This window comes from Papaver somniferum, chromosome 2, assembly GCF_003573695.1.
Source record: "Papaver somniferum cultivar HN1 chromosome 2, ASM357369v1, whole genome shotgun sequence".
Classification (NCBI taxonomy): Eukaryota; Viridiplantae; Streptophyta; class Magnoliopsida; order Ranunculales; family Papaveraceae; genus Papaver; species Papaver somniferum.
Genome location: NC_039359.1, coordinates 13,433,443 through 13,505,531, shown reverse-complemented (window position 1 = coordinate 13,505,531; position 72,089 = coordinate 13,433,443). Strand labels below are relative to the sequence as shown.

Here is a 72,089-nt window from a genome sequence, read left to right as displayed (position 1 = left end):
AGATTTTCTACTGAGATTTCGGTCAATATTTGGACAAAGCATTTCTAGGAATTATGAAAATCGTTTTTTCCCTTATTGCATATCTTTGAGAATATTCGGTTTTGGAAATTCCTTGGTGTCCAAATTTCCTTGTCTATAAATACTGAAGTTTTCATTTCAAGCAAACTAATCCTCAGAGCCAGCAAAACTACCTAGTTGTGTTGTTACTGGTGGAACCGTCTATTCAGAGAGAAAAGTACCCTAATTAGGCGAAATCTCTTACGACCGCTCGTTTTAAAGACTTCTTTGGGATTGAGAAGCTCTACGAGTACCGTTGGTAGGAAACTAGATAATTATCGTTTATTATTAGTTTTGATTGATTTGATTGACTAACGGTTGTTGAACTTTGATTGCACCTAGTTTGTTTATGCTTGAGAATCTTCTCTTCTGATATAAGATTCACTCAAACTAGATCGAAGTGTCGACGGGGATCTTTAGAATTGTTTGTAGATCTAAAGATGTCTTATGATAATCCATTGTTAACAGACTTCGTTCTGTGTGTGATTGATCACAAGAGATTCTAGTTGATTGTGTGCAGGTGCTTATTGAAGATCTAAGAAGATTTCTGATTTGGGTTCATAATCTTTGGTGTGCAGAAAAATTGATTCTGCTGGAAATGGATCCAACTATAATCGGTTTATCTTTGTGATAGATTGGATTGATTAGTTGAGTAAATCGGCATCAATACAATTCTTTGTGATTCAAAATATTGATTGCATTATCTTAACAATTACTTTGGTAGTTGTTGAAGAGATTGATCTAAGGACCCGACAAAGGAGTTTATTGGGATAAACGGAAGAGCCTTTTGTCAAACTCATATCACGTTGGTTGAAAAGAGTTGTTACCGATCATATTTGTTGTTCCTTTACTGTTTTTAATACGAACCAAAGGAATTGTTCCAAGTGCGTGACTTATTACAAGTTGGAGGCGCAGGGATACTGAGAGAACTAGGTGAACTATAGGTTTAGTTGCTTGGTCTCAACTATACGAAGTTGGTTTAGATTTTGTATAGCGGCTTAATCCTGAGAGTATTCAATTCTGGACAAGGTCCCGGGGTTTTTCTGCATTTGCGGTTTCCTCGTTAACAAAATCTTGTTGTGCCATTTACTTTTAGTTTCCGTATTATAATTAAAATAAATTGCACTTTGTACGTTAACATGGCACTTGATATTGATCCCATTGGTTTCGGTTATTTCCGTACCTTTTATCAAGTGATCACTTTGTTGTTGTATTGTCTCGATTCCATATCCATAGACAACCACACAAAGTGTATTGGTTTTCTCTACTTGCCTTTGATATTTAATTCACGAGTTAGGCCAGTTCGGACTAACCCTATATCAAGTGGACATTGTGTTGAAATATTTCTTGAGTGATTGTATCTCCAAGAGGTTTATACATAGTGGGTATTGTATAGGTTGTGATCAAAATAAAAGATTGTGGTGTATTTGGGTACCCTCGTCTTTTCACCATCAGATCCAAGGATTCCAGAATTCTCATCCATGACTGGTTTAATAAAATTTGTAGAAGAAATTGTATCTAAACCTCCACCAGGTTTAAAATCTCTATAAGTGTTTTCAGGGATTGAAAAAAGGCTTGAGAGCTTATCTCTTGATGTTGCAAGAATCTCTTGATAGGATAAATCAAGTTATGATGAATAATTTTCATGTTAAGGTTGATTTTGATCTTCTTATCAGTAAGGGTAATCCCTCTCCTTCCTGTGTCCCAGACAAACTGGATATAATACAAGAAGTATCTAAACCTCATCTATAAGCCAGTTTCATCTCTGAATTTGACTATGTTCATCAGTCAAACCCTAATACATCTTCTCAAGATAATGGTATTGCCCTCTTTTGTGAGAATGTCAGGATATATCTTTTTATCAAAAGAGTTTCCCTGTGCAGTACTGAACATTATCTGCAGAGATTGTGTGTTATAAGTTGTAAAAGAAGAAATCAGGAACACAAATTATCTTGTGCTCTTTTTAAGTTCTTTGAAAAACTTGTAAAAGCAGTCCTTTGGGTTTCTCTCAATACTAGAAGTTGTAAGAGTTGTTGGAAAGAAACTCTCTCTTGATATCTTGGTGCACAAGGCTGTTTTTCTCTTTTGTTCATAATGAGTTGCTCGTTAAAGGATTGTTGAGCTCTGCTCCAATTCTCCTTTTCATAGTTTATTTAATAAAAATATGATGTTTCACAAACAAACGAGTCCTTGTCGCACACGTATGGTTCACGTACCCTGGTCTCGTAACCATTACATGTTTGAACCGTGTTCCTGAACATGTTTTGACGGTTCATATACCACCATGTGACATATAAAAGAGGAAGAACTCACTTCGTTCTTTTCACCCCTTCTTCCCTACAGTTCGAGTACGAAAAAAAAACACCAAGAGTTCGTAAACTCTCAATCAATATAACCTCAATATTTTTGGGTGTTCTTTGTACCCTTGTGTTGGCAACAACAAATCATTCGATAGGCTTGTCCTTAATTCTTCAAATTCTATGGTTCTGGAGCTTCACTATTAACGACAGTTCAATACTTGGTAAGTTCTTCATCATTCTTTAGTTTCTATGGCTCCTAGGAAAAGATTGGATCGTGGTGAGAGTTAGGGTACTAATACCAATTCAAATAGGAGGTTGGTTGATAGTGATGATGGATTTGTTGATGATAGTTTTGGTGTAGACGTTCAACAACCATACTTTGATGCTAGTCGTCGAATTAGTTTTGTCAACATTTCAGCCAGGGACAAATATAATAAACTCTATAGTGGTCATTTTGTCATGGAAAGGGCATATGATCGATCGGTTCAGGAACCAGATTTTCACATGTTCATGAACCAGTTTGAGTGGGGTGATATTCATAAGGGTTTGGGAGAATCGTATCTTGAGATGACCTGTGAATTTTATGCTAATCTTCGTGCACCCAATAATACCAACTGTTGTTTCAGGACTATGGTCAAAGGAACATTGTTTGGGTTAACCGTGGTGTTATAGATGAGTTATTATATTTTCCTTTACATCATTATATTACCGTTCCTCAACCAAAAGTCTAAGACCAAATAAGAATCAGTTGTCTGTACTGCTCCTAGGAAAGAATGTGCCATGGATAGAAAGCAAACTCCCTGTGGAGAAAAGCTTGCATTTGAAGATTTTTGGTAAGCTGGTTGTGGCTAACTTAATTCCCAGTACGCTCGCCAAAAATATCTGGAGCAGAACTCTGGCTGAGTTGGTTTACCATCTTATTTTTGGTGAAGAGGTTGATTTATGTGGATTAATTGTTCGTCAAATGATTCACATGGTTTCACAAAAGAAAAAACCTGGTTTTCCATGCCTCATCAGCCGAATCTGTAGTCAATTTAATATTACTCAGCTTGGAACTTTTGTTGGTACTCCATCTTTCTTGAGCCAGACAGACATTAAAAAAATGAAGAAACCTGCCAATCCTGAAGTTCTTCTTCTTCTTCAAAGGAATGAGTACTTTGAAAGACAGTTGGCTCATGCTGTGACGGTTCATCCACACTTAGATGAACCAATATCTAAGATTGTTGAGGATTTTTATTGCAATCTGGATTAGTGTCTTTTTCTTCATATTGTTATGTCTAGTTCAAACTCTTTCTTATGTTATTTCTGTTGAACTTATTAAAACTGTTATTTTTTTAATGGTTGTAATAGTTTTAATGATATTTTAGCCTTGAACTATTTTATCTTTCAATTACACTGCTAAATGTGTTAAATCCATGAGAAGTTTGGCTGAATATATATCAAAAGTTAAGTCTATTATTTATCTTTATGCAAATATCAATAGAAAATAGAATGAACTTTTGGCAACAAAGATTAAGTCTATGATATCATTATGCAAATATTGATGAAAATAAAATAAAATGAATCTTTGAATATTCGCAGTACTGATCTTTCCCTGATCCACTTCTATGTGAAAGTATTGTGCGGCTCCGTAAGTTCTCTTATGTTGAACATTTCTGATTAAATTAATCATGGTTCTCTTATGGTTAATTTAATCGAGTTTTCTGGATACAAATTCATGGTTCATGTGATTTATTAATGTCCAAAGAAATCCTTCTTTCCTTGTAAAAGTAAAGTTGATCTTGTTGTTCTCTCGGGAATGACATTTTATGGAGGAGTGCGGCTGTGGAATATTGTATGAGTTATCTTGTATCTTTATAAACATCTTGATGAATACACTAAGTTTCGACTATGTGAAATCATCGAAACAAAGTTGATATGTTCTCTTTTGGTCATGAAGTATCTCTATGAAAAGTTTTTTACGATCCTGTTAGTTTTCATACATTTGCCAGTTTATATTGACAAAAAGGGGGAGAATTATTGTGTAGTTCACACTACAAATACATATGGTTTATGGATCATTACGTAAGGGGGAGAGGTTTTCATTGTAAGAAGAAGTATTGACTAAGGGGGAGTGATATATATCACCATAGTATTGTTGCCAAAGTTTTGATGTAATTGGACTTTGATGTTGTGTAATATAATATTATGACATTGTATAACAATGATTGAGAGCTACTGTTTTCTCAGCTATGGATCTTCAACAACTATGATGAGTTGAACACGTTCAGAATCACTGGAGTACTTGGAAGTGACGAAGATTTTGAGTAATGTTGACAAACCAAGGAAATCAAGCATTTGGATGAGAAGTTACAAAGTCTATTTATTTTTTAATCCATATGTATTGATAGTTTTGTCATTAAAATTGACAAAGGGGGAGATTGTTAGAGCACTGCTCGTTCGAACTCGCAAGCGTTGCTATCTCAAGCTTGTTTGTCAAGTTTAGTTTCCAAAACTATAAGTCTTGATTTCTAGTCTACTTATACCTAAGTCTCGGATTAGGATCGAAACTGTAGTGGAGCTTTAGACTTCACGGTATTCATCGGTCGAGGATGAAGAACTAATAAGGGGATCTTGTGGAACTTCATCAATAAAAGGTATCTGGAGACTTGAACTCATCTATCACTCAAAAATCTATTTCTACTCTATCTCTTATTTGAGAAAAAAGTTGTATAGTTATGTAGACTTCGATTATGCACATTTGATATTTCGAGCTGAGTTTAACTCGCTTACATATTTCTCGAAATGTGTGTTGGTAAGCTTCCGCTTTAACCAAGATCATCTTATATTCTTGACGAAAGTCAAAAGATGATATGTGAAAATCTTTTGGTAACATCTTACATGATTTGTGTTAGACAGTCATTCGATGTAGACTCAGAATCCTTTTTATTGATCATTCGATCACTTGAAAATTGCTTTGAATCTAATAGTTTGTGTGAGACAACTATTATCGTCTTCTAAGAATGTTTCAATGATTGAAATGGGAGTTTACAACAATTAACCATGATTAGGTATAACACAGAATGCGTACTTGTATGCTAATTGTTGCGAGTTATTCCAAGTCTGGGAACCATAGTATGCATACATGTATGCGTACTGGTTGGTTAGTTGAAAGTCCGCGAACTTAGTATGCATACCGACGTAAGTTCAAGTCCGGGAATTCAACTGCGTTTGGTGGTGTACGACAGTATACATACCCGTTCGCATACTGGCAAACCCAGACCAAGTCCGACCACTTAGCTATGCATACGCATTTGCATACTTGAGTAGGTTATGTTCTAAAATCGGTTTGTTCATGAACTAATACATTTATAAATTAAGGAATGCAATCTTTTGCAAACCGTGGCTATAATATTCATGAACTGATTCAGGTGAATAAAAATCGATTTTGCTTCAATTGTGTCTTGTATACTTCTATGAGAACATAAACAATTGAACAACTCTAGAACTAGTTTTATTTGAGTCATTTTAACTAGTTGTGTTAAGATGTACAAGGTTGATATGAAAGTGTTCATATGGATAACTTCGAATAACTATTGCTGAGCCAGCAAGGTGTACACATTTAGGTACGGTTACCCATATCTAAATGAAGTCACTTTTCATTTATGTGTAACAAGCTAAGTTCGATCTGACGGTTGAAATATATTAGTTTGAGTCTAATCAGGTTTTCATCTAACCGTGAATATCGAATGCTTTGTTACCAAGGTAACATTGATTGCAAACCCCGACTTGAAGACTATATAAGGAAGAACTCTAGCAACTGGGAAACCTAATCCCCAGACCTCCTGTGTGATATCTCCTCCATGAATTTACTTACCCAGAAATACTTCATCATTTTGATATTATAGTTGGAGAAATTATTTTAGTAGAACCTGATGGTATTCATCCCATTAACTCAAACAAATTCAGAGCTTTAGTTATGATGAAAATACAACCCCCATGATAAAAGGAATTCATGTTGCTAATGTTGTAGGAGTTACAAGATGGGTTCGATTCCATTTTGAAAAGCAACCATATAAGTTATGTGATGAATGAAAGGTTACAGATCATAATACTAGACTTTTTGGAGATAGAAAGACTCGGAAACTTAACATGAGAAGAACTGTGAGGAACTTTGATCTTGCTTTAGAGCCATATATTTTACCATAATTACATTATAAAGAACTAGCTAGCTTGTTTATGCAACATGGTAATCGCAAGATCTTACTTACAAGAACCAACTTCTGCTCAACTTTGTCCTTTAGATAAAATGCTATATCTTACTAGACTGCTACAGATTCTTCGTATGGCTCCTCAATTGCACCAGCTAACAGAGTTATGCCTAAGCCTCATTCTGCATTAGTTCCAACAAGTTCTAATTCTGGAGTTGGTTGTCGTACTTTCACTCGTCGTAAAAGATGCATAAATATGAGTGTTGTTGATCTATCTGATAATGACTCAGACCAGGCAGCCACTAGCAACCATGCTTCTACAAGTAATAATCCAAATGTAACTGCAAAAGCTTCTACAAGCCATCAACCTGAAGTTCAATTATTTACTGAGCCAATCTGGGGAAACCGGTATTGGACAGCTCAAACCAATGTTAATTTTGAGCCAACATATTCAAACATTGCTGCTAGGACTCGATTTTATAATTGTAATCTCACTGATGCTGATCAGCAGGTATTGCCTACTATTTTTACTCTAGATTTCAACTGGATTTTAATTTTATTATATTTTCTTAATTTTTCTTTTCATGAAAATTCTTTCTTGGAATTGTCAGGGTTTTGGAAACCCTTCTACTCGTGACTATCTTCATTTTTGTATTACTAAATATAACACTGATATTTTCTTTATATCAGAATCTAAAACTCAAGAGTCTATGATGCACTTTTATTTACAACAATTTAAATATCCTGATTTTTAGATTGCCTCTTTTGTTGGTTTGTCTAGTGGATATCTATAGCTTGGAAATTTAGTGTTGGCCTTCAAATTATGCATACAACTAGACATAACATACATGCCATTTTGCATACTTATTATCATCATCCTGACATTTTACTGAGTTGTATGTATGGAGATTATGATTCTGCTGAAAATCAAGAACAATGGCAATATTTGTTAGAAATGCATCCTCTTGTAGATTTGTCGTGGGTTTTAATTGGAGATCTTAACTTCACAATGAATGCTTCAGAATTACATAGTTCACATACTCCATATCATCAACACTCTGGATTAGTTAGACCTATTATTCAACAACTAGGTTTAATTAATTTAGGGTTTTAGAGCTCGCCAACAACTTGGTCTAATCAAAGAACTGATAATGCTCATACTGCTGTTAGACTTGACAGGGATTTAGTTAGTTATAATAAAACTTCTTTTCAACGTATTCCACATGTTGCTTCAGATCATTCGCCAATTTTGTTATCTACTTGTCGAGATTTTGGGCCAAGAAATATTCCGTTTCGTCTCTACAGATGTTGGTTTTCTCAAGTTTTTTGTACTGATACTATTAATGATAGTTGGACTCAAAAAATTTAGATTCTCCTTCTTATCAGTTTAATTCTAAACTGAAGTACACTAGACAAAGACTTCAGCTTTCGAAAAAACTGTCTTTTTGCAATATTGAATCTACAGTTCGGTCAAAACATCAAGAGATACATCATTTTACTAGCTTAAATATGCCCATTTGTCATCCTATAATTATTAACCTCACTCACTCTCTTGAGAGCAGGTTGTCAATTCAGAAAGATTTCTATATCTAAAAAGTTATTGCACATGCTTATGACGCAGATAGGAATACATCTTTCGTTCATGCTACTGCAAATTACAACAAGAAAACAAATCATATAGATTGAGTTCAGGATTCCTTTGGTATTTGGCATGATTCTGTAGATGAGATTGAGAATACTCTACTATAACACTTCTTAGCTATTTCAACAACTACAAATCCAGCCACTGATACTTCTACTTTATCACAATTTCATAATTGTGTTAAAGATGCAGATAATAACGCACTTCTTCAAATTCCTTCTGAACAAGAAATAAAAGAAGTAATTTTCCAAACCAGGCCATGGGCTTCACTGGGACTAGATGGATTCCAAGCAGTTTTTTATCAACAATGTTGGTCTACTGTAGGTAAAGAGGTAACCTCAATGGTTCAACATTTCTTTTCTCATAAGTTTATGCTTAGAGATATAAATCATACTTTTCAAGTTCTTATACCTAAAATATTACATCCACGAACACCCAATGATATCGACCTATTATCTTATTAATGTTAGTTATAAGATTATTTTCAACAATCATCTTTAACAAATTGAAACCTTTAACTCAACAACCTCATTTCACCTACACAATTTGCATATGTACCTGGCAGACACATTCAATACAATGTTATAATTGCACATGAGCTCATTCATACTATGAAGAAAAAAAAGTTTCTTATATTGGCCTCAAATTAGACATGTCGAAAGCCTTCGACAGACTAGAATGACCCTTTCATTTTAATATTCTTCTGCAACTTGGATTTCATCAAGACTGGATTCATCTAGTTCGATAATGTATTACTACTACAAGCATACACTTCTCGTCAATGAGAGACCATCTGCTTCCTTTACTCATTCACGTGAAATTCGATAAGGTAATCCACTATCATCCTATTTATTTCTTATCATTATAGAAGCATTCTCAACAATTATTCAATCACAAATTTTACAAGGAAATTTAAAAGAAATCAAAGTGGCAAAACCCAACCCAGAGGTGAGTCATCTTTTCTTCGCGAATGATTTCTTATTATTTCTAGAAGCATCTCCGTCTTATCTCATAAATTTACAACATATTTTGGATCAATTTGGTAATGCTTTTGAACAGGTAGTAAATCTGTAAAATCCATTATTTTCTTCAGTAAGAATGTTTACCTTTCTCTTCGAAATCATTTTACTAACATTCTTCATATGAAGATTATGGGTCTTGGTGAACAGTACTCAAGTATACCTTTACTCTTGCATCGATCAAGAACAGAAAATTCTCAGCCTGTTCTGGAGCACATGTATGCGGGACTTCAAGGTTGGATTAGTAAAATTATCAATCAAGCCGGTAACACAACTCAACTAATTTTTTTCTTAGCACAATGGTCATGTATCATATGCAAGTTCTGAAGTTACCTGACACTATTATACATCATATGGATCAAATCCATAGGAATTACTGGTGGAACAGTTCATTTTCCCATAGGAATTGGCGCTTTATATCTGGGTCTAATATGAATTTTCCGAAAAGATTAGGAGGTTTAGGCTTAAAACAACTTCATCATTATAACTCTGCTATATTAATCAAACTAGCATGGAACATATTCGTAATCCAGGTGATTCATATGTGAAATTATTGAAGTCTAAATATTTTCCCTATTCATGATCTTAAATATGAACTTCCTCCTGATAATTACAACTCAAGCTGGGTTTGGCAAAGTGTTGTTCATGGTATACAGATTGTTCAAAAATTCAGTAAATGGCAGGTTAGTGATAACACAACAAATAAACATATGGAAGCATAATTAGATTCCAAGTGAATCTTCGGCTTTATGTTCTTGGGATGATCTCAGTACCTCTAATATTCAATGGGTTTCACAACTTATCGATTCAGACATATCACAATGGAATATTTATCTTCTTTACCAGTTGTTCACTCCAACACAGGTGCACTCTATCTTAAATATCCCTTTGAATCTGCAATCTCAGGATAAATTGATATGGCCTCTTATAGTGGGTTTGGATGTAGAATTTTAAAGGTGGGATTTATGGGTCCAGGGGATTTGGTGGAATTACGTTTCTCTCGGTACGTTTGGTTATCCAAATCCTTGGAATCACGTTTTCTACAGGAATCACTTTTCCAGAAAATCCTCCATATGGAGTCCGACCTCTCTCCCGTAAGATTTGCTCGGAAAGTTATCAAGGGATTTATGGACCCACTTTTTTTTTTCTTATAAGTCTCATATAGATGCAATTTTAAGATTTCAGGGTAATGCCAAATGGTACATAAACTTTAAAACAAGAGAACTATATGAATTCTAAGAATTTTAACCGAGTTACCAAACACACAAGGGATTTACATAAATCCCGGAATTTATAATCCCATAGGATTATAAATTCCTGGAAACAGTGAATTCCACAAACAAACCCACCATTACTTCATCTGGTCAATTCTCAATTGTTTCAACTTATCACCATTTATATGATATTAATTTTCTATCAGCACCACCTGCTTTAAATACTGCTTACTGGTTGAAATTCTGGAAGTTGAAAATTCCATACAAATTACAGATCTTCATGTGGAAAGTTGTACATAATGCTCTACATGTTAAAGAAAATTTGCACATTAAAACTACTAATGATAATATTTGTGTCCTCTGCAATACTCAGCATATAAAAGATATCAATCACTTGTTATTTACATGCCCATTTTCCAAAGCAATATTTAGAGCTTCTCTGCCTCTACATTTTACTTATATCCAATAATTTTCAACTCTTCATGACTGGACTGCTACTTGGACAACTGATTCAATCAACTTTACTTCAGAACTCATTCTTTACATGGAATGATTGCTCTTTGGCATATCTGGAAATACAGGTGTTACGTTTATTTTCAACAAGAAACGGTCAACTCTAACTCTGCTTTACTGCCTCTTTTCAAGTATTTGGCTGACATAATTAATGCTACTTGTGCATGACATACTAGTCATTCCGTGGGGCATGAACATCATTGGACTCCACCTCCACCTCCACCAGACACTTTAAAAATCAATGTGGATGCTTCTTTTCATAAGCCTTTTCATTTGACATGTATTTCTATGTTAACTAGAAATTCTACAAGGTCATATGTTGCAGAAAAAGGAGTCCTTGTAAGAGTAAGTTATGTTAATCAGCCTGAAAGTTGGACTTTAATAGAAGCTATGCGGTGGGCAATGCAACACAATTAGAACAAAGTAATCTTTGAGTCTGACTGTAAAAATGTTGTATCATCTGTAAATGAAGGTTTGCTTCCCTGCTGGCAATCTTCTCCTTTGATAAATAAGTGTGTTGAACTGCGTGATAATCATAGTAACTAATCTTGTGTTTATGTCCTTAGAGATTGTAATAAGGTGGCATATTGCTTGACTAAGTCTGTCCTTCAAAGATTGTAATCTTTAGATAATGGTGGCAAGTTCCATCAACAGATCTTAGTGTCAAAAAAGCTATTGATGTATCTTTTCAACAACAAAAAAACTAAAATACAGAAGAAAATATCAAAACTATATTTCCCCAAACCGTCAAACTTAGGAAATTAAATGAACAAGTTCTAAAATTCTAAAAAGTCTACAGGCCTTCCCTGCAAAGAATTGTTTTGGACTTTGCTAGTATTAAACAGAGTCGCTTCAACCCATGAGGTGAAGGTGAAGGTATGAATTTCTAAAACCTATCAGTCACCTAGAGCTACGCCCATTTCCCACCTCTTTTTCGATGATGATCTGCTTCTTTTCACAAAAGCAGATCTCACTAGCTGCAATCATCTGCTAGAAACTATACAACTCTTTAGCAAGGCATCAGGACAAGTGATAAATTTCACAAAGTCGGGCCTTTTTTTCAGCAAGAAAGTGCATAATAAATACCAAGGAATCATTTGCAGATTAATGAAAATAAAAAAGATAAACCTAAAAGATACTCACTTAGGCGTTCTTCTTTTCATAGATAGATCAAAGTTGAAAGTGTTTGATAATATTATTGAAAAAATAGAACAGAGAATCAAGGCCTGGCTTGGGAAAATTCTTTCACAACCAAGTAAATTGGTCTTGAACAAATCAGTGGTTTCTAGCATGCCCATCTTTAGTATGGGGTGTTTTGTTCTACCAAAAAAAATAACTAAGAGAATCAATAATATGCAAAGGACTTTTGGTGGGGAAAACATACAAATTCGAAAGGTATTTACATAAAAGCTTTTGACTTCTTGTGTAAACCCATTGATCAGGGTGGTTTAGGTTTTAAAGAAGCTAACAAGGTTAACCAAGCTTTAATTAGTAGAATATCTTAGAGGTTAGTCAGCCACCCAAATGATTTATGCGCTCAGATTTTGAAAGGGAAATATTTCAAAAAATCAAGAGCTTTACTCGCCAAAAAGAAAGCTCACGTTTCATGGATTTAGAAATGCATTCTGCAAGGAATAGTGCATGAAAAAACATAGTATTTGGGAAGTTGGGAATGGAACTGACATCAACATCTGGGAAGATAGATGGCTTCCAACCAGAAATGAAAATTTGGCTAACTCAGCTCATAGGTCAAACACACACATAACACTTGTATCTGAATTAATTAACTCAGATACTAAAAATTGGAACTTGCATTTCTTATCTACATTCGATAATGCTTTTATTCAGGAAATAGTTAACATAAATCTGTACAGAGATAGGAATGGCAACCTCAAAAAAGATAAACTACGATGGACTTTAACAAAGAATGGTGAATTCTCTGTCAAGTCCTTGTACGCTAAACTCATAAACCCTAGCCTTCTAGTTTCCCATGCTTCGAAAAGATTCTGTAAAGGGTTGTGGAGTATATATGGATACTTCACAACGGATAAAGCTCTTCATTTGGAAGTGCTTGCAGGATGCTTTGCCAACAAAAATGAAACTAGGAGCAGCCACAGATGAGGAAATTCTTTTTGTCTTATGTCAGCATACGGAAGAGTCTACATATCATTTTTTCTTTGAATGTTCATATGCCAAGCAAGTCTGGAGCTTACCACCAATGGCTTCTCAGGGAGTTTCTCTAAACTTTACTAATGTTAAAACTTTTTTGGAACACTATAACGAATGGCAATTAGGAAACTTAGATTCAATTTCTATGGCTTTAGCAGCAACTAAGTGTTGGTTCATATGGAAAGAACATTGTTTGAGAGTTTTTGAAAACAAAACTAGAACTGTTGAGCAACTTGCAATTGTTATATCTAGTCACTTTGCTTATTGGCACCCAGATAACCGACACACTAATCACAGATTGCACAACATTAAGCATCCCAGAAATATTTATTGGCAATTACCACCTGCAAAAACTCTGAAACTGAACTGTGATGCATCTTGGCTTTCTGAAATCACTAATGCGGGTTTTGGTTTTGTCATTCGTAACTCAATAGAAACCTTTACAGCAGCAGAACATGGATGGTGCAGGACCTTCTCAGCGGAAGAGGCAGAAGCAGTAGCTCTGCTCAAGGCAACGCAATGGGCCAACAGACACGATATTCAAAACTTGATAATAGAATGAGATAATCAAGCTACAATATTGTATCTGCAAGGAAAGACAAATTCAGTGAAATGGCAATGCATAGCAGTTTTAGAAGAAGTTAAAGTGGCAGTAACTAGCCTAGTCTCTTTCAAAGGTTTTCAGTATGTAGATAGAAGAGCTAACAAGGTAGCAGACTTGTTGGCAAAGGAAGGGAGAAGATCTAAAAATACATTTTTTTGGTCTGATCAAGCTCCTAGTTTTTTATTTCCAACAATAGCTTTTGACATTGTCAAAGCTTATGAATTATGTAACTCTAATGACAATATCTTTGTATCTTGTTCTGCCATTGTTAATCCAACAAATTCAGCCATTGGAAGAGCAACTCAACATGAGTTAGTCTCAGAAGAGTCTGAATTAGCAGATTAACGGTGGCTCAGTAATATAAGTCTTACTTTCAAAAAAAAAATCAATCAGCATATAAAATTTCCCATAAGAGCCCTTGTGGAAATTGTATGGCCAATGCAGACATTTTGTTTTCCTCAATGCACATTTTCCTCTCCCTCTGCTATTATAATCATCCAAGTGATTTTGCATGTGAAAATTATGAGAAAAAAAAATTGATTTTGCATGTGAAAATTATGAGAAAAAAAAATTGTAAACAGGAAAGATGGCTGCAAAGGAGGCAGAAAATCTTGTTGAGAAAGGCAGCATTTTCCCTTTTCTCACCAAGGAAAGGAGGCAGAAAATCTGTAGTTTAGCCAATTCAAAATGGTAGTCGTTCTAACAAAAATAGTTGATGAGCTTGAAAGATCTCAGGTCAACACCATTAACATCTAAAAAAAGACATCAAAGTGATCAGTATAACACTGACTAAATTAATATGAACACAAGCAGTCGCAAGCTATTCACCCAGAGATAGGAGATATTTAAAACCTACAGAAAACCGAATAACAGCAATCGACAAACTGCTTCCTAACATCTATTTTGTTGATTCAAGTGGTTTTCCAATTTTCACAGGATACTCACCGATATCATGGATTTTGCTTCAGTACCGATTGTACGTTTTTCCATAATCCTCATGTCTTTGGCGTTGAAAATCACCACTGCTGTACACATCATGAGCTCTCGACGGAGTATAGCTTTCAACTGGATATGGGTACTTATCCCTTATGGCCACGGCAGGTAAACTGGCTCCACCATAGTGGGCATTGCCTCCTGCAGATAGGTCATAGTCTTGGTAACCAGGCCGACCATAGCGACCACTACCACCAGTACTATATCCTTGTGCCAAAGATAGCTGGCGTGCTGCTTGTTGCTCCCGCCTCTGGATATCAAGTTGAAGGAACTCTTCCCACTGCTTTGCATGCACCCCCCATTGAATAGCCATTTTCTTCATGTAATTCTCTCTCATTTCCCGAATATGCTGCAAATCAAGTAAAAGCGATTTATTAGAACTAACATGTCCAAACCAATGGCCGGAGGCATAAACAGTCAAAACTGTGTAGGATAAACAGAAAAAAGAGGCAGGACTACTAATCAAAGGTGAAGTGCACACCTCCCTATGCTTGTAATTCTCTTCATCTTCTTCGTTATCACGTGCTCTACTAAGTTCCATTGCCTCTCTCTTATATTCCAATTCTAGTTCTTCCAGTGTTTTTGGATATGCAGGGAATTCAAACCTCCCACCACCAGGATTCACCTCTGGTACGCGTTTCTCAATATTCCACCCATCAGGTCTACTGGAGCCAATGACATGTGTATGACCATCATATGGATTAGAGGCAGCATTGCTGGCAAAAGTTGGCTGTCCAGGAGATCTTGAATGAGTTGAACGAACTCTAGCTCCATCACCATAAGGGGCGGAGGCAGCATTGTTGGCGTAAGGTGGCCGTCCAGGAGATCTCGAATGACTTGAACGAACTCTAGCTCTATCATCATACGGATTAGAGCCAGCATTGTTTGCATAAGGTGGCCGTCCAGGAGATCTTGAATGACTTGAACGACCTCTAACCCCATTTCGAAAAGCTTCAAAAACAAAAAAGGTGTTAAGCAGTATCATATTTTATATTCAGATGTCTAACCTAGAGTGAAGCTTTAATTACAGATTCTATGTTATATATTAAAACTGTGAACTATCCAGTGCAAACTAGTACCAATTATGCTTTCAGAAAAAAAATTCTTTTTATGGATTTAGTCCAACTGATTCAACAATACTCCCGAAAGTTACTTCACAATCGAACACATAATGCTTCAACTTACCTCTTGCTGCAAAACAAAAATGATAAGCAACAATTATCATTAAATGTTTCATTTGAAAGCCAAAGAATAGTTTCATGGTTTTCCAAGGAAAAAAAAAACTCCAAAATATATGGTTTACCAGCTTCGTGAGGACGGGATACACGAATTCTATGGTGTCCCTACCTCGTGGAGAACCTCTAGAAAACTTCTGCACATCCTCGCGAATATGTTCCTCTACGACCTTCTCTGGTCTCCCAAACTTTTGAGGTAACTGTGTTGTTTTGCGTGGACTATGACCAGATGACCTTGGAGGTTCAGAACGCCCAGTGCGTGAACCAGCACGACCTCCATCAGCAGGAGATCTTGACCTGCTCCTTCGTGAACTAGTCGAACCTCTTTGATTTTTACTATTACCATTCCCCTCTTCCTTCACTTTGTGTACAGCATCCACACCTTTTGACAGGCATAATCTATCTTTCCCACTTACTATTATAAACTTCTCATCCATTTTAATTTTGCACCCAACATCCTTTTCAATCCTTTGAATTACCTTTTCAGTAAAGAGCGCTCGTACTTGGCTATCTCTGGCCGCAACCCTTTCAAAGAAATCTTGTGTCTTTCGATTTGCTCCAAGCGTAGATGGACATCCCTACAAAACATGTCAAGCCACGGTAAAAATAATTCTAAATCAGCTTCTAGTGTATGCAAGATAAGGTATCATTTTACCATGCCGGGGTTTTAATTAGTTGTACTTGTGCATACCTGGGTAAAGTGACCAGATTCACCACAAATTTTGCAAATCATTTCTTCTTCTTTCCGTTTCTTCCAATTTCGTTCGGTAGCTTTCGATTTAGCTTCCCAAACTTTAGCTTCACGACTAGTGAAATCAGTAGGTACAGCATTAGGGTCACGAGTTTCATCTTCTTCATCAGAGGAGGTATGAGACCTTTTGGGAACTTTAGGTTTCTCTTGCGCAGTGGCTGCTGCTGCTGTATTTGATCCAGGTGGACCAGTATATTCCTTGTAAATGTCATCGAAATCATCATCGGTATCCGGCGATGGTTCTCTTTCCATTCCGAAAACAAGTTTTTCAAACCACCTTCAAAAAAAAAAATCCTCTTATCGGAATCAAACGGCAAAACCCAAATAGATGCAAAACATGATTGAGGATAAAAAGAAAAATTACTTCTACTGAACTAACCTTTATGAGATGAGACGCAAAATCTTGAGAAAATGATCCAACGAATTTGAACTTTGGAAGAGAATCAAAACCCTTTCTCTCTCGGCCACTCTCTCTCACATTCCGAGGAAAAGCCCTAATTTTACAGCAGATATCCTATTTCTGGAAAACCCGAAAAATAGATTTTCCTTGTGAACTTGACTTAGATATCATAGCCCGAGTGGTGCCCAGGCCTTTCTGTGTGATAGAATCCGGTTATGTTAACACACAATGGTTCCCCGTAGGCCCGTACTAAGATTAAGGCCGCACATGGTTCGGTTTGGTATAGTTTTTGGCATAACCAAAGTACTCAGTTTTTCAATATTAAAAACCAATGAAACCTATTCGGTTTCACTCTGTTCGGTTCCTACTCGATTGGTTAAAAAACAGATGGTTTTGATTAACCGACAGATTTATAAACGGCATTTTACTTTGGTCTGTTTCTCATATCCACAACTTAAATTTTCAATAAAAAATGTCAGCAACACAAAACTGACAAATTCAACCTGCTACACACATAGTTTTTAAGGTCTAAAGATTTGAAATATGTACTAATAGTATAATATTAACACATAGTAAATATCATCATATTCAGACATGGCTAAAATAAAAACTTCGAGTACTTGTGAGTAGATATGGTTCCATGGATTACATAGAACTGTCTAGTAATTCAACCAAGGTCACTGGCCTGGAAAGACCCACTTTTCTGATCATACTTGACGGAGAACGACATCAATACTTCACTAGATTCTTTAAAACAATTGCAGCGAAATGGATCTGAGAAAAATTACAACACCATTAGTTACTTACATGCATATTGATTTCTCATAAACTAAATATGCAAGTAACTAAACACCAAAGAGATTCAAAAATACAAACAGCAGCACAATATGAACATGAAGACATGCTGGTTGAACTAACTCAAATATGAAGGGGCATCCCATGCAAACACATTGATTTGGTCAATCATTTTAAAGCACCAAGAAAATAAAAGAATGGTATTAGTAAAATAAAAGTTTAATTCTCCATTCTTCCAAAGTCATGACTCTACTCAATAAATCAGCTGCAAACCAAAAAGCATTGGATTCCTCACAATGCATACGTACAAGTATCACATTGTCGACATATTTCCAATCATTTTCAGTCTATAAGCTAAGTTTAGACCCAATGCAAAATAAATTCTCTTAACTGTTACTTTTATCTTGTCAAAATTGTTCGTTATTTTGGACTACAAGAAATTGCACACCACAAAAATGACTAACAAACGAGACTCTACCTCCATAGCATCAGTATACATTGTGACTACCATCCCAATCCCAACTAAGCTTCACTCACAACAACAACAAATCATTTTGCAGAGGAAAACATCTGAAAAACAAAATAATATATGCAAGGGATAATGAACACACACATCAAGCTTTAAATTTAACTCCTATTACAAATCCAGATCTTCCAGTAACCTAGTAATATAATTCCATTTAGATCATCATTATCTAAATCAATAATAGAAGATAAAGATATTCTTCAAAAAAAACGATTGTATAAATAAAATGGTTCTTACATTCTCAATCACATAGAATCACAAAACCATAAACAAATAAAACAAGAAGAAACAACATGATCAAACTCAGTAGTAAAATCTCTTCAAAACTTAGAACCAATCAATCTGAGTTAACTTGTACAAGTTAAAATTAACCAAAACCCACTGTGTAAAAATCAACCTAAATGACCTAATTTGAAATCCCCAAATGTTTTCAATTTTACAAAACCTAATATCAAAACTAATTCATAAAGGCATAATATCAATATCAGTTCAAATCTAACTCATGATTTCAAAATCAAAGAAGAAAATGAGGTAAAATGGTACACGCAAATGCAATACCTTTACCTTTATAATCAAACTCCTATTCGGTCTCTTCTACTCCAGCTTCTAGGTTCGACTGATGGTCAGGTTTGTTGCTTGTTCAAACTAGAAAAAGAAGAAGAAAAAATAAACAAGTAGAACAAGAAGGTGATGGTGGTCCTGGTGGTGGTAGTTTTAGGCGTGAGTAATGGTGGACTGGTGGTGCATGCTTTCAAGGAAGAATCGAAGAAAAGAAGATGTAAGTTGAGAAACTTAGAGCAGTTCTATGAACTCAACAAATCAAAGATTGTTGATTTTGATCCTACTATGGACTCAACAAACATGAAAAATGGATGTACATAACAACAAATTTGTTGGTTTGTTCATTGAGTTGGAAGATGTAGCGCGCGCTTGATGAAATACCGCGCGATGGAAGAAAAAACGCCAGCGTTTGATGAAGAAACGCTGGCGTGTGATGTTTGACCGCCCCTCACATCTTCTCTCTCCAAATCTCGTTTATTATATTAGGGTTTGTTTTTTATTATTTATTTTATTAGTGCAGATGGTGAAATTTGGATAAAGGGTTAAAGTGTTATTTCAATCCTATAGACAGAATTCAACTCTCACGGGAGAGAATTAAGCCCTTGATCCTCAAGGCATTCTTAGCCACGATTTCTAGTATACGTCCCCGCGAGACACTGCTGGTCGTGATGCCGTGACTCCTAGCGTACATCCTCAACGAGATACCGCTGGTCACGTAGGTTCTGTAGAGCGTAAAACGTCCCCGGCAGACTTATGAACCAGAACAACCACAATTCCAGCATGTTTTCGCGAGACGCAGCTGATTGTGATGCCATGATTCCTAGTATACATCCTCAACGAGATGCTGCTGGTCATGTAGGCTCTGTAGATGCGTAAATACGTCCTCAATGGACTTATGACCCAGAGCGGAGATTTGCATATCTCTTGTAAGTACGACTCACCCTATTTGAGATCAAAGAATGATTCCTAGTATATCATCGCGAGATACACTGTTCAAGTCTGCTCTAGGCTCTGACTCGACTTACTGAGGTTTTCGGATAACTCCTAGGACATCCCCGTGAGATACGCTGGTTATTCTACCTCTGAGCCTTTTTGACAGACTCCTAGAACATCCTTTCGAGATACACTGGTCTTGTTGGCTCATCATATGGACATACAGTTGATTCCTAGCACATCTCTGCAAGATATGCTGGTCAAAGACGAGTGAGCCAAAGTCTCGCAGAGACATTAAGTCGGGCGTACAAAAAACCTTCTCTCTCTGTAGGCCGAGTCCAACTGACCGCAAAGAGATATGGATCCGTTAAGAAAATCTTCGGGGAGATTTTTGAGCCGTCTGCAAAAATCTAAGAGAGATTCAAATTTCTCTGCAAAAAATCACAGAGGGATTTTTGCGATGTCCATAAAAATCTCTGAGGGATTTTTGAGCCGTCCGCAAAAATCTCAGAGAGATTAAAATCTCTATGCAAAAATCACACAGGGATTTTTGAGCCGTCTGCAAAAATCTCAGAGAGATTCAAATCTCTCTGCAAAATCACAGAGGGATTTTTGAGATGTCTGCAAAAATCTCTGAGAGATTCAAAATCTCTCTGCAAAAATCTCTGAGAGATTCAAAATCTCTCCGCAAAAATCTCTGAGAGATTCAAAATCTCTCTGCAAAAATCACAGAGAGCTTTTTTTGAGAGACGCACACCTTACTTAGCGCTCAAAGCCTATTTCTCAGTCTCTCAAATACTCACGGCTAGTAAATTGAGCCTGAATTATACACGGTTATCCAAAAATGTGGATAGGCTCTTTTGAGCGCCGCATGCTTAACAAAGGGACCTATAAACAATAATATGTTTTTCACATGACATGTGTGACCGGCCATGGAGAGAGGTAGATCGGCCTTAGATCCTCTCACACTCTGCACACGATTCCTAAGGAATTTTATTCCTTTTCACTTGACTCATCTTAGTCATTCTCACAAATCAGAGAATATCTCTCTATCTTGGCCAACTCGGTTAAAGAGAATATTTCTCTCTTAAATACGTCATCAGGAAGGCTGATTCAGCTTCACACAAATGGGGGGATATCAATTAGGGTTTTGGTATGGCGTTCTACAGCACGTGTGAGAAATATCCGGCTTATTTCTCACCACATAAGAGAATAAATGCGGTGGAATAATAAGATAAACTCAACCTAGTTTATCCTTATTCCTGAAGAAACGGGAGAATTGTTCTGCACGGCACGAAAATCAATCCTTATTTTCACCGACTTGAGATTGGAGAATCCAGCTATAAATAGGTCATCTATTTTCTAAGCTACGATTATCATTCCCATAACCTCTCAGAGCAATAACTTGTTCTCTGTTCTCTCTCTTCATCTGCTTCCCTCCCTGAGACCAGCCCTAATCCTTCTTCCCTGTGACTGAAGCAGCATTTGAACGTCCATCGTGCGTGGTTTAGGCGAAAATTGTTTGTGCTCAACCTCCCGAAACTCACTTTCAAAACCCTAGAATCCCATATCTAGCCTCTCATCGATTTTAGGTAACTACATTTTGGCGACCACAGTGGGAGGTTGTCCACTCAGTCACAGTTCCAAATCAATCCCAGATCGTATTTATCAATCTTCATCATGGTCACAACTAGGGGAAAGGAATTCGAGATGACAAAGAAGAACGATGTCGATGCCAGCACTGTTGGGATTAACATCAACGTCGAACGTCATGTGGTTACGGAACGTTCTAACGTTAATCCTTCTATTACCGAACGCCCTGTTATTACGGAACGACCCAACATCGATCCTGTTGTTACTGAACGACCTGTTGTTACTGAAAGGCCTAATATTGGTACTACTGGTATTAATATTGGTAACAAACGTCCTGGTAATCCTAATATGGTTAACGCAGGCACTAAGCATCCTGTCACCAGCCTCGAGCGCCCTGTTGAAACCACCCAGTCAGATCCACCGGCTATGGAGATCTTGGCTACAAATCAGGAACAACTTTATGAAGCACAGAAGAATATGAGAGAGACTCAAATCGCAATTTTGGATAGTTTGAAAGCTCTGATTGAGAAATCGGCAATCCTTGATTCTTCGCGAGGGAAGTTTCGCCCTTATCAGCGCAGAGAATCTGAGTCTTCCAGAAATAATGATAGCGGAAGCCCGTGTACACCGATCCCTATTCGTGATCACGTCAACTACCGAACTAGTGATACTCGTGAGCCCCAGAAAGATAAACAGTCACCTAAATATTTGACACTAGCAGATCTGGAGAGGTTGTTGAACGCTCGAGAAAGAGACACCGAGAATGCTGATTTTCTACATAGTCATCGTCCTCCTTACGCAACCGAAATACAACGTATCCCTTTACCCAGGGGATATACATCTCCGTCGTTCACGTTATACGATGGAATCGAAAACGCCCGTGAGCATGTGTCTTGATTTCTGGAAGCGTTAGGGGAACACGAGATAAATCATGCTGTGCGGATAAAGGAATTCTCCAAGTCTCTAACTGGAAGATCTTATACGTGGTATAACAATCTAGCACCATACAGTGTCGCTAACTGGAACCAGATGATGGATATCTTTTACAAAAAGTACTTTTTTGTCTATGAACATACTACCATGTCTGATCTTGAAAGAACGGTTCAGAGGGTTAATGAGCATCCCAATGATTTTGTGTTAAGATTTATATCTCAGGATTTGGATTGCCATGATCCGAATGCAACAGAATCTCATCTCGTCGAAGTATGCATTAACAACTTGCTCCCTATGTACCGAGACCTCCTCGAGAATCTCGGTTTACAGACCTTTTCGAAACTCCATGACGCTGCAAAGCGATCTGCTTCGTCAGCGCCCGCACTCCTGGAGAAACCAAGAATGAACAAAACAGAACATGAACATCGAGTCGATACTAGGAGGGGGAAGCGTTCGTCTGAAAAACGTGTCGATATGCACCACTCAGTTGTATTCACTGAAGTAAGTAAAAGGAAGGGACATAATCAGGACACCAGCTATTCGAAACGCCAAGCTTATGATCACAACAATGTCAAAGGCCCTCCATACTTTCCATGCAAGTATAAAGAAGTGCTAGAGTTGTTAGATGTGTGGGTTCGGGATGAAACAATTTAACTTCCTTTTATACGAAGAGAGCCAACGACCGAAGTTATAGCCAATCCAAAGTATTTTTACTTTCATAGGTTTATTGGTCATCCAACCAGAGAGTGCAATGCGTTGAAATGGATTTTCAAAGAAAAGATTGAGGCTGGAGAACTTATACTAGATGACAGAGAGGTGTGCATAAGGATCCTCAACCTCAGCACCAAATTAGAAGTATCTCTGTTGATGAGAAACCAGTCGAAGAAGTAGCTTCCTCACTAATACATGGTTTATGCGAACTCCTTCACTTCTCCAAGAAACAACGAAAAAAGGTTTTTGATATGGTGAGTCATATTTCACTGGGCACTCTCGGTTCACCGCTTGAAGATGTTCAAGTTTCATTTGCAATGACAGTTGTATACAAGACATTACTTTCACGGCCAATGACATGATTATGGAGGAAGGGCACAACCGTGCTATGTATGTCCCGGCATTCCTTGGAGGAAAAGAATTTAAACGTGCCCTTATAGACACTGGAGACTCGGTTAATATTATCCCTTTACAAATATTGCAGGAGGATGGAATCCCTGGGAATATGATTGATCCTCGCTCAACCGTGATTAGAAATTTTGAAGGGAATACTAGCAACACTTATGGACATGTCGTACTTGATCTCCAAGTCGGGATGATCCAGTCCAAGGTGAAATTCTATGTTATCAAAAAGACTTCAGGTTACCACATGATTCTGGGACGTCCATGGCTTCATGAAAACCAGGTGATACCCTCGACCTATCATCAGTGCATCAAAGCAGTTCATCAAGGGAAGATTGTTCGGATTGCGGCGTCACCTTCACCTTATGTTCTGGCTAGCGAAATAATCATCCCCAGGAGGATCCAAGGCTCTCCTAGCAGGATTTACAGTACTCCTCTCCATACGTGGGCGTCTATTCAAGAAGTTGATCGTCTTCCATCTCCGACGCCTCTCAAAGAAGTTGCTAAGAATCAGAATAAAATGGTTTCGTTCAAGAGGATCAACACACCGATTGATGGAACTCTGAGTCATTCAGGTTACAAAAAGGGGAGTTTCATGCAAGAATATTATCCTAGGGGAAGTATTCTTTACTTACGTCGTTACTGAACACAATTGGATATATGGTGAGTCTCTCTTTTGGAAATAGTCAAGATGTTCAACTCAGAGGATGAGGCTTGTTAAACTCCGTAGATGAAATATCTCGACGGGGGACTAACCGGAATTTAGGCTACATACTATTTAGTAGGACGTGTTTTGTTAGGTATTTTGTTAGTGGTTGGTTAGATTTCTTTGAGATATGTATTTCTGTCTTTCAATCAATAAATTGTGTGCCAAACCCTGTGCACTCAAATCTTTTAGAAAAATTTTATATCCAAAATTCAAAACCTAAAGGAATAACAGTAAGAAAGCCGAACCAATATTAGAAAACTTATCTTTCAAATCACTCACAAAAAAAAAAAAAACTAGCCAACCTAAAGAAAACCGTCCAAAACCAGCTTTTCTCATCGGGAAAAGATTTCCTTCTTCTTGTTCAGTTCCTGCACCTTGATTTCAACATCTCGCGTCATTTCTTTGCCCGATCCACTTCCTCTCCTACCAGTTTATCCTCAAGGGTAAGAGTATCTCTCGAAAAGCGAGGGTCAGAGTGCAACAGCTTTTCAAATTCGGCTTGGGTATTGTTGAGCCATTCTCTGAGCCATTTCACGTTAAAACGAAGATTTTCACAAGTGGTCACGAGTTTTTCAAGGTATATGAAGTATCCAGAAGGTATGTTGTTTAGTGTCAAGTCACGTACCGCATCGAGGGTCTCCAACAAGTCATTAAGTATTTCGATCATGGGATGAACTGCATAAGTTATTATCCCCATTGTAGCAATATGGCCATATCTTTGCCAAATCGACTGGTACAGTTCGGCATGTTTGGTAGCAACACCAAATCCCCCTACGAGTATTTAATTTGAGCCCATGGTTGCACTGGGGCCGACAAAATCCAGGACAACAATAGGATATTTGGCGACAGTCGATGGATGTGCTTCATCTCTTCGGGTTTCTTCGACACGAGAATCACCAGAACCTGGAGACTAATGGGTAGATGAGGAGTTATCAAGAGGGGATATTTATCTTGTATTTCCAATAGGTACATCTTGAGTCATTCCCACGTCATGAGTCTACAAAAGAAGATGGAATCAAACAAGGTATATTGATATATGGAAGTAAAAAAGGAAAATTAGCTTCGGCGACTAAATTTGCTTTCGTAAGTGGGATTAGTGTTCATGAAGACAAATGCCACGTCTTATGCTAATATAAGGAAGCTACTAAATTCATAATAATCTAGGAGACATATTCAAGGCGTCATGACATGCAACGGATCAAGGAATATGAGAATCCTCTTACGATTAGGATTGTTGTACACTGCCATGATAAAACACATTAACTGAAGAGAATTTGTAAGGATACTGTCTTGAGAAAATATGTTTATCTATTTCTCTTATACAACATATCCAAAGGGCGCCTCAAACGGATAAGCGATCTAGGAGATGTGATCCCAACATCGAAGTAAGCGTGATATGAAACCCTCCTGAAAAATCTATACGGGATATCTGATGACAGAAGTATGTGGTTGGTTGACTGACCAAAACAAGGCCATTCTTTTTGTGTTGAATAGATAATCCTTTTATCTTTTCAAATTGGGGCTGGGATCTCAAATCCGATATTGTATGAAGATTCTATAGTCTATTCTATACAGGTCTACTGGATCTGAAAATTTCTGACGAATACTCGACTAAAAGGATATTCCTAGGTATGATCATCACGGTACTAACCAAGAATGGGAATATTTGGGGAGCTTTTTAAAAAGAGCGTTCTTACCGGTGGCATTCCTAAATAAGGAGGATAAGGGTCTTCCGTCATGGTAAAATTGAGGCAGTCTATGTCAGTTTCTATGTCGTCCACTTGAGAATCAATTTCTCTTCGAGCACGAACGGAATGTCCAATCTGAAAGGGCTCATCCAGTTAAAGTTCTAGAAGAATATGATTAGTTCATGGAAAATAGTTAAACAGAAAAATACTTACTTGGTTTGCGCAAGGGGATGAATGTTTGGAACTTGTTTCGTGAGACGCGAGGATTACACCATCCTATGAAATATCTTGTATGAAATTACTTATGCTCATCAGTTGTTCCGTCCAATAAGTTCGACCTCTTGAAGATACGCGGCCGGTCCTTTGAGCATGAAAGAAGGGAAAGTTTCTTTGCAAACCACTTACAGTACTGAGATTCCGCTGGATCCTAGAAAGCGTGGATGGTCCTTTGTGAAAAGGGATATCCTGGTCAAATCCCCATCTGGCGAGCAGCTCTGTCGATATTGTAATATTGTATACTGAAATCACCACGGCCATACAAAATCAAGACACGACCAGGAGAACTGCTTAATACATATGTAGCCTCTGCCTCAGATAAGTGATCATGGCCTTCGGGAAGTAATACGACGTCTTTCATTAAGGAAAACGATTGCAACTGAGCCACACCCTCAGGAATTTGTATCCAAGGACGAAAAATGACAGATTTTTCATTATCCATTAATGAAAACAGAGGTTGCTGAATCGGATATTTATTGCACCAACGACAAATTCTGGCTATCGGAGGATCACTAGTTTTCAGTGAAGGAGGGACATGGGCGTATTTCTCAAAGTGTTCCCATAGCCACGCCTGAAGGAAACACACGTTCACCCAGGTATCCATTATTTTACCATTCGAATATGCCATATCTAATACAAAATTGTCTAAAGTCGAGTACGTAGTTCCTAAAAATAAATTCCCAATAGGAAAAGTTATTCCCCGAGCCAGTTTTATCGCCATAGGAATCAATGGAGATTTTAGATCTTCGCCATTCGAGTTCTCAAAAATATCTTTAGATAGCCATAATAATACGAAAGCAGCGATATGTGTAGTGGAATAAGATGCAAATCCAGGAAGTCCCTCATTATTACACCAACGGCTAATCCAAAATTTATATATGTTCTTCTTAATAATTGCTTGAGCATGAGTGTGATTAATGGCTTCGGATAGAGCTAGAGATACTTCTTTTTCACTATCATCTAACGTTAAAGAGAAGATACTTGTAACTAGAAGATGAAGAAGTGCAGCTACGTATTCAAGAGTAATTGTGAGTTCTCCCCAAGCGAAAGGTGTGAGTATGTTTACTCCAACGACATAACATGGCTATCAAATCAGCAACGACTTTCTTTATTTTTAAGGACCCTGAAGCTAAAACCGCATGGTAGATGTCGGCTCTATTCAAGATTTGTTGGATTTCGTTACTCTGAGCATAGATTCTACCCAATCCGAACAAGAATCCATAGGTTCCTGACGAGCTTTGAATTTCACTGCTTAGGGTTTCACGGTTTTTCTTTCCATGGAAAATCGTAGTGTTGCAGAGGGACCGAGTGGTTGATTTTGAGAAGTAATTCTATTACAGAAAACGAGATCGTCACTCACCTGGGGACTAGGATTAAGAATGTCTTTACTGTTAACGGCTCCATTGCTCGTTGCAGAATCGCCCATATTGTTGTCATCTTCATCACACATATTAGGAGATTTACGAACCATTCTCAAAGCAAGATCAAAGCAAATAAGGGACTGGTTTACTTTCTAAGAAAGAAATATTAGACAAGAAGAAAATTCACGCACAAGAGTTATAGGTATGTGTGTGTAGATGTACACACACACGTATATATATATGCATGAAACGACCCAGATGTGGAATTCTAATGGAAATAGGACTTGTGAAGGAGGTGAATCGGTTTCTTGTGTGTGGTCACACGTCAATATACTTTTTTTTTTTATTAAACCCAAAAAAGGAAGCCTTGAAGCAAAAGGAAAAGAAGTTAGAGCTAAAAGAGGAAATCAAAGGAGTTTGGCTCAAATAAGGAAACCAAGGTCTTTTCTACTTCCAAAACTCTTCCAAGTCGTGTCTAAGACCCTTTTCACGCGTGACGATGCTCTCCTAGGCCAGTGGACGTGATATATTCTCTCGGAATTATTTTCAGAGGGATCGAAAGTCGAAGAGAATTAGGGTTTTGTCGAAGAAGCCTAATTTCAAGAATTTTGTGAAAAGGGGTTTATTCTAAAAAGAGAGGGGACCGAGCCTCTCTCATTACCTTGGACGGTTCTCTAAGACTCTCTCAATCCCTTTTCGCTCATTTCTCTTCAACAAAAACGAGCTCATAAGGGATTTTGACTAAAATACCCTTATATTGTAATTTTGAGTATTTTCGAAGAAGAAAGCCTAGATACGGCTAGAGATTGACCAAGCTCTCATCTACTCCTTCCAAAGGCCTCATGCACGTGAATATTGAGTTCTATAAGTGTTCAAAGAAGAATGGGGTTGAAACGAAATCAAGAAAAGCAGAATTACATAGAAAACAAAGGGAATCTATCTCAAAACAAGGAATTCGGGTTCATGATTTCCAAAACCAGGATCAAAGCCGTGCCAATTCCTCTTTCAAGACGTGACTATGCTTAGGGAGGCTCCATATCTCTTTGATGCCAAAGGAAAATCAGGCTCATATTATTTTCTTTTGACGAAAATACCTTGGTTTCAGAAAGGTATTTTCTCTCAGAAAAGGGTGTCTGATTGGTACAAGGAATTGAACAAGTTCTCGTCATGAAAGATGTTGAACCCACAAGAAATATGCACACTTACCAAGCCTCTTCGATCATCTCCAGAGTGTCTGAAGGAGTTAGACGCGGACGAAAGAGAAAATTAGGGTTTTGGCCGAGTAAACCCTAATTAACGAATTTTATCCTTCCAAGAAGGAAACTTTGTCCCACCAAGACTTCATTATTACTTCATTGACGTTCAACGCAAAGTCCCAGGGAATTCTAAGGTCCATAACCGATTTCAAGATCAAAGTCGTAACGATCGAAGGCGAAACATCAATTCGGGGAATCTGCACGTCTAAAAGGATGAATGAATTGTAATTGCGTACGAATGGTTTGTTACCATCTATATACTCATCATAGAACAATAAAGGTTCTACTCTGAGCAGGGGACTTAATGTAGATGGTGAAATTTGGATAAAGGGATAAAGTGTCATTTCAACCCTATAGACAGAACTCAACTCTCACGGGAGAGATTAAGCCCTTGATCCTCAAGGAATTCTTAGCCACGATTTCTAGTATAAGTCCCCGCGAGACACTGCTGGTCGTGATGCCGTAAATCCTAGCGTACATCCTCAACGAGATACTACTGGTCACGTAGATTCTGTAGAGAGTAAAACGTCCCCGACAAACTTATGAACCAGAACAGCCACAATTCCAGCATGTTTTCGTGAGACGCAGCTGATTGTGATGCCATGATTCCTAGTATACGTCCTCAACGAGATGCTGCTGGTCATGTAGGCTCTGTAGATGCATAAATACGTCCTCAATGGACTTATGACCCAGAGCGGAGATTTGCATATCTCTTGTAAGTACGACTCACCCTATTTGAGATCAAAGACTTATTCCTAGTATATCATCGCGAGATACACTGGTCATGTATGCTTTAGGCTCTGACTCGACTTACTGAGGTTTCCGGATAACTCTTACGACATCCATGTGACATACACTGGTTATTCTACCTCTGAGCCTTTTTGAAAGACTCCTAGAACATCTTTTCGAGATACACTGGTCTTGTTGGCTCATCATATGGACACACAGTTGATTCCTAGCACATCTCTGCAAGATATGCTGGTCAAAGACGAGTGAGCCAAAGTCTCGCAGAGACATTAAGTCGGGAGTACAAAAAACCTTCTCTCTCTGTAGGCCGAGTCCAACTGACCGCAAAGAGATATGGATCCGTTAAGAAAATCTTCGGAGAGATTTTTGAGACGTCTGCAAAAATCTAAGAGAGATTCAAATTTCTCTGCAAAAAATCACATAGGGATTTTTGCGATGTCCATAAAAATCTCTGAGGGATTTTTGAGCCGTCCGCAAAAATCTCAGAGAGATTAAAATCTCTATGCAAAAATCACACAGGGATTTTTGAGCCGTCTGCAAAAATATCAGAGAGATTCAAATCTCTCTGCAAAATCACAGAGGGATTTTTGAGCTGTCTGCAAAAATCTCTGAGAGATTCAAAATCTCTCCGCAAAAATCTCTGAGAGATTCAAAATCTCTCTGCAAAAATCACAGAGAGCTTTTTTTGAGAGACGCACACCTTACTTAGCGCTCAAAGCCTATTTCTCAGTCTCTCAAATACTCACGGCTAGTAAATTGAGCCTGAATTATACACGGTTATCCAAAAATGTGGATAGGCTCTTTTGAGCGCCGCATGCTTAACAAAGGGACCTATAAACAATAATATGTTTTTCACATGACATGTGTGACCGGCCATGGAGAGAGGGAGATCGGCCGAGTCCAACTGACCGTAAAGAGATATGGATCCGTTACGAAAATCTTCAGAGAGATTTTTGAGCCGTCCGCAAAAATCTCAGAGAGATTCAAATCTCTCTGCAAAAATCACAGAGGGATTTTTGAGATGTCTGCAAAAATCTCTGAGAGATTCAAAATCTCTCTGCAAAAATCACAGAGAGATTTTTGAGCTGTTCGCAAAAATCTCTGAGAGATTCAAAATATCTCTGCAAAAATCACAGATAAGCAATCCACATATGAGCAGGAATTTAATCACCGGGCTGCTGATAATGGATTAATTGATCAAGATCATGTCTTCACCAACTTCGCTTATACAATTAACCATAAATTGATTTTGCTATATTGTCGTAAAAATCATCACCTGTATCTGTTGGTTATCTCATACTATACTTGTTTGCATTCTAGTATTATTAAGATAATTGATTTAATCTGCTTAAACATGAAGATTATGTATTGGAACTGTAACGGGTTGCCAATAGCTCTATTAGGAATCATATTAAGGACCTGAGTATATTTCATAACCTTGACATTATTTTTGTCTCTGAAACAAAAATCAATTCTGATAAAATCCTTCAATATGTGAGACCCCTTAAGTATCCTAATAGTTTTTAAATTTTATTCATAGGCCGAGCTGTGGTCTCTTTCTTATTTGGAAGGATGGATTTAGCTTAGAAATTGATGTATCTGATAACAACATATGATTCATTGTCTTGTCACTAGTGATCCAGTTAATTCTGGATGGTTACTTACATGTATGTATGGTACACCATATCCTCAACTTAAGCAAGCACAATGGAACTATATCCATAAATTGGGAAGGAAAAATCTTAACTTGCCATGGGTAATTTTAGGAGACCTCAATATTATTGTAGACCTTAAAGAAGGAAATAGTAATAAAGTTGGCTCATCTTTATCTTCTGGTATTATTCAGCTAATTGATGATGAAGGACTTAATGATCTTGGATTCCATGGAAACCAATTTAAGTGGACAAGTAACAAACATGGAACAAGTTGAGCAAAATTGAGACTTGACAGAGCTTTATTCAGCACCCAATGGATGATCCAATTCCCAAACTCACATCTTCTGCATCTTCCTCAAATCGGATATGATCACTGCCCGATTCTTCTTCAATTGACTTCATACAACAACAATCCAAGCAATAGATCTTGTAAATTTTTTGAATGTTATCTCAGGGATGACTCATGCAAAGATCAAATAGTTGATGCTTGGAGTAATTATATAAGGGGATCTAACGCTTATAGACTTTAGGGTAGGCTTCATCTAGACAGAAAATTCACCTCACAATGGAATAAAAGTGCATTTGGTAACATTCAGTATAGTCTAAAGACCTTGCATCAAAACATAGCATATCCGCAAGTCTCAAACAACGGAGATAAAAATACTTCTAGCATTCAGGCTCTTGAGAAACAAGTGGATGAGTAGCATATCAAAGAAGCTCAGTTCTGGAGACAAAAGTTAGGCGAGTCGTATCAATTGGAAGTCAACAACAACACAAAACATTTCCACATGAATGCTAATTTCAAAAGAAGTGAAAACAAGATTGAGTCGTTAAAGGATACTAATGAGGTTTTGGCGTAGAACTTGAGGTGAATTGGAACAAATTCTAAATATTCATTTCCTGAGTACAAGTATTTATACAGATCCTACTGTCAGCGATGATCTTCCAAGTCTTCTTTATCCATGTATTACCCATCAAGATAATATAACTTTCACAAGAATCCCCGAAGTCGAAGAGATATTGAGTGCATTGAAATTTATGAAACCTTGGAAAGCACCAGGACTAGATTGCTTTCCATGAGGATTCTTGCAATCATAGTGGTAAGCTGCTTAAGAGCCTAAATAAGACAAACTTCACTCTGGTACATAAGATAAAGCTTCATTAGCCTCCTTCAGATTACATGCCCATAGCTTATTGTAATACAACATACAAGATCATATCCAAGATCTTATCTACAAGAATGAAAACTTTTATTGATAGAATTATATCTCCAATGCAATCTGCAGTTGTTACTGGTAGACATATATATGATAATACTATCTTAGCACAAGAAATTATTTATTATTTGTAGAAAAATAAAGGTAAGAAGGGCTATATGTCTCTGAAGCTCGATATGTCGAAAGCGTTCGCTAGAGTAGAGTAGGTTTACCTCAAGAAAGTAATGCTTCAGTTGGGTTTCAATGATTATTTTTGTTCACTAATTCAAGAATTTATCAGCAATATGAGATACACATTCAGTTAAATGGGTCTTCTTGCAGCTCCATCAAACCTGCAAGAGGTCTTCGGCAAGGCGATCCCTTGTCGCCGTATCTTTTCTTACTCACTATGAAAGTATTCGTTAGAGCTCTATCTAGTGCTGAATCCAACAAGAGGATACGGGGTATAAAGACTTCAAGGGGTGCACCACCAATATCACATCTCTTGTTTGCAGACGATTATTTTCTCTTTACGAGAGCAAACATTCATAATGTGAACAACTTGTTGGATGTGATCAATGAGTTCAGCAATAGCTCGGGGCGGCAAATAAATTTCCAAAAATCAGCAGTCTACTTCTCTAAAAACTTTCATGGCATACATTGCAGATTGTTAACTTGGATATTGAGAGTTAAGAAGATTAATATGTATGAAACTTACTTCGGAATTCCCTTATTTCTTAGCAGGGAAAAGTCTGTTTCCTTCTATAAGATTGCTGAAAATACGAAGAAAATATTAACTAGATGGAGGGGTAAGTTTATAAATCAGTCAGGTATATCTATAATGGTCAGGTTTGTTCTTAATTCTATGCCTCTACACCAAATGGGCACTTTCAAACTGCCAGAAAAAACCATTGAAGAAATTAACAAGGTGGAAAAATAGTATTGTTGGGGAAAATATGAAGGAAACGGTATATGCACTATATCTTAGAGTAATCTTAACAAGGAAAAGAAATTTGGTGGTCTCAGATATAGAGACATCGGTATCTTTAATAATGCTCTACTAGCCAACAATACATGGAGACTATGCAACAGTTCGTCTCATCTAAGGGATAAGGACCTAAAAGCCAAATATTTCCCCAACTATTATCTTCTTCATGCTGCTGAAAAAACAAATGCAACCTGGTCATGAAAAAGTCTATATAAGAATATAGAATTTATTAAGAGATTTAGTTTCTGGCAGCTGGGCAAGTATGAGACGACAAATGGGTTATAGGCCTTCCTGACCCTCCAACACCTTTGAATGATTTGGATGATGAATACAATGCTGATTGGTTGGTTTACGACCTAACAGATGAAGTGCAGAAGACTTGGAAAACATCTTTAATTTATAGTCTCTTTCACATTGATGTGTCAATGAAAATCTTAAACACAAGAATCCCAAGAAAAGTTGAAGACAAACTTGTATGAACTTTGACAAACAATGAGAGCTTCACTGTCAAGCCAATATACAATGAGATAATACAATTAAAATACAACACTCAAGATACTTCACTTGAAGACACAAAAATGTCGAAGAAATTATGGAGTCTCAAGATACCTGCAAGAATAAAACATTTCATGTTGAAATGCCTGACAGATAACGTCCCTAGAAGTGAGCGACCTATGCGACAAATTGGTGATATATACTAGTTCTACTTGTGCAATGCATGGTCAATATGAAGACTCTAATGATCACATTCTAGTGAGTTGTAGCTTCACTAGAGAAGTACTTACTGCAGTTCCAAGGAGCAATAGATCTATGATGATACACACAGATACTGGTGACTGGATAAGAAGTTGGTTTCAACATACCTCCACTAATCAGCTGTTTGGTGAAGATTGGTTGATAAATATGGCATGTGCAGTGTGGGAAATACGGAAGGAAAGGTGTAGTAGATGTGTGTTTGATAAGATAAAACCAAACCCAATCTCCACAATAAGAAGAATTCAAAACCTGAACAACTCTGTTATTCAGAGTAAAAGTCACATGTTTCTAAGGAATAAAAAAATTTATGTTAATAAACAACAGAAATGGAAACCACCATCTTTTCCTTAAATTATTGTTAGAGCACTGCTCGGTCGAACTCGCAAGCGTTGCTATCTCAAGCTTGTTTGTCAAGTTTAGTTGTCAAAACTATAAGTCTTGATTTCTAGTCTACTTATAGCTATGTCTCGGATTAGGATAGAATGTGTAGTTGAGCTTTAGACTTCACTATGGGGACCTGTAGGAACTTCATTAACAAAAGGTATGTGAAGACTTGAACTCATCTATCACTCAGAAGTCTATTCTATTCTATCTCCTATTGAGACAAAAGTCGTATAGATATATAGACTTTACATTATACACTTTTGATATTTCGAGCTGAGTTTAACTCGCTTATATATCTTTCTCGAAACATGTGTTGGAAAGATTTTTGCTTTAACCACGTTCATCATTATTCTTGACGAAAGTCAAAAGATGATCATGTGAAAATCACCTGGTAACATCTTATATGATTTGTGTGAGATAGTTATTTGATGTAGGCTCGGAATGTTTCATATTGATCATTCGATCACTTAAAAATTGCTTATAATCTAATAGTTTGTGTGAGACAACTATTGCCGTCTTCTAACAATGTTTCAATGATTGAAATGGGAGTTAATAGCTAAAACTCATGTCTGGATACATTACGGTTTGTATACTTAGTGTACGAACTGTTTTGAAGGAATTCAGGACCGGAAGTTTGCATACCCGTTCGCAAACTGATTTAACTATTGAAGTTCGAGAACCAAGTTTGTGTACCCGTTCACAAACGATTTCAACTGAAACGGTCCGGAGCTAAAGTTTGCGTACCCGTTTGCAAACTGTCAGCTTGTGACCAATGTCCGGAACTTAAGTTCACGTACCCGTTTGCAAACTTAAGCGGTTCAAGTTTTTAAATCAGTTAAGTATGATTTCATACTCATGAACAAATACATTTATAAATTAAGGAATGCATTCTTTGCAAACAGTGGCTAAAATGTTCATGAACTGATTCTTTTGAATCAATCCATTTTTGCTTCAATCATGTCTTGTATACTTCTATGAGAATATAAACAATTGATCAACTCTATGAGTAACACAATTAGATTCATTTGGTTATCAATTGATCTAGAAGTGTTAAGATGAACAAGGTTAAGAGAAAAGTGTTCATATGGCTAACTTCAGTTAATTGTTATTGAGCCAACTAAATATACACGTTTAGGTATGATTACCCATATATAAATGAAGGTATATTTCATTTGTGTGTAACAAGCTAATGACCATCTAACGGTGGAAATATATTAGCTTGAATCTTGAATCAGGTTTCATCTAACGGTGAATATTGATTGCTTTGTTCGAAAGTTATGAAATCCTGATTTGAAGAGTATACAAGGGAAAACTATAATAATTGGGAAACCTAATACCCACACCTCATGTGTGATACTAGTTGCGACTAGAGTCGATTCTCATTTAACTTAGGTTTTTCCTAAAACCATTAGAGGCTAACGACTCAAATACTTCATTGGGATTCTGAAGCCAGACCCAACTATTTTCTTTGTACTTGCGTGTTCTAATCTTACTTTGTTCTATCGTATTGAGAAATATCTTCTCTAAGAGTTGCTCGAAATTTATCTCCCATAGGTAAGATATAAAAAGTAGTCACAAAGCTTTTCGTCTCATTCTTTGTGATTCCACAATAACTTGTTCTACTACCGTATAGTTAAGTTATTGTGAGGTGATTGATATTTCTAGGCTGTTATCCGGGAATGTAAGATCGGATTATCAATTGGTTCATGTTCACCTTGATTTATCAAAAGAAGAAACAAAAACTTCGTAGGTATTTCTGTGGGAGACAGATTTATCTATTCTAATAGACTTTTCTGTGTTAGACAGATTTGTTTATCAAGTCTTCGACTTTGGGTCGTAGCAACTCTTAGTTGTGGGTGAGATCAGCTAAGGAAATTAACTGCGTAGAGTCCTGCTGGGATTCAGAGACGTAAGGAACGCGACTGTACCTTAATCAGTGTGAGATTGGTTAGGGCTCAACTACATTCCAATTCAAAGTTAACTTGTAGTAGGCTAGAGTCTGTAGCGGCTTAATATAGTGTTGTGTTCCAATATGGACTATGTCCCAGGTTTTTTCTGCATTTGTGGTTTCCTCGTTAACAAAACTTCTGGTGTTTGTGTTTTTTTTTTCCGCATTATATTTTCTATGTAACTGAAATATCACAGGTTGTGGGTAGTTAAATCAATTGGTAAATCCACCCTTTGGTTGTTGATTGAAATTGGTTGACGCTTGGATATTGGTCTTTGGTACCATCCAAGTTATTTCTCATATTGACCCAGCTCACAGATTTCTATCTGTTCGATTGCAGATCGATTTGAGAAATTGAGATTAACTCTTGGATATATTTTCCTTGATTGAGTCTGACTGTCTAGTTGATTCTCTTGGAATTATATTGGAGTTAGTCCATACAGATTGCGTGAACGAAATATTGGGTGTGGTTGTTAGACCCCCGCTTTTTCAATTACTATAAACCGTGACACCTCCTTTAAATTAAATTTAAGGCAAAGTGGAATTGGCTTACTAATTCATGATTTTGCAGGTGTTCATCGACATTCAAGATGCATCCACATATATGGCGATCTAAATGCTGAAGAAGCAGAGTGTCATGTTATTTTGGAAGGTGTTCAATGGGCGTATCCCTTCAACTACAACATATCATAATAGAAACCGATTCACAGAATGTAGTTTCAGCAATAAACGGTGACTGCTCTAGTTTGTATCGGCGGAACCACATTATTATTCAGGATATCGTATTTTATTTAAGTTGTGTTAGTGGTTGGCAATGTAGGCATGTTGGTAGAGAGTGTAGAGTGTAATAAGCCAACAAACATGTTGGATAAGCATGCCTGAAAGAATGTAGTCTATAATATTTTGAACTCTAATCCTCCACTATAATATTTAGACTCTTAATGAAAATTTTTTCTTAGTTTTTTTTTTGTCATGCTTATACATAATTACTTAAGCTTATACATTAGACTCTTAATGAAAATTTTCTCTTAGTATATATATATATATATATTTTTGACATGCTTACATAATTACAGATTCTTAAGCTTATATATAGAAATTAACGATTAATCCCATAAGTGTTGGACTCTAGATAATTTAGTCCGGTCCTCTTAAGTCTGAGATGGACTAATTCGTATTTTTTGACGCGTTTTTCGACTAAACCATTTTGTTCCCCATATATACACGACCCAGTGAACCGGAATTGAACCGTTTGACCGAGACGAATAATTTTTCAAATCGACGCTCAGGTCGGGTTTTCAGAACCGATCGGTCTGGCACGTCCTAAATTAGAAAGTTTAAACATCAGTTGACTAACATAGTTGGGCTGAGTTAGCAATAATATTGGGTTGTTTAATCAGACTCCATTGTCAATGGCGCGATCTAAAGACTACTAGAGTAGAGAGACGGGCAGAGAAATAGCAAACAAGAAAAACACACACAAAAAATCCCCCTTTTCATTTGATATTCCACAGTTAGGTATGTGATCTCAAACTTCCCATTTCTTCAATTTCCTCACTCACATTCTTATTTTTATTCCCAAGTTCATCTAATCAAGCTCAGATTTTGGGAATTTTAGGTCAAGATCGGACGTGATGGAGCCAGACGTGAGTATAGAAAGCGGATGTATGATAAGAATCGCTGTAGTACCAATCGGAAAGATCCCACAGGCAGAGCTAAGAGAGTATATTTCCATGTTATTCCGGCATAGCAAAGTGGAACTCTCAGCCATCAGCTCTTTCTACACAGAACACCAGAAAAGTCCTTTCTCACACCAACCTTGGGACAATGGAAGTCTCAGATTCAAATTCGTGATTGGTGGTGCTGCTGGTGGTGTTGTTGGGTCACCATGGGAGGATTTCCAGTCTAATCGTAAGATCTTAGCTGTTATTGGTCTATGTCATTGCCCGTCATCTCCAGATCTTAATCTTGTCTCTGAGCAGTTCTCAGCTACTTGTAAAGGTTATACTTCTGCGCTGGTTGAGCGGTGCTTTGCGTTTTTCCCGGGCGATTCTCAGGTAGGATTTTTTGGATTGCATTTTGGAACTGTAGTAATAGTGAAATCAACTAATTTATGATGGTTCGAGTTGTTGCCATATTAGTACAGTTATTACTAATATGCTTAAGAATTTGTTCATTACATGTTGATCTGTTGTATATTTGTGCAAGAGATTAGCTTAGGATTATATGTTATTATGCTAGTGCATACAAGCACCTGCCTAGACGCAGTCCCTATGTCTGGTCTTGACTGCAAAATTTGGTTATCCTACTGATTTAGCATAAGAACCCTGACATATTTTGTATTCCCTGCAAGTAGAATGAAGTAAAAATAGTTATTCTTCGGGACCTAAATCCTAGCAGGCATTCTGTGTTTTTTCCCACTCCCTAGATCTATCAAATCTGAAGAAGTTAGGTGTTAATTAACCCACCTACATCTTAAAATGATGCTTAAATTTCCTGGTATAACCATAAGATGAGTGAGAAAATTATTTTTTGGTTAACTGTGGGAATTTATGTGGAGTAGTTATTAATACCGTTAGTAAATCATGTGCAAAAATAAATTTATGAAAGTTCCTAATTCGATCTCAGTCAAGCTGTACACATGCATCGCTATTTTTCTTACATTTGTATTCCATTTACGTTTTTTGCCTACCTAGTAACTGGGTCTCCGCAGAGATAATGATATTTGAACTTTACATTTGTCTATGTTCATAATTTACTAATCTCGCTCCAGGAGGTGCTTCTAATCTGTTCATCGATCTTTCAGCTAACTTATTCACCTTAAACGAGCGCCTAGCCAATTTTCCATTTTCATCTGTTATTTATTTGGTTCTTATTTTCTCTTGCTACAGTTAGAGAATGGGAGCAAAAGGGGTAACAATTTGGTCTTGTTCCCTCCTTCTGATCAGCGAACTCAAGAATTCCACTTGAATACGATGGTACAAGACATTGCGGCCTCATTGTTAATGGAATTTGAAAAATGGGTTCTTCAAGCAGAATCGGCTGGAACGATTTTAAAGACACCTTTAGACTCTCAAGCCAGTCTCAGCTCAGAGGAGGTCTATATTTTAGGTCTCCTATAAATTTGACTATATTTCTTACTCTTTTGGAACTGAGCCTTGACACCTGTAATGAGATGTGATTCAGCACTGCAAATAGATCAATCTAAATTGGTAAAACTGCAGGTAATCAAGGCTAAGAAACGAAGGCTGGGAAGGGCTCAGAAGACCATAGGAGACTATTGTTTATTGGCAGGGTCACCAGTTGATGCTAATGCACACTATTCCACAGCAATAGAACTTGCAAGGTTAACGGGGGATTTCTTCTGGTATGCTGGGGCTTTGGAAGGAAGTGTGTGCGCTTTACTGGTATGGTTATTATCTTCTAAAAAAGTAGTGTATTGTGCATCTGTAGAACATGGTTGATAATAGTAATCCTCTTATAAAGTATTACCTGTTCTTGTGGTACATATGTAAAAGAATCTTATTGTCTCTGTAAAGACTACAGTTGATTGGTTTTAACCATCCGGTCCGGGTGAAGTACCAGTCTAGAACATAGTGTTATGTGTTAGGTTTACTTCTAACCTGAGAATCTGATGGTTGGACCCGTTTTTCACTAGATACTTCAGAATGGCTTCACTTCTTTGTAACAGTGCCATGCTTGTCCATATTTAAACAAACCAACATGGTTTTTGAGAGCATTGAGTGACATGTCAAACAAACATAATTAGTAAGCGAAAAGCCCTGCACCCGCTCCTGAATTATAATGTTAAACATCTTTGCCGCATCGGCTACCAACTAGCCAATTCCTTGTTATGAAGCTCAGAGGTCGTGTTCCTCTATCCATTTCTGATACTTTTTCCCCTTGCACACCCATCTGCTCCAAATTTTACTTTATTTTGTTTGAGTTATCCATTAAGTTTTCGAAGCGGATCATTTTTCTTTTAATTAATTTCCATCTCCCACATTTATTCTGAATACTATCAGATGGATCGAATGGGTCAAAAAGATCCGGTTTTGGAGGAGGAGGTGAAATATCGCTATAACACGGTCATCGTGCATTATAGAAAGTCATTTATGCAAGACAACGCTCAAAGGTATGGATTGACTTTTAATTTTTGTTTGGTTGTAGTTAGCTGCTTTGATTTGTCAAAATTGTTACTGCTTTTAATTATGACTACTTGGTTCCGACATTGAGGGTCTGCTAAGCAAATTTTGTGTCAAGAGAAACATCCTCAAATAGGTTACACTTGTAAAATTTTAAAGTAACACGCAACATCCGATATGCCTCTTAATATTGAAGTTTGATGGGGATGCTATTCTGTTAACGCAGATGTTTTTCCTTTAAACAATAGCAAATTCTTATTAATCGACATGGTTAAAATGCTGTGGAGACTTCCATAATTCTTACGAGGAGTGAAAACTAACGATTTCCACCCAAAAAACAACAAAAAACTTGTAGATACTAACATACATTCTGCGGCATTCATTTTATTGCCCTCGCGAGTAACTTGGCAGGTCAATGATCTTATGTTTTTCAGTGTTACATGTACACGAAGTAGCCTTTTTTATTAGTAGATATTGTCCTTAATACGATCTTTCTTACGTTTTCAATACTTTCTTATAGTTGTTTTACAATGGTCAATTTAACAAAATAAGATATTTGTTCCAATATACTCTGCTTCTAAAGCAGTTATTACTGCTTTTCTGTCTGGTAAATTACCATGGGTGGAATGGCGAAATAGGCTTAATATGATCATATGTTTTTACTACTTCTTAATAGTTGTTTTAGAATGCTCAATTTAACAAAGAAAAATGTTTGTGCTGATATACTCTGCGCAGTTACTGCTTTTCTGAGTGGTAAGTTACCATGGGTGGTAACGGCGAAATGGGTTTGAATCTCTAAGTGTCTTTCTTGTATTACATTTAGGCTATTTAGCCATTGTTATAGACAAATTAATTTCTCAGTTGACACTTTAGTAAAGAAGGGTTCTTTCTTAGATAGAGTGATATACATTGACTATGGTGCCAGACCAGATTTATTGCATAAAGTGTAAATGCCTGATACTACTTGATTCAGATTTGTTAGATAAAATTTTAGTTTCTTTACTATCTTCAGGGGCGTGTTAGAGATTTGTTTTTACTATTTATTTCTTCTTCAGTTGGTTGTTGGCTTGTCTATTTATTTCTTCTTCAGTTTATTGTTGAAAAATTGATTCTATAATAGTTATACTTGGCTTTTAATAAATTTTATGATTAAGCAAATAATAAAAGGTTCTGTGATTTTATAGTTCAAACTTCAAAATAAGTATATTTCATTAGTGTAGTTACTAGATTTTCACTGTGATATCACTTCCCCTGTTCCCCCTGTCTTCATTGATTCAAACCCTCTTTTATTTACTAACTGATTTTGTGTTCTTCTTTACCTATGAGCATAGCCACCTTGCAACAATGCTACAGAGTACACATATAGTGTTCAAACCCTAAAGAACAAGTGAATCCTCTATATGCAACATATGAATAAATATATTCTTTGCGGTTATACCATGATCAGTTCATGAAAAGGTTGGCATCTTTGTCCTCGGCCTAAGTCTCCTGACATAAGCTGTATATCCAAACAAAACAGTTCATTGTGGCACCAATGGCTATGATGGTGATGATAAAATTTACCTTCATGCTCGCTAAGATATGTCTGTACAATTGATAATGTTTTATACTGCCTTAAGGAGAATGTAGGGATTTGAAGTCTTTTTTTCAATTCTGCATTGATATTGTTTGCGTCATGTACCCCTTCAATTCTAATACCAGGAAATCGCTGGCTATTTGTTTGCAGAGTTTCGACCCTGAGCTTTGAACTAGAGGCAACTCTTAAATTGGCCAGATTTCTTTGCAGGTAACATTGTATGATTTTCTTTGTTTTGTCTTATTTCTACATATTGATGCTACGACTTTTCTTACCATATATGTTGACCAAAAGAGTTTGTGATACTTTCGAAGCACGATATCCATACCATTCTATTTTGTTAGCTAGATTATTGTTGATTATCGCTATTTGATTTTTGACAGACCTGAGCTAGCTAAGGAGGTGGTAGAGCTGTTAATGACTGCTGCAGATGGTGCAAATTCCTTGATTGATTCCAGTGATCGTCTAATATTGTATGTTGAAATAGCTCGTTTGTTTGGGACACTTGGTTATCAGCGCAAAGCTGCATTCTTCTCAAGGCAGGTTGCTCAGTTGTATTTTCAACAAGATGATTGCTTAGCTGCTATCAGTGCCATGCAAGTGTTGGCAATTACGACAAAAGCGTACCGTGTCGAAAGCAGAGCAAATAGCTCGAAGTCACCTTCTCTATCTAATGTGAGTTCATGTTAACCTTTCCTTCTTGTCCCACATGTTCTCTTTTCCAATTTTGATATGGAAAGATGGATAAAATTATGCCTAAAGTCGTTCATAAATCTATTTATTTTCGTTCTGCTCCTTTTGCCCACACCTTGAGGTCTACCCTTTCTTTTTCTTAGAGTGCCTGTTTTGATAAAGAAATTTCCAAAGAAGAAAACAATAGAAGAAGAAACTTATCTCACGTATTGTATCCACTGCCATAGTGCCCCTACACCGTGATACCATTAAGAGTTCATCCCTTATTAGACTAACCTGAATGGCTAAAGGGTCAATCTACTCTGGCCAGAAGTCGAGGGTTAAGGGTCAGCCTGTAGCCTATTATTGGTGTTACTGATAATGCCCACCATATTCTTATTGTAGATCGCTTTATTTTGAACTTCACATCTGTTAAAAGGGTAGATAGCAAAAGCGCCAAACAAGCATGTTTTTCGTGGCCCTCTCCTTTTCTCTGTTTTTTTTTTGTTTTTGGATTTCATGGGTACAGTAGTTTAATTATGTTCACTTCTGTCTTCTTATTGGAAGGAAATTAGGTTGAATCCTATTGGCAATGGAAAAGTGCATCCGCAGTCTGTAGTCTCGCTGTTTGAATCACAATGGAGCACCCTGCAGATGGTTGTACTGAAAGAAATACTACTTTCTTCTATACGTGCTGGAGATCCTTTAGCTGCATGGAGTGCGGCAGCTCGTTTGCTTAGGTCTTATTACCCTCTCATTACGCCTGCTGGGCAGAGTGGCCTAGCTAGTGCCCTTGCAAATTCTGCAGAGAGGCTACCATCAGGAACTCGCTGTGCAGATCCTGCCCTACCTTTCATAAGGTATCTTCTGTCACCTTATTTTATTACTCCAGAAAACAATACAAGTTCATGTGTTCATTTTTCATACAGAGAATGATATATCTGCAATTGGTGTTTAGTTTTTTTCATATATATTCACCAACTGTCTAGGCTAAAGAGCTTAAAACCCAAAATTCTTATCATTGAGACCATCGTTGCCTATATAATGTAATCGCAGATCTAGTGATGGAGCTCGAATGAGATTTATAGCATAAAGATATTGTAATGGAGCTCCAATGAGCCTAGGCGGCATCTTAATGTTATGCCCTTACCATCTTGTCTTGTCATAAGATAAAGTGATGGCTAACCTCTTCTAATGTAGACCGCCTTTCGCTCGATCAAACAAACATAAATAGGATTTAACGATCTGGGTGATACATTCTTCTGATTTCTTTCAAGTCAAGATAACTTGCTAGGTATAGTTATTCACCTTTTGGTAAACATGGGAACTTCAATAATTTCTTAGTTCGGTAAGATGATTTTCATTAAGTCTTAGAGATGCAGGCTATTAAAAATAAATAAATTAGATCTATAATAAAACACACACAAAAGACTAGGAAACATTTGGAGAGTTTAAAAGAGGGATTAAGCAATGGGTGAAATTTGAACGCAGCAGCTGATGCTGTAAACAACCACTTTTAAGAAAACTGTGAGGCTTCGGATAAGAGCTCCATCAGTAGTTGACTGAACTACTTCTGTGAGTGTGTGTTGCAAATGAGATCGTCCCAAGACTTTTAGCCTCATCAGAACCTTGTTGTTCAAGGGAATTCAATTTGAAGTTTAAGCAAATTTGGGAGGTTCTCGTTGGCGTTAGAAATTTAGAACGATGGGATGTTAGGCGAGGATGATGATCTACCTGGTGAGCAGAAAATCCTTACCAAAACCAGGCTTTAGATAGTCTCCATCTGGGTATGCTGGTCAACTTCACCTCTTCGCTGTATTATAGATGGTTCTTCTACTTTGCTCGTGGAGTTGGTTAATTAAGTTGGTTTCTTTCCAGGGAATAGAAATATTTCGTCTCTTACTTCTTGTTATTTTTCTTCCCTTCTCTTGCATATGAAAGATATATGAGCAACTCTTCATGCAAATGCTATACATATTTATGTTGTAAAGTGAAGAATATGAATGATCACTTCGATGTTAGTTATAGAAATTGGTAATATTAATTTTTGTTTTTCATCGCTTCAAGGTTACATTCGTTTCCTCTCCATCCTTCCCAAATGGATTTAGTAAAGCGCAATCAGGGTAAAGAAGAATGGTGGCTGGGTTCTGCTCCTTCTGGACCTTTCATTTACACACCATTTAGCAAAGGAGAGCCGATAGATAGCAGCAAGCAGGATGTGGTTTGGATAATAGGGGAACCTATTCAAGTGTTGGTTGAGTTGGCGAATCCTTGTGGTTTTGATTTGATCGTCGACAGCCTTTATCTTTCTGTCCACTCTGGAAATTTTGATGCTTTTCCCATAAGTGTGAGTCTTCCACCCAATTCAGCAAAGGTGATCACTTTATCAGGGATTCCAACTGCAGCAGGCTCAGTGGCGATTCCTGGCTGCATTATCCACTGTTTTGGTGTTATTACAGAACATCTTTTCAGGGATGTTGATAACTTGCTCCTTGGAGCAGCACAAGGGCTTGTGCTTTCTGATCCTTTCCATTGCTGTGGCTCCCCGACTTTAAGAAACGTATCAATTCCGAATATTTCTGTGATACCTCCTTTACCTCTGCTTGTGTCTCATGTGGTTGGAGGCGATGGTGCAGCGATCTTGTATGAGGGTGAAATTCGTGATGTGTGGATTAGATTAGCAAATGCAGGAACAGTTCCTGTTGAACAAGCACACATATCACTCTCAGGCAAAAATCAAGATGCTGTTATTTCTGTTGAATACGACATTATGAAATCAGCTCTTCCAATAAAACCAGGTGAGGAAGTGACAATACCTGTTACTATAAAAGCCTGGCAACTTAGCATGGGAGATCCTGATTATGCTGCTGGCAAAAATACCTACGGAAGCAGGGTGCCAAGGAATGGAAGCAGTCCCATGTTGGTAATTCATTATGCAGGTTCACTTTCCACCTGTATCTGTTTCTCTTGCCAGGGTCAATAGCGTTTGCTGGGCCAATCAAAAGGTTGTTTCCAATGTTTAACATCATTCTGCTTTTCTTGCCAGGGCCACTTGCTCTTCCTGGGGAAGCCTCAGCGGATGGGTCTGCTGTCCCCCCTGGTAGACGTTTAGTCGTGCCTTTGCACATTTGTGTTTTGCAGGGCCTGTCTTCTGTAAAGGCGCGTTTGCTTTCAATGGAAATTCCTGCTCATGTAAGTGAAACGCTTCCAAAACCAGCTTATGTGGAGGAAAGTTTGATTGAAGAACACGCTTTTCCTGGAAATACGACTGATAGCTTGGTAAAGATTGACCCCTATAGGGGCAGTTGGGGTCTACGCCTTCTTGAACTGGAGCTGTCCAATCCAACTGATGTTGTATTCGAAATAAGCGTATCTGTGCAAGTGGAAAATCCAAGTAAAGAGGATAGCTCGACTTCTGTCGAGCATGATGTTGCTGACTTTGGTTACCCCAAAACTAGAATTGACAGGGATTATTCTGCAAGAGTATTGATTCCATTGGAGCATTTTAAACTTCCTGTTCTTGATGGATCCTTTTTCTTGAAGGATTCTTCAAACATAGACGAAACAATTGGTAGCAGAAATTCAAGTTTTTCGGAGAAGAATATGAAGGCTGAACTAAATGCTTCTATCAAGAATTTGATTTCTAGAATAAAAGTCAAATGGCAATCTGGGCGAAACAGTTCGGGGGAATTGAATATCAAGGAAGCAATACAAGCAGCTCTGCAAACATCTGTCATGGATATACTGCTACCAGACCCGTTAACATTTGGATTCAGGCTGAATAAAAATGAGACTGTACCTTCCGATCATTTGGGTTCCCCAAAAGAACCCACCCTTGAACTTAACTCGAAAGGCTGCAGAGGCTCTATATTAGCTCACGGCATGACTCCCATGGAGATTCTTGTTCGTAACAACACAAGGGAATCGATTAAGATGAACCTAAGTGTTACTTGTAGAGATGTAGCTGGGGAGAATTGTATTGAAGGTGACAAAGCTACTGTCCTTTGGGCCGGTATGTTTTCTAACACGTGTCCAATTTTCTTGAATATCACACCTATCCTCTCCTTTGATTTTGCGATAATAACATCCTTGTTTTCATACTATTTGATCTTGGGTACACGCGAACTGAACATCCTGATTGTCTTTGTACACTGGGAATTCCCCACATATTCTTTTGAATTATGGATTTTGAATGTCCTGAGTTACACTGGGAATATTGCTCTTATGTTTGTTAATTCCTTCCAATTATGGATTTCTGTTTTTACATTTGCCAACCAACAATTATTATTAATTCATTTATCCTGATACTCTTGTAGGAGTTTTGAGTGGGATCAGTGTGGAAGTTCCGCCTCTTGAAGAAATCAAGCATTCTTTTTCGATGTATTTCCTTGTACCTGGTGAGTACACATTGCTGGCTGCTGCTGTGATTGATGATCCGAATGACATCCTCAGAGCCCGCGCTAAAACTTCTTCTGATGAACCTGTCTTTTGTCGTGGACCTCCTTTCCATCTACTTGTCCTCGGCACTGCTTGATACCATCATCATTTTTTCTCTTCTTTTTTTTGGGTGGGCGGGTGGGATGGGGAGGAAGTGAGTTGCTTGCTGTGATGTTTTTTTGTCATTATGGTTTGGGTGTCAGTTATGCCCATTTAGTAGTTAGTACGGGAGCTTGTAAATGTAGAAGAAAAAAGGTTATCCATTCTGCCGGAGACCTATTTGAAGCACCTCATTTATGTATTGGTGCGGCATTCTTTAGAACACAAGTATTTTGAGAAAGAAAAATGTATAATTCATAGTGTTTGTTCAGCTATTATCGTCTCGCGCTGGGTCATCCTCAGCTTTTCCTTGAAAACTAGTGTTTTTTCTTTGCAAACTCTTGACTACAAAAAAAAAAGTTTGATAACGGTACATAGTTATGAAAAGGTTTAGGACAGATGGATTTTTTCTTATTGAGACTTGAGTTTGAGAATCTTAGGCAAAAAAGTGTGCCGCGCCAGGTAGGGGTCGAACCTACGACTTTCTGCTTAGGAAACAGACGCTCTATCCACTGAGCTACAGGCGCTGGTGCGAGCATACTACTTTCATATGATAAGGACCCTACAAACTCGTTGCCATCCAGTAGGAAAGATGAGGATTATCACTAGTGCTGAAGTCATTTGGATACTCCTGGCATTACACGAATCTAAAATTTCGACAATAGCAAACTACGAACCAAATTTTCTTGAATTTTACAGGTATTATTAAGCAGTTGCTTCTGTGAGTCACTGACAGCTCGACTACGAGAAGAGGGAAGTCTGATGTAGTTCGTTATGCCGCGTGAACTTATTGCTTCTCCGTTAACAGTGTCCCTCAGTGGACACCTACTAACCTCCTACAAAGATCAGCTCAAGTATACATGAGATGATTTGAAAGGTATTTGTTGCTAGCTCTCAATGCCGATTTTTCATAATTCATCTACTCCGCATTGACTAACTGATTCTTTGTGTAATTTAAAGAGATGCCATAAGATTTAAGCAAGAAAAGAACCAAGCAAGCAAGAGATGACTTATATTTATAGCTCAGACAAAAAAGAAAGGTACTTTTGCTGTAATAGAAGTAAAACTACTAGTCTAATCTAAGAACTAACATTACAAGCGTAAAACAATCTCTTCATTTATTCAGAAACAACAATAATTAGAGATTTGCTTGAGAAAAATTTGGTGCGCCTAAGCTTTCTACTACCGGTAGTTGAACAAATACCCCACATTAGCCATTGTAATCGGACTAGCGGATGCGTCTTTCTATTGGATTCTCTTCTCTAACTTACAGCAAGCCACTACCTCTACCTGCAAAGAAAGTAAAAAGAGATACAAGGTCAGCGGAAGCTTCAGATGCTCTGTAGTACCAAAACTAGCCGAAAGTGACAAAAAGTATGGACATGTATCTATCTGTTGCGCCTTGGCGTTGTGATGCTAGCAGATCAAAAATGCTCGAGCAAAGCGGGAGCAAATTTTTTTCACTAGATAAATCATCATTATTGCGCCTGGGCACAGCAGCGCCCCTAACAGTATAAAAAACATGTATTCTGGTTTAGCAGTACATTAAGATGGTACACACACCTCTGATCACAGTTCATCTTTAACGGCGTCAAGCTCCACAGGCTCGGTAGCCTCATCTGTCTTGACAGTTGTTTCCTTATTCTTCTCAATAAAGTCGATGATATCCTCCTTTGTTCTGCCCCCATCATACTGCACTGCGATGCCAGATGATGATTTAAAGTACAAAGTCGGGTAACCTTTAACCTCGAATTTATCGGCAGGGAAGTCATTGGTAGTGGCATCCTATGGAGCAAATGGTAAGAGAACAAGATTGTTAGCAAACCATTTACAAATTTGTTTCAAGGAATTACAATTTCAATGTAATGCGAATATCTTTTACTAGTAAGCATAAGTCAGGGAACACTACATTTAGAGAAATGCTTTAATTATAACGACTGATATGTGTTTAGTACCAGTGAACAGGTCTAGAAAGAACTTACGAGCTTAGCGATAATAATATCGGGATCACTTTGGAATGATACGGCAACTTCCTCCAGGATCGGAGCCAATGTTTTGCAATGTCCACACCAAGGTGCATAGAACTTGAGCAGAACTGGAAAACAGAAAACATTAACATACTATGAATGCTTAAAAAAAACACTTGATACATAAGAAATTTGAGTGCTATGAATTATTAACACTGTATTAGATGTCCATTGTTGATTTGAGTGCTTAAGAAATTAGAGTGATACAAATATTCGTAAGCACGCACCATTCTTTCCAGAATTGAAGAAAACATCTTCGACATTGTCTCCAACAACCACCTTGACTGGTTCATCGTTAACCTTTGGGATAGGCTCTGACTTTCTGAATGGCTTCACATTGCCGTTCTGCTTGTCAAATCAGAAAAGTTACAAATGGATGTAACCACATATTAAACACCAAATGCAGGAAATAAAGGATGAAGAAAAACAATCACCAGGTATTCCTTAATCCAAGGTTCAATTTGATCTGCCTCCAAGTGTTCTTTTAGATACTTCTCCTTATTGGTATTTTGTACGATGATGAGAGGTACCTGGTCTGCTTTCAGGCCAAAATACTGCCCGTTCAAGAAAACACATACAGTCCACAAGTTAACACACACACTTAGTGATTGGTAAATCAACATATATGACAAGTGGAATGACCAAGATTTTTAACTAACCTGGAGAGCACGTGTACTGGTTTCAAGATCACCCATTAGAAAGCTTAACCCCTTCCCTTTTTGGTTCTTGGCAACCTCTTGGAATTTTGATTTGATAGCATCAGAAAGTGCACCAGTGAAGTTGAGGAACAACATAACCTGTCCATTTCCAGCACCAATTATATAACGTCAATGACAAGAATGTTATCAGATTAGCACTCATTTAAAAAAAAGGTAACGTACCTTGGCATTGGGGTTGTTAAAGAATTTGCTAACATATGGCTGGTTTTTAGGGTCACTGTCGAATTGAGTAACGAGAGGCACATCGGCTTCACCAAGGAACTTCTCCAATGCATCCACATTAAAATCCTACAAGAATAACCGCAAAATTAACTTCACAAGAAAAGAAGCAGTAAATCAAGCACATGAAAGGAAAATGCCAATGAATAAGATCCACAGATCGTACCTGCGAATCGACGAAAAGTTCGTCAAAAGGCTTCAAAAATCTAACTGTTGGCACTTTCACATCACCTCCTCTTGGAAGAAACTTAGCATCTAATGTGTGACCAAAATCATAGTCGGAGCGCAACTTCTCAGCTAGAGTTATGAAGTTCTCAAATTCCTCCCCGGAAAATTTTGGGAACACCCCAACCTTAAAAAGAAAGGCAAAAAACATTAGTAATGTGGATCCACCAAATGAAAGAGGAGCGCGAGAAGAGTATCTTACCACAAACACTTTGCTGTCACTGATTAGATTGCTAGCATCTTCTGCACAACTTATTGCAGCTGATGCTGGACCAACTTGTTTCTTCAAGTATTCAACTATACCATCTGCTACTCTTGGACCCTTGTAGTCAGTTATATCCTTTCCTCCATTTCTTGCGATCTTAAGAGTGGGGAAACCACCAACATTAAATTCAGTTGCTAGTGCTTTGTTTGATTCTTCGTTGGCGTCAATCTTTGCAAGAACGATTGGAGGGTCGTGACTGCTCAATAAAGCTGCAGCTTTCTCATACTGCAATAACATACAACCAAGGAGAAAATCAGTGTCAAAACTTGAAAAAGATGGATCGTTAAAGTTTTCTTATACTTGAAAGTTACCTCTGGAGCAAGACTTTTGCAATGCCCACACCTGTCATGGATGTAAAGAAAACATAATTAGAATCACATCAGAACTCAAGTAACTAGATAATAAGAAGAAACCTTACCAAGGAGCATAGAATTCAAGGACAATGAAGTCATGTTTCTTGATGGTGTCATGAAAGTTAGTGTGATCAAGAGTCAAAACATATTCGACAGCTTTAGCACCACCTTCTTCTTCAGCAGCAGAGATCAATCTTGGTGATGAGATACATAGAATTAAAGCTAATACCACACTGAAAACGTTCGAGAACTTCATTGTTACTACTATGTTCATTAGACAACAACCAGTTGCAAGTGAGATTTATATAGTAAAAGTCAACTGATAGAGAATATAGCAAAAGGGTAGAGACTGGACAGTAACGTTATAACGGGAGGAAAGACAGTTCTGGCATTCCCCAAAAACGCCGTTACAGGCAATAACCTGTGGATAACATCCGACTAATACACAGTTGAAGGGCATTTTACACTGAGATCTAAGCAGACTGCTAGTTTGATCCCCATTGTCTGCCATGACTTTTCGAAAATGCTTCCTGGTCCCCGGTTTTATACCCAACATTTTACACTGCTTATGTGTCAAAATAGTATTGGCTAATTTCTTAAAACAGGCCCCCAATTTTTCCTGGTGGGGTAGAGTGGGAAGTGATTAACGGTGGATCCAATTGCCACGTGGTGGTGTATGTAAATGGGGGTATAAAACCGGGTCCTGTGGCAGCTTCGATGACTTTTCATTTATGCAGTCAGTCTGTGTAATGGGTCATGAATAGGGCTGAACATGGTTTCGGTTTTTCGCTGGAATCAGATCAAACCAGACCAATTAGGAAGAAACCAAACCGAACCATTTACTAATGGATTGGTTACGGTGTAGAAAGTGGAAAACCGATAGTGTTGGTTTTGGTTTGGTTTGACCTCTAAAACCGAACCAAAAATCATTAGAAAACCGATTAATTTTTAAACTTAGTTTCTACCTTTAATTTACAAGTATTAGATTCTATCCATTGATTTAGAGGATAAATAAAAACCCTAAAACTAATATTTCATTATGATACTCTCCCTCTTTCTCTTTCTCCTTCTCTCAGTCGCCTCCCTTCTCCACCCCCAACTACAGCCGCTGCTACTCGACTTTTTTCTTCCCGCCTTCCTTCTTTTTTATTTGTCAATAACTAAATTAAGATATATTATATATCTTCTTTTGATCTCTAGAATTAGAGTAAGCTTTAACTATTCTTGATATTTTTTGTATTTTTTTCTCTGTAAATTTGTGTAAACCAATACTATCGGCAACTACGATTTTTTATCTGTAGATTTTTTTTTTTTTTTTTTTGGTTTGACATAATTATTGGTTAACCAAAAACCACTGGGACAAACCGAAACCAACTGGAACCATTTGGAAACCAAACCAATGGTTAATGGATTGGTTTGGTTTAGATTTTTAGACGGTTTTGGTTTGGCTAGAAACCGAACCAAAACCGACCATGAACAACCCTAATCATGAATAGTTAGTTTTGGCCAACCATTAAAAGCGAAAACTCTAGGGTTTCACGTGGTGTAGCTCCGGTTTTCTCTCTCCCCTCTTTTCTCTTTGCGTTTTTTAGTTTTCTTTTGATTTTGCGCTTTCATGGCGCAAAATCAAGACAACAATCCACCAGTTTTTGGCAAAAGGATATGGAATCAATCAAAATCAAAGAGTATCTATATCCCTAGGAATAATTCATCAAACACTAATGCTATGAACCCTAACTCATCCGAATTTGGGAAGCAGCACGAAGATGAATCAAATCCTAACGCGTTTAGGAGTCTGATTGAGACCGGCAATCATAACGCGTCTAGGATTGAGAATAGCAATCATGGCGTGAATATGGAGCTTCTTGGCGCTTCTCAGATTGAAGATGGAGCTCATGGCGCGTTTATGAATCCTCAAACTGATAGGAATCATGGCGTGAATATGGAAGGATCTTATGCAGCTATATTAAGGAGGAGAACTCATGTTTTGTCACGAATTGATGCTGAGACTCTTTCCCATCCTCCAATTCGTTCCACAATTAATAATGATGTTTTGATTAAGATACCACGCGATACTCATGCAAGAATTAAGGCTGTGTGGAGATTTAGTTTGGTTGGTCGTTTGGTTTTTTTCAAAACCCTAAAGTTTGAAGATGTTAAAAGAGAGTTATTGAATCAATGGAAGCTATCTGGTTCGGTCCAATTTATTCCATGGAAGAAGGGTTACTTTGTTATTAAGCTAGACAATGAGGATGATCGTAAACGTGTAAGTTATGATGGTCCGTGGAAGATTAAATCTTCAAACGGAATTCAACAGCTTAAAATTTACCCATGGACGCCTATGTTTGATCCTGGGAAAGATAAGATTACTAGAGCTGCAGTTTGGGTTCGTTTCACGGCTTTGCCAATGGAGTTTTGGGATGAAGAGACGATTTTTAGGATGGCAAGAGGGCTTGGTAAGCCGGTATCAGTTGATCCGCGTACTTTGCGTCATGAATATGGTTACTTTGCTGCAGCTTTGATTGACATAGATTTTTCCAAGCCTTTGGGAAGAATTTTGATTGATGGTGAGGAGAATGATGAAATTTTTGTTCAAGAATATGAAATCCTAAACAGGCCAAGCTTTTGCGACTATTGTAAATCTATCGGCCACAAAAAATCTGATTGTAGAACAAAAAAGTATGAGGATTTGAAGGACAAGGCTGAAGTTGAAACTGATCCTGAGATTAAAAAAGCAATTGAAGCTGATATGGATGATCTTAAGAATTTCTGGCAAAAAGAACGTATTCCTAAAGGTAAGAAGAATGTGCCGTCTGATGCTCCCCTCTTGGAAAAGGACCAACCTAAGCATGGAGATGAGCCCATAGCGTTGAAGAAGAAGCTATCAGTTCTTGAGATGGCAACTGGAACACGTACAATCTTTCCTGAACATAGTGATAGTGCTGGTGCTACTTTAGAAGATGATGATAATGAATTGGAGGTGCCTACCGATGCTACAGCTTTGTCTGTGCCTACCGATGCTACCGCTTTGCCGCAGAATGCTGTAGCACTAACTGTTGAGGCTCATGAGAGTGCTGTTCAGTCTGTGCTTATGGAGGATGGTGGCATATCGGAGCAGTGCGGAGAGGAAGCAAACGCTGGTGGTGAAGCTACTACTGGGCTGCATAAAGAAGATGCGGAGTCTGTCCGCAATGAAGATGCGGAATTGGTTTTACGGAGTGTTGGTGCATCACTTGAGGAGATGGTTCATGATAATTTAACAAAGGAAGATGATATCGATTTGGAGATGCAAGAGTTGGAAGCTTATAGGAATTATGAGGCCATGAAAGAAGCAACTAGGCAACGTGAGGCTGATGCCGAAGCTGCCAAGATACAACAAGATATTGCTAGGACAAAGCTAGAGAATTTGAGGAAGCAGGTTTTGGATTTGCATCATTCTCCGGTTAATACTCCAATTGCTATGGATGCTCATGAGGAAGCTAGTTTTAGTGCAGCCACTAAGACTTCAAGAAGATCTACACCAGCTAAATCTTTAGAAAACTTAACTTTTTCTAATAGGTTTGAAGCTGGGGCCGAGGACATTGATAAGGTGGTTATTGAGGCTGATGTAGTGATTGAGGATGTTGTTGCTACCATCGCCTCAAACATAGTTGAAGAGGATGCAAGAAATTTAGAGATCCTTGCTGATAAAGAACTAGTTGATCGTGAGAATAAGGAGTTAGATGACAAGAAGAAAAAATCGAAAGCACCTAAGAAGAAGGCAGTTGCTGTGGTAGCTGTCAGTCAAGTTCAAACACGAGGTGGAAGGTCTTCTAGACAGGGTTCGGCAAGCCCTTCAAAGAGTAGAGTTAATTAATGCGTGTCTTTTATTGGAATGCTCAGGGTTTGGCTAAAGAAGGTGCAAGGGACAAGCTGGGTGAGCTTTATCGCTTGCACAATCCTGATGTTATTTGTATTGCGGAGCCTCAGGTTCGTTGCACTACTCGTTTTATTAGGAAGCTTAATTTGCTTGATTTTTGTGAAGATGTTATCACTAATGAGGTGCATGGTCAAAGAGGTAACATTTGGGTCTTTTGGAGGAATTCTCTTGCAAGGCCGATTGTTTTATCTTCTTCTAAACAGGCTATCACTTTGGATTTTTCTGGTAATTTTATCACGGTTGTTCATGCTTCGTCTGATGCGGTAGTTAGGAGATCTCTTTGGCGTCAGCTGGGGCTGGTATATATTTCCATTCCGTGGCTGGTGTTAGGTGATTTCAATTGTGTTTTGCGTCTAGATGAGAAGAAGGGTGGTAGGCCGATCAAAGAAATTTATATGAATGAGTTTCGAAGTTGGATCTCTGACAATGGTTTGGTGGAAGCGGATGATATTGGGAAGAAATATACTTGGTCTAATTGTCGGAGTGGAGTTCATAGAATTGTTTCTAAGCATGATAGGGCAGTTATCAATGGTGCTTGGCATGATAAGTTTGCTAACTGGAGGTGCAAAGCTATGCCTAGGATCTGCTCTGATCATTCCCCTCTTTTGGGTTTTGATTTTGATAGTCCAAGACCGAAGAGGGCTCCTTTTAGAATTCAGAAGATGTGGCTTTCTCATCCTTCTTTTTTGGATTTCGTTAAGGACAATTGGAATGTTAGGTTGGATGGTGCGCCTCCTTTTGTTTTTACGTCTAAGTTGAAGAGATTGAAGGATGCTTTGAAGATTTGGAATAGAACGGTGTTTGGGGATGTTAGTTTTCGCTTAAAGCAAGCGGAATTGAATCTTGATAAGGAGAATGATATTTTGGATCATAATGTTAGTTGTGAGATCCAATTTTTGAAGGTTGCTGATGCCAGGAAATGTGTTGCTGATGTGCGTTCTGAGCTAGCTACTATGCTCAAGCACAAGTCGAGAACTAGTTGGTTGGAGGATGGTGATCAAAACACCCGTTTTTTTCACAATGCCATTAGAATGAGGAGGAGCCAAAACACAATTTCAGAACTGAAGATTTCTACTAACTCTACTTTGTTTTTGCAGGACGAAATAAAAGATTACATTGTTGATCACTATCGTGCAAAGTTCAATGGTGGAGCTGTTAATATCGATCCGAGCTTGTTCGATTATGAGCACGAGAGCATCTCAGCAGATGAGAGTACTCTTATGGATGCTATTCCATCCTTGGAGGAAATTAAAGAAGCGGTTTTTGATCTGGGAGCGGATTCTGCACCTGGCCCTGATGGTTTTACAGGTTCTTTCTTTCGAATCTGTTGGAACATTATTTCTAAAGATCTTTTTAATGCTATTGCTAACTGTTGGGCGATGAAGAAAATTCCTAATGGCATCAACTCTAGTTTTATTGTTCTAATCCCAAAAAATAATAAGTCTGATGCTATTAAAGACTATAGGCCAATCGGTTTAAGCAACTTCTTCTTCAAAATCATTACAAAGATTTTGGCGACCAGACTTGGCACGGTGTTGAATAAGTTGATTTCTGAAGAACAAGTGGCGTTCATGAAAGGAAGGAATATTCATGAGAACATAGCTTTGGCCTCGGAGTTGATCAATGAGATTAGCGTTGAACGGAAGCATGGTAATGTCGGCCTTAAATTGGATATAGACCAAGCTTTTGACACGGTTAGTTGGGAGTTTGTTGTTGAAGTTTTTCGTCAATATGGCTTTTCTGAGGCTTGGTGTTCGTGGCTGCTTAGTATTCTTACCTCTGCCCGTATATCTATTATGATTAATGGTAGCCCTGAAGGTTTTTTCAGTATCACAAGAGGTCTCCGTCAAGGTGATCCTCTTTCCCCTCTGATCTTTGTTCTTATTGAAGATGTTTTGAGCCGCAATCTCTCAAAGTTGTTTGCTGCTAGAAGTATGCATCATATGGTGAGTAAGAAAGGTGTGGCCCCAACTCATTTACTCTTTGCAGATGATATTCTTATTTTCTGTAAAGGCAATCTTCATAGTTGCAGAATTTGAAGGAGATGCTTGGCATGTATCAACGTGCTTCCGGGCAGTATGTTAGTTATGCCAAAAGCAAATTCTATTAGGTGGAGATAGACATTCTCGTGCTGTTGCTATTGCAAACTTTATGGGCATGGAGAGGGCGCTATTCCCGGATAAGTATTTGGGAATCCAATTGAAACCTGGTATTGTGCGTCATATTCATGTTCGTCAGGTTATGGAAAAGATTATGGATAAGCTGGCAGGTTGGAAGGGTAAGCTCTTGTCTTTTCAAGCCCGGTTAGTTTTGATCAAATCAGTAATCTCTAGTTATTTGCTTCATTCCATGGCGTGTGTATAAATGGCCTTGCACGGCCATCAAAGGTGGAGAGGGCCATCCGCAATTTTTTGTGGTCTGGTGATGCTGAGAAGCGCAAACATTTCACGGTCCTTTATGATGATTTATGCCGTTCTAGGCGTGAAGGTGGGCTTGGGCTAAAGAAGTTGAATGATGTTAATAGGCCATGCTTATGAAGTTGTGGGTTTCGATTCGTGACTCTAATAAGACTTGGGCCAGATTCTTGAAGGCAAAATATTTCAAGGTTAGTGGCAACTTGATTGATTATAAGTTGGGTTCTTCGGTTTTTCCAGGAATCAGATTGGTTCATAACTTTGTGCAACGCCATACACGCTCAATTATAGGTAACGGTGCTAATACTTCCTTATTCTTTGATAATTGGTGTGCTGATTTTTCAATTGCAAGCCGCCTTGGCATTACAACAAAGGGGCCTAATGATTTTAAGGCCAAAGTTAGTGATATTATTGTTGATGGCTCTTGGGTTATTCCTCCAAAGACTAAAGATTTGATGACGTTGCAATATTGATGTTGATAATTTGCCTCTTATTGGTGGTGGAGATGATTATAAGATTTGGGACTTGGACAGTAAGGGTGCTTTCTCTGTCAAGTCGCCAAGGCGCCATCCGTGGGCCTATTGAAGTGTCGCCAACTGCAGCTCTTTCTCTAGAAGTGTTGTGCATCCTACTTTGAGTGTTCAATACTGGAAGTTATTTCATAAACAATGTTGTGCTTCCGATGATAATGTTATGAAGAAGACAGGTAGGGAGATGCCTTCTATGTGTCGTTTATGCAGGAGATTGCGAGGATGTTAGCCATATCACTTGGCATTGCAAACTTGCTAAGAGGATTTGGAATTGGGCAGGATTTTTAAGCTTCAACCAAATGAGGATCTCGTGGCATCTTACAAGGTGGCAAAGGGAGAGTAGAATGATAAAAGACCTTTGGCTTGTTGCTAATCTGGCAATAGTCACGGAGTTATGGAAGTTGCGTAACAAAGCTTATTTTGAGAACATGCGGGTTCGTTGGCTGGAATTTAAAGGTAGAGTTCATCAGGTAATTCGTGATAACTCTATTAGAATGAAGGGCCATATGCATAATACTTTGGATGATTTGCGTATTGTTAATTTTCGAGTGAAGCATAGATCTTGCGATCACTCTGATCCAATTGAAGTTACTTGGTCGCCTCCCAAATCCTGGTGAACTTATGATCTGTTGTGATGGTGCATCACTTGGCAACCCGGGCCAAGCTGGTTCTGGTGTTGTTTTCCGTGATTACCAACTCGTCAGTCTTGGGTGTTTTATTGGTCTGGGTTGGCAGACTAACTTCTATGCTGAAGTTTGTGCGGTTATCTACGGTGCTGTTGTGCTCAAAGATGGAATGTGAAGAACTTGTGTATCAGATCAGACTCGATGAGTTGCATCTTTGCCCTTCAAAAAGGAGAGTTACCGTGGCAACTAATGCAGAGATGGCAAATAGCGAAGTCTTTTTACTCCAATATTAGCTATGTTCATAGCTTCAGAGAGGCTAATTTTTTAGCAGATACCTCGGCCAAACAAGCATGTTTGTTGGCTGAGGATCATTATGAGTTTTTTGAGGGTAGGCCAGGTTTTATTCAATCTGTTGAATGGCCTGGAGAGGTTTACTATCGTTTTTAGGTTGTTTAGGCGTGAGGCCCTTTGGCTTAGCGCTAAATTAGCCTGAACCCTGTACAGTTTCGCTTTTTTATTCTATTTTATTGACCGAGTAAAAAAAAAATAGTTTTGGCCAACCACTGGGAGATGCCAAATTGGTCAGGGCTGACTCGTAGTTGAGTTTAGTAGGCAGTAGCCCTTGCACACCCTTTCTTTGAGAAAACTACATTCAAACATCCCAAATTTTGCATAAGAATTTTGTCCTGTGTTCAGCATTTGCTTTGGGGTTTTCTTCTCTTTTTGTTTTGTTATTTAAAGGTCATTTTGATCCCACTGTAACACTGTTCTTAAGATCCATTTCAAATTTGGAAGCATACGCGTCCTCACCTCGTGGATGTCAAAGCTTTCGTGGATCACATGTCTCGATTTAAAATCCTGATTAAAATAACTAAGGGCACACCTAACATTTTGGATATATGCTGGGCTCATGAAGCTCGTTTCTCGGAAATACAATTAAAAAAGAAAGATCCGCTTTTGGAGCTGCAGCCCAGGGACAAGAGCATATGACTCTCGAGTATTTTATTCCAGCCTTAATGGATGATGAACCATTTATGGCGAGGAATTTAAAATTTTCATCTTCCAGTTAATACCTGGTTAGACATAGATGAGGGATAATTCGTGCCAGCAAACCCGTTTGAAGTAGAACCAGTCTAGCAAACCTCACAATTCTCGGAACGCTTAGCGTTCGTTTGCCACCGTGTAGTTGGAGGAGGGAGTACAGTCAAAGGGTGTAATAGGGGGCTGCATTCAAAAATGACCTGTTTGGCATGCCCCAAATGCATGACATAGCAATTACGTGGATGGTCCAACTACCTCCAAGGGAATAATAGAATGCAAACCTTTTTACTAAGTAATTCAGTGTTGCCCATTTTTGCTTCTTATTACCCTTGTCAAACTACCCTTGACTTAGTCTGACCAACCTATATTAAATCATTTTCTTTTCAAAAAAGCGTTTTCTTCCCCAATGCTCTCTGCAACTTAGTGATGAAAAATTCTATCTCAATCAAGATGAAAAGCTTTCACGGCATAATTAAATCATAGAGAAGATATAAAATATATTAGAATTATAGTTTAAAGAGTTAGATCTTTTTCTTTTTTGGATTTTCATGCAAAGGTGAAAGAATATGATATACCTATTCAGATGTAATATAAATACTATCAGGAAGAAAGCATATCTTGCAAATTAACAAGGTATTATAATCAATATAAGGTATGAATAATCAACATTTTAGGTTCCAGGATGATAATCAATTTTTTTCTTTTTTGCCTTTAAACCTAAATCTGAGCAAACAAATCTTTTAATTGAACTCTTTCTGATTTATATAAAAAAATTCGAAACTGTATGGACAGTAATTCTTTTCATAGCATGTCAAACACTAAAATCCCACTCCGTGTGATTTGAATGTCACGTGATTGCAATCACCTGCAGTAGCAACTACTTGTACTATAAAATTTTGTGTGCAAAACGAACCCTTATACTCTTATCAAAGAGAAGTCCAGATCACCACCAACCCACAGGAATAATTCAAACAAATCAATGAAGAGTTTAGATATCTATCTTGTGGAGTCACAAAATCAAAGAAGAATATAACCTTGTAATTTCTTTCTATCTTGTTCGTGAACGTCGTGAACTATGATAATCAGCAGAACAAGATACAGATACAAGAACTATCAGGTAAAAGATAGTCTGATCGGGCTTCCCAAATTCCTAAGTGAAGTTCTTAAATTTGTAACCTAATACAGTCTCGTAACGAAACCTAGGTTATAGAAGATGACTTTAACTTTTCAACTAGGACACAAAAGTGACAGGCTTAAGAAATCTAGCTGCAAGAGTCTCTTTATTTATAAATTTTTCAAGGTTGAAGGTAACTTTCAATTCAAGCTAAGGTTTCTTGAAATCCAAGCTAACACTTTCCCAGTTTAGATGAAATTTAAAGTTAGTAATACATGTATGCATGTGAAAAGGTTTCCTTGAAATTAAACAAAAGAATAATCACAAAGGCCATTTGAGGTCATGAACGTCCAAGCAATAAAGGTGTTCAAAAACAATCAAAATTAAACAATAATCCACAATCCCAATGAGAACTGGTGAACAAAGTTGTCTTAGAAGTGTTTATGAGAGATAAATAAAGTAGAAGGATGCCTTAGTAATTAGTTTATAAAAGTACAAGGTCCCCTTAGAAAATAGTATCCTTTTTGATTTCTCAAAAAGTATACAGGAACATGTCCAAAGTGACATGGTGTGCATACCCTTGGACATATAGTGAACAATAGATTTTGCCAAAAGACGAGGTATCTATACCGGGTATGCGCACCTTTAGGCAATTTATGTAAGTTTTTCTTTAAACTTTAAGTTCCAGAGCTGTGTCAAAATCGACATGGCATGCGTCCCCTTGGAAGTTCCATGTACTATGCTCTTATAAATAAAAGATACATAACTACGTCAAAAGAGACATGATATGCATACCCCAAGCAGTTCGTGAACTTAAGTGAAAAAGTGGGGGTCTAACTGTTAGAGCATTGCTCGATCAAACTCGCATGTGTTTCTATCTCAAGCATGTTTGTCAATGTTAGTTATCAAAACTATAAGTCTTGATTTCTAGCATATTTGTAGATGTCTCGGACTAGGACATAAATAGTGTAGTTGAGTTTAAATCTCTCGACGTTCATCTCTTGAAGACGAAGAACTACTAAGGGGAGCTTGTGGAACTTCTTCGACAAAAGGTATGTGGAGACTTGAACTTATCTATCACTTGGAAAGTCTATTTCTACTATCTCTTATATTGAGACATAAGTCGTGTTACGATATAGTTTTTTCTATACACATTTGAGATTTCGAGCTGAGTATATCTCGCTTACACATTTCTCGAAATATGTGTTAGTAAGCTTTCGCTTCGACCAAGTTCATCTTATATCATGAAAAAATTTCCGAGTAACATCTTACATGGTTTGTGTGATACAACCATTTGGTGTAAGACTTGGAAGGTTTCAATAATGATTATTTCAATATCTTGAAAATTGCTTTGATGCTAATAGTGTGTGAAAACGACTATTGACATTATAGAAGAATGTTTCAATGATTGAAATAAAGAGTTGATGATGTAACCATCTTTGGATATAAGCATATATAGTGTGTTCACACATTAGTGTATAAGTCCATAAACCGGAAACTAAGAGTATGCATATGTGTGTATACGAAATTGGTGAAGGAGATAGGTTAAGTATGCGTACACGTACGCATACTGGCGGAAGTTCTCGAACCGATAATTTCTACTGCGTTTGGTTTTGGAAAAACTCTTAACTAGTCACCTTAAGTATGCGTACCCATACGCATACTGGCGGAAGTTTTTGAACCAAAAATTTCTGCTGAGTTTGGGAACTTTACAAACTCAAAACTGGTTGCTTAAGTATGCATACCCGTATGCATACTTAAGCTGGTTTCTTTGTCAAATCGGTCAAGTCAATGAACTTAAACATTTAAATCATAAGGAATGCAATCTTTGCAAACCGTGGCTATAATGTTCATGATTGATTCAAGTGAATCAAACCGATTTGATTTCAATTGTGTTTTCTAAACAATTGAACAACTCTTGACTAGTTTCATTTGAACTAGTTGTGGTTAAGATGAATAAGGTTGATATAAGAGTAATCATATGGCTAACCTTGGTTAACTATTTTTGAACCAACATGGTGTACACGTTTAGGTACGGTTACATGTACCTAAATGAGGGTACATTTCATTTATGTGTAACAATCTAAGTCCGATCTAACGGTTGAAAGATATTAGCTTGGTTGAATCAGGTTTTTCATCTAACATTCAATATTGAATGCTTTACCAAGGTAACTTGGATTGCAAACCCTGATTTGAAAACTATATAAAGGAGAACTCTAGCAACTGGGAAACCAATCCCCACACCTCATATGTGTTAATAGTTGCATAACTAGAGTCGATTCTCCTTTAACCTCGGGTTTCTTCTCGAGACCCTGTAGGTTAATGACTTGAAGACTTCATTGGGATTGTGAAGCCAGACCCAACTATTATCTTTGTAGTTGCATGATCTGATCTTTATGTTTCTATCGTGTTGAGTGCAATTGGAATAATTGGTTCAAGATTTTATATCTCCGATAGGCAAGATAGAAAAGTAATCACAAACAAACTTCATCTCATCGTTTGTGATTCCATAATAACTTGTTTCGCTAGTCGATTTATTTTACTGTGAGGTGATTGATAATACTGGGATGTTCTTCGAGATTTCATATCTCCGATATTCAAGATAGAAAAGTAACCACAAACAAACTTCGTCTCATCATTTGTGATTCCACAATAACTTGTTTCGCTATTCGATTAAGTTTATTGTGAGGTGATTGATAGTACTGAGTTGTTCTTCGGGAATATAAGTCTGGTTTATCAATTGGTTCCTGTTCACCTTGCTTTATCAAAAGACGAAACAAAAACTCTTGGGTATTTCTGTGGGAGACAGATTTATTCAATCCTATAGACTTTTCTGTGTGATACAAATTTGTCTATCAAGTCTTCGACTTTGGGTCGTAGAAACTCTTAGTTGTAGGTGAGATCAGCTAAGGGAATCAAGTGCATAGTATCCTGCTGGGATCAGAGACGTAAGGAGCGCAACTGTACCTTGAATCAGTGTGAGATTGATTAGGTTTCAACTACAGTCCAGTACGAAGTTAATTGGTAGTAGGCTAGTTCTGTAGCGGCTTAATACAGTGTGGTGTTCAATATGGACTAAGTCCCGGGGGTTTTCTGCATTTGCAATTTCCTCATTAACAAAATTATGGTGTCTGTGTTATTTCTTTTCCGCATTATATTTTGTTATATAATTGAAATATCACAGGTTGTGCGTTAATATCAATCAATTAGAATATCCAACCTTTGGTTGTTGATTTACATTGATTGACACTTGAATATTGGTCTTTGGTACCGTTCAAGTAACTCCTCTTATATTCAATCAGGCTCGAAGATTTCTATTTGTTGATTGCGGATTGAATTAAGAGTTAGAGATATTAAACTCTTTGATATACTTTATTCTAGATTGAGTCTGACCGTCTAGTTGATTCTCTAAAAATTATATTGGAGTAAGTCCTCTTAGATTGCCAAACGAATTGTTCAGTGTGGTTGTTAGACCCCCGCATTTTCAATTGGTATCAGAGCAGGAAAACACATTAAAGACCTTATAAGTCTGTGTTTGCAGCGATATGATGATGAAAAGTATTGTCTCTAAAAACGCTTCACCATAAATGGATAAACTCAACATCGAGTGTGTTCTAGAAACCATCGAAAAGGTTGAGAATCCTGATTTAAAAAAACTTATCAAATTCTAGTGTCTTGAAAAAATTCGATGGATGAAAGAAATTTATAATCCTTATTGCGAAGGTTATATCAAAAAACTTATTGCTGAAGACTGCTCTGAAGAGGTTGTTGAGCTCCAAAAAAAGTTAGATAAACAAATCCAGATCAATTCTGATCTTGCTGCAGAAATTGCAAAGCTTAAGGATTTGAGGTCCGTAAAAACTTTTTCAAAAGTTTTGAATAACAACTCTAATTCTTCCTTGAAGAATTGCCGTTTATCAGGTGATAAACAAGGTCTAGGCTTTGTGAAATCTGACAACGCTCAGAACTCTTCAAACAAGGTTAATGATGTTGGTAGATGCTTGTTTTGAGGTTCTCACAATCACTTTCAACATGTGTGTTTGTCCTTCAAGAGAAGACTAAAGGTTGCTAGTGATTTTCATAAAAAGACTATTCAACTTGTGTTATCTCTTAAACGACATTCAATACTAACAAGAAAGCCAAAATGGCTAGTAGTGCTAGTATGGGAGCTTTTGCTCTAAAGTCAACATCACCTTTTCAATGGTTCTTAAATATTGGATGTAGCAGGCACATGACTACAGATCTCTCATGGTTCATCAATTCAAGTGATTTTGATGGTGGACCCGTAACTTTTGGAGATGGAAGCTGCTGCTACATAAGCAAGAAAGGGACGATCAAATTACCTGGCGTTCCTGAAATTCATGATGTCGTATTCGTTAAAGGTATGACTGCTAATCTTCTTTTTATAAGTCAAATCTGTGACAAGGGCCATAAGGTTGTCTTCAATGATAAAGGATGTGACATTTTCGAAAAATCTGGAAAAGTGATTTTTCAAGGATCACGTGACAAAAATAACTGTTATCTACTAGATACTCAGTTCAGTAACTGTTGCAATTTGACTAATTTTGAATCTACACACCTTTGGCATGAACGTTTTGGTCACATTAATTACCGTCTTCTAACTAAGATCATTAATAAAGAACTTGTTAGAGGCGTTCCCAAAATCAGCTCTAAGGTTGAAGGTGTATGTGGTGCCTGTCAAAAGGGTAAACAAACGAAAGTTCCACAGAAATCATCCCAGAATATTCTCACCAAAGCCCCGCATAATTTAATTCATATGGATCTTTTTGGCCCAATTCAAAAATCTACGGTGGCTGGGAATAAGTATGCTTTGGTTATGGTAGATGATTACACTAGATTCACCTGGGTGGCATTCTTGGCTCATAAGAATGAAACTCTCAGTGAGTTCAATATTATTGTTAATAGAATCCAGAATGAGCAAGGTCGCAAACTAAAGAAAATTAGAAGCGATCGTGGCACAAAATTCAAAGACACCAAGGTATTTGAATACTGTGACTCTCTGGGATTTATTCAACAATAATCACCACCAATCACTCAACAAGCAAATGAAGTTACAGAAAGGAAGAATAGAAATATTCAGGAAATGGCCAGGGTAATGCTCCATAACAAAAACCTACCATTAAGGTTTTGGGGTGAGGCTGTTTTTACAGCTTGCTATTTGATCAATCGTGTTTACTTACGGTCAAGGACCTTAAACACTCCCTATGAGTTGTGGTACGGTAGGAAACCCAACTTACACTAACTCAGAGTGTTCGGCAGTAAGTTCTACATTCTAAAGGATCGAGAACAGAAAGGGAAGTTTGATTCAAAAAGCGATGAGGGAATTTTTCTCGTCTATGCATCTGACAGTTGTGGTTTCCGAGTATTTAATCTCAGAACCCAAGTCATGATGGAATCAGCAAATGTTATCATTGATGATTTAAGTAACTTTCATCATGATGACTCTCCTAATGAATTGCCTCCAACCGATACAATTGAGAATGTCAAAGAAACGTCAGAATCAGAAAAAGTTGTTCCAACGGTTGCTGATCCTGATATATCTAGTGATGAGGGGAAAAGTTCTAGTCAGGTTGTTCCTTTTGAACAAGAGCGTGTCTCCACTCGATACCTTTGGGTTCAAAGGAATCATGATACTAACAATATTATTGGTGGCAAGGACTCTACGGCTAAGACGAGAGGTCAACTTCAAAATATTTGAAATTTTGGTTGTTATCTATCGCAAGTAAAACCTAGAAACATTTATGAAGCTCTTAGTGATCCCTTTTGGGTGAACGCAATGCATGAAGAGTTAAATCAATTTGAGAGACAAGACGTATGGAAACTTGTACCTTGTCCCCCCAATATAAATATTGTTGGTATTAAATGGATATTCAAGAACAAGTCTGATGAATTTGGCACCATTATCAAAAACAAAGCTAGACTTGTCGCTCAGGTTTATTCACAGATTGAAGGAATCGATTTTGACGAAACCTTTGCTCCTGTGGCACGTCTTGAGTCCATTCGTTTGTTGTTAGCCCATACTTGTTTTCTCAAGGTTAAGCTGTTTCAGATGGACATTAAATCCTCCTTCCTAAATGGAAATCTAAAGGAAGAAGTCTATGTTGCTTAACCAAAAGGTTTTGAAAAACCTGATTTCCCTGATCATGTCCTTAAGCTCAATAAGGAATTATACGGGTTAAAACAAGCACCTCGTGACTGGTTTGAAAAACTAACTACTTCTCTTATGAGGAAAGGTTTTTCAAGAGGTGGAGCTGATAAAACTTTGTTTACCAAATAGAGTAAAAAAGATGTTGTGATTGCTCAAGTTTATGTAGATGATATCATCTATGGATCAACATTGGAGAAACTTGCAAAAGATTTTCAGGTGTCTCTTGGTAAGGAGTTTGAGATGAGCAATGTTGGTGAATTAAAATTCTTTTTGGGTTTATAAATCCAACAACACAAGGATGGAATCTACTTATCTCAAGAAAAATATGCAAAAAATCTTGTCTCAAGATTTGGTCTTGATAAGTCAACTCCAAAACTCACTCCTATACCTACCACGGGTAAACTACATAGAGATGAGAAAGGGGTAACCGTGGATCAAAAACTTTATCGATTCATTATTGGAAGTGTTTTGTATCTCACTACTACGAGACCTGATATTGCTTTTAGTGTTGTTTGCTATGCTAGGTTTCAGGCAAATCCAAAGGAATCTCATCTTGCTGCCACAAAGAGGATCGTACGTTACATCAGTCACACTTCCGGGTATGATCTTTCTTACACTTTTGATACTAACACTGATCTTACTGCCTATTCAGATGCCGATTGGGCAGGATTTGTGGAAGACAAAAAAAGTACATCAGGAGGATTATACTATGTAGGAATGAATCTTGTAGCTTGGCAGATCAAGAAAAAAATTCACAATCTCTTTTAACATGTGAAGCAGAATACATTGCTGCTGGGTCATGTTGTACTCAACTTATATGGATGAAACAAATGCTTGTTGATTATGGAATTGATTCTGGAATAATGAAGATCTTTTGTGATAACTCAAGTGCGATTCGCATCACTGAGAATCCTGTTGAGCACTCAAGAACTAAGCACATAGACATCATGTACCATTTTATTAGAGATTTATATGAAGATGGTATCATCACTATGGAATTTGTGCCTTCTGAACAACAATTGGCTGATATTCTCACCAAACCATTAGACACTGCCACGTTTCAGCACTTGCGGCAGTCTATTGGTGTTGTTCTAGTTCATTAGCTCCTCATAACTCTTGCCCCCGCTTTTATCTCAATCTTTTGGGCAATTGAGTTTGGAACTCCAGAATAGTGTTAAGTCCTGTTTACATTTGTTTCTAGTAGATATGTTTCTGTCTCGTATTCTAGTGTCTGTAAGAAATCCTTCTTTTCTTGTGAAAGTAAGGTCACCTTTGTTGTTCCTTCGGGATGACATTTTATGTGGGAGATTTCTTTTGAGCTTGTGCTTAATTGCCAAATCTTTGTGGAGAGTGCGGCTGTGGAATTTTTAGGGGTTATCTTATATCTTCATTAACACCTCGGCTTTATGATTGCATCTAAATTTGTTGGTATGTTAATACACCTTTTGGTCATGATGTATCTCCGTGGAAATTTCATTAGGATCCCACTATTCGTACCTTTGCCATTTTTTTTGACAAAAAGGGAGAGAATTAATGTGTAGTTCACACTACAAATATGTATGGTTTAAGGATCATTATGTAAGGGGGAGTGGTTTTCATGTTGAGATATGTATCGACTAAGGGGGAGTGATGCATATCATCATAGTGTTATTGTCAAAGTTGTGATACAATTGAACTTTGATGCTATGTAATAACACTATGACAATGTATAACAATGATTGAGAGCATTTTGTTTTCTCATTGTTATAGCTACGAATCTTCAACAAATGTGATGCTGAACTTACAACCTTTAGGATCATGGAGTACTTGGAAGTGACGAAGATTTCGAGTCGCGTTGTAGATGTCAAGGAGATCAAGCATGTGGAAAAGAAGCTACATTTTTTTTTATCTTTTTTGTAATCCATATGTATTGATAGTTTTGTCACTAAAATTGACAAAGGGGGAGATTGTTAGAGCATTGCTCGGTCGAACTCGCATGTTAGTGATCAAAACTATAAGTCTTGATTTCTATCATATTTGTAGATGTCTCCGACTAGGACATAGATAGTGTAGTTGAGCTTAAATCTCTCGAAGTTCATCTCTTGAAGACGAAGAACTACTAAGGGGAGCTTGTGGAACTTCTTCGACAAAAATTATGTGGAGACTTGAACTTATCTATCACTTGGAAAGTCTATTTCTACTATCTCCTATATTGAGACATAAGCCGTGTTACGAAATAGTTTTCTCTATACACATTTGAGATTTCGAGCTGAGTATATGTCGCTTACATATTTCTCAAAATATTTGTTGGTAAGCTTTCACTTCGGCCAAGTTCATATTATATCATGAGAAAATTACCGAGTAACATCTTACTTGGTTTGTGTGATATAATCATTTGGTGTAAGACTTGGAAGGTTTCAATAATGATTATTTCAATATCTTGAAAATTGCTTTGATGCTAATAGTGTGTGAAAACGAGTATTGACATTATAGAAGAATGTTTCAATGATTGAAATAAAGAGTTGATGATGTAACCATCTTTGGATATAAGCATATATAGTGTGTACGCACATTAGTGTATAAGTCCATAAACCGGAAACCAAGAATATGCATATGTGTGTATACGAAATTGGTGAAGGAGACAGGTTAAGTATGCGTACACGTACGCATACTGGCGGAAGTTCTCGAACCGAGAATTTCTATTGAGTTTGGTTTTGGCAAAACTCTTAACTAGTCGCCTTAAGTATGCATACCCGTACGCATACTTAAGATGGTTACTTTGTCAAATCGGTCAAGTCCATGAACTTAAACATTTAAATCATAAGGAATGCAATCTTTGCAAATCGTGGCTATAATGTTCATGATTGACTCAAGTGAATCAAACCGATTTGATTTCAATTGTGTTTTCTAAACAATTGAACAACTCTTAACTAGTTTCACTTGAGTCATTTGAACTAGTTGTGGTTAAGATGAATAAGGTTGATATGAGAGTAATCATATGGCTAACCTTGGTTAACTATTTGTGAACCAACATGGTGTACACGTTTAGGTGCGGTTACATAAACCTAAATGAGGGTACATTTCATTTGTGTGTAACAAGCTAAGTTCGATCTAACGGTTGAAAGATATTAGCTTGGTTGAATCAGGTTTTTCATCTAACGGTGAATATTGAATGCTTTGTTACCAAGGTAACTTGGATTGCAAACCCTGATTTGAAAACTATATAAAAGAGAACTCTAGCAACTGGGAAACCAATCCCCACACCTCCTGTGTGTTACTAGTTGCATAACTAGAGTCGATTCTCCTTTAAACTTAGGTTTCTTCTCGAGACCCTATAGGTTAAAGACTTGAAGACTTCATTGGGAATGTGAAGCCATACCCAACTATTATTTTTGTAGTTGCGTGATCTGATCTTTTTGTTTCTATCGTGTTGAGTGCAATTGGAATAATTGGCTCGAGATTTTATATCTATGATAGGCAAGATAGAAAAGTAATCACAAACAAACTTCGTCTCGTCGTTTGTGATTCCACAATAACTTGTTTCACTAGTCGATTAAGTTTATTGTGAGGTGATTGATAATACTGAGATGTTCTTCGGGAATATAAGTTTGGTTTATCAATTGGTTCTTGTTCACCTTGATTTATCAAAAGACAGAACAAAAACTCTTGGGTATTTATATGGGAGACAGATTTATTCAATCCATAGACTTTTTTGTGTGAGACAGATTTTTCTATCAAATCTTCGACTTTGGGTCGTAGAAACTCTTAATTGCGGGTGAGATCAGCTAAGGGAATCAAGTGCGTAGTATCCTGCTGGGATCAGAGACGTAAAAAGCGCAACTGTACTTTGAATAAGTGTGAGATTGATTAGGGTTCAACTACAGTCCAGTCCGAAGTTAATTGGTAGTAGGCTAGTGTCTGTAGCGGATTAATACAATGTGGTGTTCAATCCGGACTAGGTCCCGGGGTTTTTCTGCATTTGCGGTTTCCTCGTTAACAAAATTCTGGTGTCTGAGTTATTTCTTTTCCACATTATATTTTGTTATATGATTGAAATATCACAGGTTGTGCATTAAGATCAGTCAATTAGAATACCCAACCTTTGGTTGTTGATTTACATTGATTGACACTTGAACATTGGTCTTTGGTACCGTTCAAGTAACTCTTATATTCAATCAGGCTCGCATATTTCTATTTGCTGATTGCGAATTGAATTAAGAGTTAGAGATATTAAACTCTTTGATATACTTTATTCTAGATTGAGTCTGACCGTCTAGTTGATTCTCTAGAAAGTATATTGGAGTAAGTCCTCTCAGATTGCCAAATGAATTGTTGGGTGTGGTTGTTAGACCCCCGCATTTTCACTAACAACCACACCCAATATTTCGTTTAGGCAATCTATATCGATAACTCCAATACAATTCCAAGAGAATCAACTAGATAGTCAGACTCAATCACGGAAAAGTATCCAAGAGTTATATCTCAATTTCTCAAATCAATCTGCAATCGAACATATATAAATCTGTGATCCGGATCAATATGAAAAATAACTTGGATGGTACCAAAGACCAATATCCAAGCGTCAATCAATTTCAATCAACAACCAAAGGTTGGATTTACCAATTGATTGAACTACGCACAACCTGTGATATTTCAATTATATAAACAAATATAATGCAGAAAGAAATAACACAAACACCAGAAGTTTTGTTAACGAGGAAACCGCTAATGCAGAAAAAACCCGGGACCTAGTCCATATTTGTTTATATAAAAGGTTCTCAAGGAGCATATTAAGTAAGATTTTTCTCAAGGAGTATGAAATCACACTTAATCGATTTTAGAACTTGAACCACTTAAGTTTGCAAACGGGTACGCAAACTTAAGTTCCGGACAGTGGTCACAAGCAGACAGTTTGTAAACGGGTACGCAAACTTTAGCTCCGGAGCGAACTCAGTTGAAACCTTTTGCGAACGGGTACGCAAACTTGGTTTCCGGACTTCAACGGTTAAATCAGTTTGCGAACAGGTATGCAAACTTAAGTACCCTGAATTAAAC

General features: G+C 37.5%; 3 protein-coding genes and 1 non-coding gene across 7 annotated transcripts; 1 reads left to right on the top strand and 3 right to left on the bottom strand.

The window, feature by feature from the left end:
- Positions 1-13,325: 13,325 nt before the first annotated feature.
- Positions 13,326-17,219, bottom strand: LOC113346943. Of its 3 annotated transcripts, XM_026590498.1 has the most exons (7): positions 17,067-17,219; positions 16,628-16,964; positions 16,049-16,514; positions 15,887-15,892; positions 15,183-15,652; positions 14,654-15,050; positions 13,326-13,690 (listed from the first exon to the last, which is right to left on the bottom strand). In XM_026590498.1, the coding sequence occupies exons 2-6, from the start codon at positions 16,937-16,939 to the stop codon at positions 14,673-14,675; spliced, it is 1,632 nt and encodes a 543-aa protein (XP_026446283.1). In that variant the 5' UTR covers positions 16,940-16,964; positions 17,067-17,219; the 3' UTR covers positions 13,326-13,690; positions 14,654-14,672. The 3 variants fall into 3 exon arrangements, with proteins under 3 accessions (XP_026446283.1, XP_026446281.1, XP_026446284.1); XM_026590496.1 differs by lacking the exon at positions 13,326-13,690 and having other exon boundaries at positions 14,399-15,050; XM_026590499.1 differs by lacking the exons at positions 13,326-13,690; positions 15,887-15,892 and having other exon boundaries at positions 14,399-15,050.
- Positions 17,220-37,888: 20,669 nt separating this feature from the next.
- LOC113346942 (trafficking protein particle complex II-specific subunit 120 homolog) lies at positions 37,889-47,709 on the top strand. Of its 2 annotated transcripts, XM_026590494.1 has the most exons (11): positions 37,889-38,023; positions 38,124-38,562; positions 39,397-39,603; positions 39,730-39,912; positions 40,531-40,640; positions 42,377-42,436; positions 42,610-42,901; positions 43,466-43,758; positions 44,966-45,837; positions 45,945-46,910; positions 47,215-47,432. In XM_026590494.1, the coding sequence occupies exons 2-11, from the start codon at positions 38,140-38,142 to the stop codon at positions 47,430-47,432; spliced, it is 3,624 nt and encodes a 1,207-aa protein (XP_026446279.1). In that variant the 5' UTR covers positions 37,889-38,023; positions 38,124-38,139. The 2 variants fall into 2 exon arrangements, with proteins under 2 accessions (XP_026446279.1, XP_026446280.1); XM_026590495.1 differs by lacking the exon at positions 37,889-38,023 and having other exon boundaries at positions 38,140-38,562; positions 47,215-47,709.
- Positions 47,710-47,888: 179 nt separating this feature from the next.
- TRNAR-CCU lies at positions 47,889-47,961 on the bottom strand. Its single transcript has one exon. It is a non-coding gene; the product is annotated as a tRNA-Arg (tRNA).
- A 451-nt stretch (positions 47,962-48,412) lies between these two features.
- LOC113346941 (protein disulfide-isomerase-like) lies at positions 48,413-51,646 on the bottom strand. Its single transcript, XM_026590493.1, has 11 exons — positions 51,308-51,646; positions 51,201-51,231; positions 50,827-51,114; positions 50,566-50,751; positions 50,343-50,468; positions 50,121-50,258; positions 49,896-50,015; positions 49,689-49,806; positions 49,417-49,529; positions 48,998-49,219; positions 48,413-48,724 (listed from the first exon to the last, which is right to left on the bottom strand). Exons 1-10 carry the CDS (start codon positions 51,514-51,516, stop codon positions 49,004-49,006), a joined length of 1,545 nt encoding a protein of 514 aa, XP_026446278.1. The 5' UTR covers positions 51,517-51,646; the 3' UTR covers positions 48,413-48,724; positions 48,998-49,003.
- Positions 51,647-72,089: the final 20,443 nt, after the last annotated feature.

Coding starts and splice junctions, on each gene's coding strand:
- LOC113346941 (XM_026590493.1), bottom strand. CDS start 51,516: ATGAACATAGTAGTAACAATGAAGTTCTCGAACGTTTTCAGTGTGGTA. Junction 51,232..51,307: donor CTTGAATTCTATGCTCCTTG/GTAAGGTTTCTT, acceptor CATCCATGACAG/GTGTGGGCATTGCAAAAGTC. Junction 50,016..50,120: donor CCAGTACACGTGCTCTCCAG/GTTAGTTAAAAA, acceptor TTGAACGGGCAG/TATTTTGGCCTGAAAGCAGA.
- LOC113346943 (XM_026590498.1), bottom strand. CDS start 16,939: ATGGAAAGAGAACCATCGCCGGATACCGATGATGATTTCGATGACATT. Junction 16,515..16,627: donor AATCTGGTCACTTTACCCAG/GTATGCACAAGT, acceptor CATGTTTTGTAG/GGATGTCCATCTACGCTTGG. Junction 15,051..15,182: donor AGAATTACAAGCATAGGGAG/GTGTGCACTTCA, acceptor CTTGATTTGCAG/CATATTCGGGAAATGAGAGA.
- LOC113346942 (XM_026590495.1), top strand. CDS start 38,140: ATGGAGCCAGACGTGAGTATAGAAAGCGGATGTATGATAAGAATCGCT. Junction 40,641..42,376: donor ATGCAAGACAACGCTCAAAG/GTATGGATTGAC, acceptor ATTTGTTTGCAG/AGTTTCGACCCTGAGCTTTG. Junction 46,911..47,214: donor AGCTACTGTCCTTTGGGCCG/GTATGTTTTCTA, acceptor ATACTCTTGTAG/GAGTTTTGAGTGGGATCAGT.